General features: G+C 38.2%; 6 protein-coding genes and 1 long non-coding RNA gene across 8 annotated transcripts in view; 6 read left to right on the top strand and 1 right to left on the bottom strand.

The window, feature by feature from the left end:
• The window catches only part of LOC134814781 (ATP synthase F(0) complex subunit B1, mitochondrial-like), a 12,900-nt gene extending 1,466 nt beyond the window's left edge, over nucleotides 1–11,434 (top strand). Inside the window, exons 2-5 of the mRNA XM_063823009.1 lie at nucleotides 7,484–7,565; nucleotides 8,706–8,827; nucleotides 9,056–9,173; nucleotides 10,954–11,434. Coding sequence (XP_063679079.1) covers nucleotides 7,487–7,565; nucleotides 8,706–8,827; nucleotides 9,056–9,173; nucleotides 10,954–11,294 — 660 coding nt within the window. The 5' untranslated portion in view covers nucleotides 7,484–7,486 and the 3' untranslated portion in view covers nucleotides 11,295–11,434. The remainder of the gene's footprint in view (nucleotides 1–7,483; nucleotides 7,566–8,705; nucleotides 8,828–9,055; nucleotides 9,174–10,953) is intronic.
• Nucleotides 11,435–11,658: 224 nt separating this feature from the next.
• LOC134815315 (WASH complex subunit 3-like) lies at nucleotides 11,659–12,792 on the top strand. The gene is made up of 3 exons (XM_063823833.1): nucleotides 11,659–11,829; nucleotides 11,967–12,276; nucleotides 12,542–12,792. The coding sequence occupies exons 1-3, from the start codon at nucleotides 11,722–11,724 to the stop codon at nucleotides 12,754–12,756; spliced, it is 633 nt and encodes a 210-aa protein (XP_063679903.1). The 5' UTR covers nucleotides 11,659–11,721; the 3' UTR covers nucleotides 12,757–12,792.
• A 964-nt stretch (nucleotides 12,793–13,756) lies between these two features.
• On the top strand, nucleotides 13,757–14,893 carry LOC134815543 (uncharacterized). The gene is made up of 3 exons (XM_063824084.1): nucleotides 13,757–13,816; nucleotides 14,104–14,780; nucleotides 14,876–14,893. The coding sequence occupies exons 1-3, from the start codon at nucleotides 13,792–13,794 to the stop codon at nucleotides 14,891–14,893; spliced, it is 720 nt and encodes a 239-aa protein (XP_063680154.1). The 5' UTR covers nucleotides 13,757–13,791.
• A 16-nt stretch (nucleotides 14,894–14,909) lies between these two features.
• LOC134815689 (uncharacterized) lies at nucleotides 14,910–20,121 on the top strand. Its single transcript, XM_063824250.1, has 3 exons — nucleotides 14,910–18,477; nucleotides 18,677–18,785; nucleotides 18,948–20,121. The coding sequence occupies exons 1-3, from the start codon at nucleotides 14,952–14,954 to the stop codon at nucleotides 18,949–18,951; spliced, it is 3,639 nt and encodes a 1,212-aa protein (XP_063680320.1). The 5' UTR covers nucleotides 14,910–14,951; the 3' UTR covers nucleotides 18,952–20,121.
• Nucleotides 20,122–35,159: 15,038 nt separating this feature from the next.
• Nucleotides 35,160–40,186, bottom strand: LOC134814768 (uncharacterized). Of its 2 annotated transcripts, XR_010160192.1 has the most exons (6): nucleotides 39,970–40,186; nucleotides 39,555–39,716; nucleotides 39,327–39,410; nucleotides 37,737–37,820; nucleotides 35,518–35,575; nucleotides 35,160–35,205 (listed from the first exon to the last, which is right to left on the bottom strand). It is a non-coding gene; the product is annotated as an uncharacterized LOC134814768 (long non-coding RNA). The 2 variants fall into 2 exon arrangements; XR_010160191.1 differs by having other exon boundaries at nucleotides 39,327–39,716.
• LOC134814705 (recQ-like DNA helicase BLM) lies at nucleotides 35,601–37,196 on the top strand. The gene is made up of 6 exons (XM_063822886.1): nucleotides 35,601–35,606; nucleotides 35,891–36,053; nucleotides 36,187–36,249; nucleotides 36,367–36,510; nucleotides 36,650–36,778; nucleotides 36,955–37,196. The coding sequence occupies exons 1-6, from the start codon at nucleotides 35,601–35,603 to the stop codon at nucleotides 37,194–37,196; spliced, it is 747 nt and encodes a 248-aa protein (XP_063678956.1).
• Nucleotides 40,187–60,424: 20,238 nt separating the features above from the next.
• On the top strand, nucleotides 60,425–63,140 carry LOC134814891 (polyunsaturated fatty acid 5-lipoxygenase-like). Its single transcript, XM_063823213.1, has one exon. The coding sequence runs from the start codon at nucleotides 60,441–60,443 to the stop codon at nucleotides 62,697–62,699; it is 2,259 nt and encodes a 752-aa protein (XP_063679283.1). The 5' UTR covers nucleotides 60,425–60,440; the 3' UTR covers nucleotides 62,700–63,140.
• Nucleotides 63,141–72,089: the final 8,949 nt, after the last annotated feature.

The raw sequence follows: 72,089 nt of genomic DNA, 5'->3' as shown, positions 1-72,089 counted from the left end.
CAAGGGTTGCCAACAACTGCGACCCTCAGTGTCCGAATTGTCAGATGTTGGACAACAATTACCATCGAATCTTCTCTTGTCCACTGTACCGCTGTTCCTACAGAGAAACCATTCAAGAGCACTCCACTAGTGACCAACCATGCTGGTCTATCTTAAGAGATGGTAGTGATGGCAGCATCACTGCCTTCCGATCTTTAGCACAGATCGCCATCGATGAACTATCATAGAATTGATACTTATACTTATTAGTGCTCCTTCACCTCCATCCCCCTTCATGTCCTACATCTCCTTATGACATCACTCCCCCTTCAGCCTCTACTACTCCTTTACTACTCCATCTACTGCCTCATCTTCTGGACATCATTATCTTCTAGTTTAGTTGAGAATTCTCAACACCCACTTCCAAGTCGAGTACTCTCGACCCACTTAGTCCACATACCTTTTCAAAGCATCAGCATGGATTTGTGAAGGGTAAATCTTGTCTATCTAATCTCTTAGAGACATTTGATAATATTCTTGATATTTTAGATGAAGGTGCTCCTGTTGATCTTTTATATTTTGATTTTAGTAAGGCTTTCGATACAGTCCCCCACTTTAGACTTCTATCTAAATTGGAGGGGTTTGGGGTCAAGGGAAAAGTTTTAGATGTTATAAAAGACTTTCTGACAGACAGAACCATGAGGGTTTGTGTAGAAGGTCAATGGTCTGAGGTGAAACACGTATTATCTGGTGTTCCCCAGGGGTCAGTATTAGGTCCTTTGTTGTTTATTCTTTATATAAACGATTTACCTGACAATGTTAAAAATAAGATTAAATTATTTGCAGATGATCTCAAGTTAGTTTGTAATGCAGCTAACCATAAAAGTGTATCTGATGATATTTTAGAACTCGAAATTTGGGAGAGTATTTGGCACTTAAACTTCAATCCTGCCAAGTGTAAAGTAGTCCATATTAATCTGAATAATAATCCTAACTCGAATTATATTGTAAATGGAGTAGAACTAGAAGTATCTGCACAGGAAAAAGATTTGGGGGTTATTACCCATAGCTCCTTGCTTTGGAATGAACAGATAAAAGCATGTATTTCTAAAGCAAATCGTATGATCTGCTGGATTGTAAGGAACTTAGTTATTAGAGAAAAGGTTGTAATGATAGCTATTTATAAAGCTTTGATAAGACCTCATCTTGAGTATTGTGTCCAATTGTGGAATCCAGTTGCGGCTCATGGAAGTTGGGGGACTGTTTTGGAGCTGGAGAGCGTCCAGAGGCGGTTTACCCGTCTTATTGATGAGGTGGGTACTCTTCCATACAGCCGTAGACTGGATATCCTCAATTTGACAACGCTGGCAGAGCGGCGAATACGTGGGGACCTTATTGAAGCTTTTAAAGTAACTAGTGGTTTGACTGAATATGGATCGGGTTTGTTCAGAATGAGCAGATCTGGTCTTAATCTAGTTTCAACCAATAGGTGTAGTAAGAGTGTAACTAAAGTTAAGAATCTCCAGTCTTCTTTTCTTCCGGAGCGAGTCATTCCTTACTGGAACAAACTCCCTTCAGATGTCAAGAACTGCTCGACAGTTTTAAGCTTTAAAGTTAGGTTGGAAGGATTTAAGAAAGAAATGATTTCTAATAACAGTGTAAATGATTTTTATTTTTGGAATGTTTCGAACGAAGTTTTAGGGAAAATTGAAGGACCCAGTTATTTAAGCAATAAGGAGACACATAATGAATATCTTTGGTTTCATCCTTTTGTGGCGAAGAAACGTTTTATAAATCTTTATTCCACTGGGAAGTTTTAATTAATTATTTATATATAATGCATTAGATTTTATTAATTAATAAAATTGAATTTAATAAATTATTAATGTTGATGGAAGAATATGTCTATTTGAATTATTTTTCTATTTAGTGCAATGATATTTTTAGACACTTGTGATGATGTAATGTCATAATCTTTACTTACTTACTTACTTACTTACTTACCTTGCAAACTTACAGCAGGGTATTTGTAATGGTCTAAGTCCCTAATACACGCCAAAGATGGTTCCTCTATACTCAACCGTAGGAGAAGAGAATTAGGTGACTGTATTTTGTTCTAATGTTGATATTAATATAAGTATGTTCTAGTTGTTACTCCTTTTGTTTTAACGTTTTTATGGTACTCTCCTTAAATTATTTCAATGCAGTCACTCAGATGATTTTTAAATCAGGACACTTAAATAAAGACACATACTCTGCCCACAATAAGGGGCCATAATTTTTAAATTATGTAACAGTATAGAATTATTATTATTATTAAGCCTCTATTCACAAAACATGAATTACTTGTTACAGAGAACCTGTACAGATACCGTTGTTTAATGGAACTTTTTAAGATCATTAAGTCACGAGTACCAATTTCGTTATACTACTTATTCAACATATCAAATAGGAAAGATAATCTGTTCATTACACCCTCTCCAACTAATCAATTTATTTGTAAATCTGCATGGCTGTGGAATGAATTCCGTAAAGTTGGCCCGTTAAATTTCACCTCCACATGCAGATCTATCAAGAATTTACTTAAACAGTCACTTCTAAGAGCTCAAAACCGGTATGGAACTGAGTGGTGTGACAAAAATTTCACTGAATTCTGATTAAGAAGTGATATTTATTTGCCTGTTATTCCCACTTAAGCACTTACTGACTGACAAGCTTATCTATGATTACCATGCTTGAATTTAGGTAAACAACATAAAACTCATTTCCAAGTTACGCTGAGCGCAACCGCCGAATGACACAGCAATATGGAAACGCGCGCGCATGGCATTGCGCGCCGATGCTGTGCGCGCGCGTTGTCGGCCGAAACTTGGGAAGTTCCCGCTCTAATATTCAGACGACAGTGATGACTCATTAAGAGCACTAATTTCGACCACTTTCCCGGTCGAACCATACCAAATCAAACTTATTGACCCACGTGTATAGCCAATGTCCTGGCGGTGCTGAGCCGATGTAAAACTCTTCTGTAAACCCTTTTGTCTCTTGTAACCTTGTTTATATTCTATATTTTAGTTATACTGTGTACTGTGTACAATAGTTATAGCGTATAGTGTGTAGTGTGTAGTGGTTATTTTGTTGTAACGTGTCACTTTATATTTTGCTACCAACGTCAGCCTTGACTTACCATTTATTGTAATTGGTACAGTATATATCAAAATTAAAACACTGTTTTCGATCTGACGGATGATGGGCTCTCTCTGATGGGACATAGTTCTAGGGGGTACCCGGGGTACGAGTTAACGAATAGTGTTCGTGTCCTTCCACAATCCCCTCTCATTGTGTTTTCGAGGGAGGAGGAGCCTAGTTCATCCGTCTGCATCGCTTAATCGAGTTAAAAATTTAGCCAATAACAAACTAAATTACATGTTATACTGATATCAGATTAGAGTTTATAACATACAAATTCTAAATTTTTGACAGCTGACGATGGTAAGTCGCTACGTTTAACTCGGGACTTTTATAGTCTTAAGTCTTGGAGCTCAAAATGTCTCGTGCTGTGGGCCGTATAAACGGCGCACACCACCGACCCGCCTTACTGCTTACATTACTTCATGGTTGCAGGGCGGAGCCGGTGCCGTTTGTCTCGGCCTCGAGTGGAGAGTGCTTGCCCATCGAATACACGATTGAAACATTAATTATTTACTGGCATTCTACAGTTTCCAAAACGAAGTACGAAGGTATATTAACTTTGAGCTTTGTTTTGGCGACTGCTTCATCGATGGGCGAGTAGGTATTTGTTGTTTAGCAGTGTTGAATATTGGAGCAATTATATAATGTATATCTCCATCATAATATAGGCTAGTGTAAACATATATAATCAATAATACAAACAAATAGTATTATATTATTGGTAACTCGCTAGATTATAAATGTTATTTAAACACATATGTTTACGTCAATTATTACTAAAATTAATATTCTTTTTGCTTTAATATAAATATAATTACATGTCACATAATTGATTAGTTGAATGAAACGTGTGCTACAAATGTCTACGCCTCACGCAGAACTGCGTACCGCTTAGTACTTCATGCTTGAGCGGTACTGCTATTCACAGAGGTGCGCACTCAATTTAATCACAAATAACGAGCGCGCGGTTTTTGGAATTTCTCCATTAATATTATTCGATCTATTAATTAGATCGCAGTGCTCACGGCCTGTACTGCGTGAACGACAGAAATATGTTTTAAATTATTTTGCTTCTGAAATTTTGGCTCTAGTAACTAAGAAATGCGACATGTAATTGTAAGATAACAATTAAATAGATCCTGTGCGCGGCGCCTACAGCTGACTTTCGAATTTCTGAACAATTGAAAATTGTGGCTGTGTGCGCGGCGTACTGTATATGTGTTTGAAATTGAAATTTGAATTTATTTATGAATATAACATTATGTATTGATTGTTTTGTGGTAAATAAAAATTTTTCTTTCCTAAAAAATTTTTCTTTCCTAAACGTAAAAATTCAAACTTGTATTCTTTAAAAATTTGTATTCCTTCTTTTTATATTCTGTCATCACTCCTGAAGTAATGGATATTATATGTTTATTGCAATGAATATTTTGTACGTTTACAACCTACCAGGATGCGCGCCGAGTTGGAACAGATATTTTACTAGTATCACCCGTTAATGAATATTATAATCAATAAATTAGAATCCCTTCTTCTTATGAAGATTTACATTCATCATTTTGTTTGATTGTTCAATTGGGAAAACTTCTCAGATTTAATATAATGTATTTTAAAAGGATTATTGATGTTTTAGTAGAGCCCTTCTTTATTCATAACCCGCAATCACGTTTATATATAACCATTTGGTTGAGGCGACCTAGGAGCTTAGAGCTATTACACAAATGTGTTATCTCGCATGGATCCAATAGATCCTTAGCTAATGTTAAGACTGGGATCCGAACCCTGGACCTTCTGCATAGAAGGCGGAAGCTTCAACTAAACCAGTCCACCTTGCATCATAGTGTACTGTATAATAGTAGTACAATTTGTTGTCAAATATCATCGTAATGAAATTACATCTCTAGCCTACAACAAAAGGTACATGGCTAGAAACAACAGTAATTCTTACAAATGATAGAAAATTTAACGTTAATATAAAAATCACAAGCTGAGCAACCTAAAAAAAAGATCGAAGGTGGAAACCTAACAAAACCATACTACACTATAATACAAACACAATGTCAACAGGTCAAAGTTCCGGGGCAAAGATAAATGAAGATTGTGACAAATAGAGACAGTCATGTGAATAGCCTTTCAGCTTACCTACTGACCCAGTGACCCGGTGGCCAAATTCTTGAATCGGCTAGGAATAGAATCAAATTTGTTCACAACAGAGGCGGCTCGCGGGAGCTGGCTGGCCGTTGTGTCGGGTGTCCAATCGACGGATTCAGGGGGCTTGGGGGCGGCCCTTCTCCCCCAACTGCCGATGGCTATTCGCCGATGACTGCATACATACCACGGCAGAAAGTTAATTAATTAATTAAATTATTATAACGTAGAAGGCAAGATTACGATAATTACACCGAAGCTAGAAATTACCATGCACATACTAGCACAAGCCCACACGTTTTACACATTACAGTTACACACAGGGCCTGTATGTAATGTGTAATAGGCGACAGGAAACAAAGACAGAAACTTAGCAGATATTTCAAATTGCAGTGTCCTGGACACACTGGTTGTATAAATTAACAGTTTGTTGATGCAATGATGTGCTTTGTAGCCGTTAGCAATTAACTGTGTGTTACAACTGTGTGGCAGAGTCGTCCAAACGAGGATTGGACACCCTATAACATGATTTCACAAAGATCATGCGTGCGCTCACATTCGAACGTTTGAGTAGAATAAAAAGATTTATATCGCAATTAGATATTTCCAAATACTATTACTATTTCTATTTTCAAGCACCAGTAACCACTAACCAGATAATAATTCTAGGGCGTCCACGCATGCCTGGACGCCCTCAATATCCGCCTCTGGTTCACAAAACGATTGCTTCTTTTAGTCTACATTTTAATATCTTGAAAATGAGATCTTGCAATCCAAGGCTTTTAAAAACTCGAGACATTTAATTATATACACAGATATGAATTTGTGTATATAATTTTACAGAGTACGTTATTTGCCCAAATGAAGGGGCCAGTTAATAATCATTCTATTTATTAGCCATATTAGATTTAATAATAATTTATAACTCCAGACCTGAAGTCGTTGTTTGCGGCATATGAATCAATTCATTATTGCAAAAACATGTAAAAGTATCTTCAGAGGATGTGAACTTGCCCTGGAATCATCGCAGTTGCCCTCCCAACTGCATTATCTTTTCAATGTTATGAATGCATTATCTAGATTTGTGTATGGGCGTTAAAGTGGATGGCTACTTATTAAGAGTTTGTAGGAAGCGTGTAGGAAGTTAATAGTTAATAGTACTATGTTTACAGTATGTACTGAGGGGGTATCCTAGGAATTTTCTTTAACTTTTAACAGGTACCCCTCCTCATTTAACCCTCAATCAAGTTCCCTATCAGTCGACCAAGGAGATGGCATATATCCAATGAATCCTTAGATATTCCATAGACTAGGTGACACTGGGATTCGAACCCTGGACCTTCTGCGCAGAAGGCGGATGCTCTAATCACTAGGCTACCTCAGATTATTTGCTGTACATTCCCTGCGCAATAGCAATCTGGTTGCCACAGAAATTACGGAAGTTCAGAATGTAAGGAATGTGACGAGAATAGTGTTCATCACATGTCTTTGCGATGAATATTTAGTTCCTGAGTTATATCAGTCACCTTTAAAAACTAAAATTGAATAAATCGGCTGAGAATCTAACTCCAAGATTCCTCAATACTCACTTTCAGTCATCAGGCTTATTGTTGGTGTGTAGCTAGCCATCAATTTTATTCTTTGTCATTTTGGCAAAGAATCTGTAACAGTCTTCTTCAACCTTTGATTTTGTAGTAACAGATTTTGTACTAATAGACACAGACTCCAGTCCAAGGGTTGTTCAATTCTTATAAGTGACTAGAAAGCCTATAGTTACAGGGTTGAGACTGGAGGCTAATAAATTTGTAATAAGATAAAGCCGATTAAAATATACCACAAATCACTCAATGCAATAACAACAGAACAGATCAAAATGCGTTGCTCCAATAATATTTGCACGTGAATAGCTTTCTGTGTCTCTTGACAAGACTTCATCTTGTCAAGAGGGTTATTATAAAACGGCATGTGTGATTATATGTGCTCTATTGTAGTAAGAAAGTAGGTCCTCTGATCTATTTTTGATATTGTAGATGAAGCTGACATCAGCATAAGACATGATATTGATCCATCTATTGTGCCACTGTATTCTGTTGAGCATACCTTACGACAGGTGCAGCTCTTGTAATGTGTATTACTTAAACATCACTTTATGCAACTTGTGCTTTTTAGGATGCTCAGTAGAACTTGCCTGCTTGCTCGTCAGAGCTCCAAGCTCCCTCTGGTCTCTATCACCAACAGATTTTCTTCAGGTATGTGTTTTTGAACTTTTTAACCCTTTAACTTTTAACTCAGACTTTAGTTCTACTAACACATCGGTATTAAGGCCACAGGGGGGGGTCCGAGGTCGAAAAAAAGTTTTTTGCCAGTTGGCAGACCACGTACTATCTGACGCTTGCACACCACCCTTAGCCCCCCAGAGCGACTAGTTTGTCGTAAAATAGAGGTTAACTATTGCCTTTTTAATCAGTTAACCTCACAAATAACCAGTTCTTAACATTTTGTTGCTCTCATCACAAGTTAAACTTATCAATGGGTATCAATTGGCCATCCAATGTGAACAGAACTATTATATGTCCTTTATTTGTTGGAAAATTGAGGTTAACATATTTTCTCAGAATCATGGTCTTTTGACTCTCCTGAACAATTTATTTACCACCTCAAAAACCTATCTTCTTCTAGAGCTTTTATCCATTTCACCTCAAATTTGGAACTTATGTTCCTGACATAAATTTAAAAGTTTGTTATGTAACGATTGTTGTAATTTTGCTCCTAACTCTTTTTATGAGGTTAACCATTTTAAATTTTGTAAATTTTGTAATTCTCACTCATGGTTAACCTCATATCTCAGCTTTGGAGCAAGATATCATAAATCGTTACATAACAAAAACTCAAAATACCTTTAAGAACATTGTTGCCAAGTTACAAGGTTCTAAGTCATAAACTAAAAAAGAAGATAGATTTTGAACACAATTGCATTTAAAGTTTTCATTTACAATAGAATTACAGGTAAACCTCAAAATTCAACGCGCGATATCTTCAAATAGGAAACTTTGTTTTCGGTAAGGACAAAAGCATTTGAAAATTTAGATCGAGCTCTACAACATATCTCAAAATCTCAAAATTGACCTCGGACCCCCCCCTGTGGCCTTAATTATTGCAAACCTTTAAACAGTCATACGCCATGTATTTCCATTTTTTGCTTCATTTTATTTGATAAATTGATACTGCTAGATCAACAATTATTGATCTAGCAGTTGAATATTATACTTTGGATATCTTGGTACCTTAAACAATAAACATGGTTAGTTTTGTGATCGCTTTATTACATATACCACGAGATGTATTTCACGGTTTAATGTTCTGATATTTGACATTTATTTTTGTTTCAGATGTTGCTGAGGTAAAAGCAAGTAAGAATCCCCTCTCAACTGGACAAACTGGAGCAGCAGTACTTGGAGGCTCCCTCCTCGCTACAGCTGTCAGCAAGGAAATGATTGTTCTTGATGCCGACGTAAGTAACATAGAAATAGCTTGTAAAATCTTGCATGGATGTGTGTAACTAAGCTTCGTTTAATTCGTTTAAATTTGGTTAAACACGACTTTAGTTAACTTGGTATAGAGGAAAAACCTTGTAGATTTAAAGCACGTGGTTGGTCTAAACCTTTTCATTGAATGCAAATTATAATGTCGAATTTATTTGAATTTACGTTCAAATGCTAACTTTAAAACATATACTCAGGTCTTGGCTGGAGCAATTCTGTTTACGTGCACCTACGGTTTAGGCAAGAAGATAGGACCTATGGTGATTGATGGACTCGACAAATACACTGCAAGCATAGAGACTACAATGAGTGAAGGTAAGGAGAAGTGTCTAGTTTAAGTGGGTGGGAGTATGGTAATTGTAGCATAATATCAAGATCTGCGAGATATCCCTGAAAAGGTATTTGTCCGAGCCAAAGCTCTTGTGTGATTTTATTGAGTGGTTTTCAATCACAAATAGTTCAACAATTTTGTATTCCTGTGTACGTTAAAAGTATACCATTTAACTCCTTATCAGCTTAGCTAACTAAAAGGTTAATACCTTAAGAACGACAAATTTAGTCTACCATAAATTTAGTCAACATTTTGACTAAAATTGTTGTAAACCAAATTTATTGAGACTAAATTTTTCGGCGACTAATTTAAACGCAGACCAAAATTTCAGTAGAGCATATATGACATGAATATTATTGAGCTTACATTGTTTATAATTAATATAATGATATCACTGTTCTTACTGCTGAACTACTTTGACTATTACACGTGTAATCCACTGCTTTTATGCTTTCACATTCTCTTACTTCCTTTTCCTGGCAAATTGCAACAAATCATTTAATCAAAATGCCTGACGTTAAACTTTAAAGTATGACTTTATGTGCGAAATCGAGAAAAAACTAGCTAAACAATGGAAAAATCTAATTTATTTGATTTAAATGGAATGGAAAATGGTCTCGATAAGTCGAAAAATGTGACTAAAATGATAGTAACCAACATTTTAGTAACCAAATTTATTGTGAACCAAATTTATTGGCCTTAATGTAGTTAAAAATCTATTCTACACAATATAATATAGAGATGTAAAACAACATGTTAATTGTGGTTTTAAGTAACACGTTGATATTTTAGATAAAATAACGTTCGTCGAGTCCATTTTGATCAGCTCCTTCATTTCCGGGACATTTTCTTCTATATTTCCTATATTCTTTACTTTTAAACCGGTCTGGTGACAAGAAAAGGTTGTTGAAGTTAACAAGTTCAAATCAATACAATATGATTGTTATGTGTAAGACGTATATAACCTATTTATATTATATATAACCCGAAGCGACTTTTTCACTCGGGCGCCTTGAGTAATCACTACTAAGGATCAATATTGGTTTTCCATATTACAGTTATGATAAAACACTATATTTTCATGAAAAATAATGTTAATTATGCCGACACGATGTATTGTACCGGATATTGATCAGAGGCAACGCACTATTCCACACCTGCTTAAATTGTTTTATGTGCGAAAATGCGGAGACAAAAAACACCGCAATCAAGCTGAACAAATTGCCAAATTGTAAGCCTTTAGAGATTAGGTATTCTCAGGTTAGATTGTTCAACATCGTAACTTACATTATGTTACATTACACAATAAATAACTTCATGAGCATAATTGAACATAATGATGCAATTGTATTCAGTGTTTTAACTTTGTAACATTAGATCCCAACGGCCAACACAAGTGTTTATTTAAAAGCTAAAATGCCTGCAAAATATGTAATTATCTAAACTGCTATTTTCTCAAATTTTAAGTCGCTACATTATCGACTTGTCATCTGATAATGACAATAAACTTTCTGGGAATGTTTTTAGGAAGAAAAGATCTTTTGTTAAAACATTCGAGATAAATCAGTTGGTCGGGATCGGGGGTGGAGAAGAGATATTTGCAGTGCACACCTTCAATAATCCATTATCTATTTGAAATTGCAAATATTAATTATATAATTGTATTATATTAATCTAATTTTATTGCCAGTCACATTGTTACCCGGAGTTCCATGAATATCTGCAGTGTTTTCTGTTAAAGTTCTAACGTGATAAACTTGTCAGGTAAACAGGTTCAGATTGCTGCCTACGAAGAAGCCATTGCCGAAGAAAAGGCTGCTATCGAAAGTCTCCAGCTGGCCGGCGACATCTTCGACATCAAACGTGAACTGGTCCAAATAGAGATCGAAGCGGAATACAGACGCCGAATAAAGACCGTCCACACTGAAGTAAAGAAGCGTTTGGACTACCAGGTTGAGTTAGAGAACACCAAGAAGGCCTTCATCAGGAACCACATCGTGGCTTGGCTGGAGAAGGAGGTTATCGCTAGTATCTCCGCTGAACAGGAGGAGGCGAATATCAACCAGTGTATCGCTAGTCTGTCCCTTCTCGCTCCTTCTCAGTGATGCTCTCGTTAGCGTTTTTAAGCGGACAATCCCACCCAACTTTGTATGATATATTAATTTATGAAAACTGTGATTAGTCGAAGTCCTTGGTTTATCGATAGTTTTGTTGTCTTGTTTAAAATTATGAGGAGTTCATAAAACTTGTTATTTTCACTGTATCACCCAGTATCAACTGCTAACTGTCAATATCGCTACTGTTTGCATATTCATTAAATTAGACACCAAAGTATAAGAAAAGGAACATATTTTGAGTTTGATTTAGTACATTAATTCTAAATTGAAACTTGACGTGAAACTTGTAATGCTCGGATCACATGACAATCAGGCTTTTATAAGGATAAAACTATAACTTGAGCGGTACTTATAGGTACTAGGTAGAATGTGAAGTTTCCTCAAAACACGTGGTCCAGAACACGTGGCCAAGGTAATGGACGCAGATGGAGTCCCACTTGTGGGGCAGAGTCTGGACTTGAAGCTTCTAGAACCTTTACAGCACAAACGAACACTTGCTTATATCAACCATTTCATTATACAGGTTGGATATTGTAGTTTCATGTTTTAAACAGTGTATTATAGATACGTCGTATTGCTAAAGTTTTCCATTTCATTCTGTGCTGAATATAAACATAAATTCACTAAATTCACTAAATATTAACCTAGAGACTCCCCCAGATGACAGGACATTTGAACAGATTCGCGTGTCAAGCTGAGAGTAAACTAGCAGAGGTAGACCGCCGTACCCAACAAATCCAAACAACCCTCCTGTTATTAGAGGCTAAACTAGCCTCCATTCCTGAACTTGAGGGGGTCAAGCTAGAGGAAGCTGTTAGCAAGGATAACAACACAGCAGTCCCAGTTGAACAGACGGTACAGTCAGCTCCTGTTGTACCTGCTGATAAGATAGAGGAAGAGAATGAGCAGCCCGCTGCTGCTGCTGCTGCTGCTGCTGCTGCTGCTGCTGCTGCTGCTGAACCAGCTCCAGGTATACTTTATTCAGCTCTACTTGTTTCTTGTAACTATTTAACTAACTATGTAACTAATTGAGTATTGGTGCTATCTGACTGAGAAGTTCCTAACTGGACCATGTATATATAACCCTAACCCTATATCGTGTATGGTAGATATGTGCGTAGCACTTTATGTTGTACTGGGAAAATATCAAAAGGATTTGACGTCCTTTTATCACTGACTTGCTTAATTTTCCCGCTTATTTAAGTTAGTGACCTTCAGTATCTCTCCCATTTCAGAATACACACCAGTCAGCAAAGATCCACGGTATGCAAAATATTTCAAGATGGTGCACATGGGAATACCTCCCGCGGCTCTGCATTCCAAAATGAGAATGGAAGGTTTAGACCCGATATATCTAGATAATCCTGACCAGCCTGCTCCACCCAACTCGGGCGAAGTGGCTGCTGATACGGACTCAGACTCTGATGGTAGCAGCTATGACAGCGATTGAAAAATGTTTGCAAATAGGAAAATATCTTGGTTTGTAAAGATCACACGTGACAAATTTAACCATCAATAAGAGGTGTTTTTTACCTTCAGGCTCTACTTTAGCGGGTTTATGTGTTGCTCTGTTGAAGTGTCACGTGTCAAATCAAACGAGTACATTCTTATCTCTGTTCATTCTGCTGTTAACACTTTAGAATTTTCTAGATTTTCGAGTTTGTTGTTTAGTAGGGCCTTGTTTGTTGTTTTAACTTAATTTTATTCGTTTTTTATGGATTTTTAATGACGTTTTGAGGTTGTGTTTGTAGAATCTATTTCGATTGATGTCTCAGATTTATTTTGTTTATTTTCGTAGCTCGTAGCAGCGGGACTGCTTTGAATGATCTTTTGTTTAAGTGATTTATCCCATTTACTGTTATAATGGTTTTTTCAGCAGATTGTTCGTGTATGTTACTGACTTCTGTATAATTGGTATAATGTGTCATCGGTCAACGTGGTATTCTGTCCAGAAGGCCCTAGAAATGTTATTAAGTTAACTTGTGCAAGCGCATTTTCTCTCCTATTGCTAGTTTTAAGAACATTTTTCCTTGCTAGATAGGCCACGGCTTGAACTTTGTTGATCAAAAAATGACGCGCGCATTGCGCGTCTTAGAATTCTACTCCAATTATTAATTCTGCTTCATGGCAAAATCCGGTTGCTGATTTCTCTGTCATGCACTTGTTTTATCATTTAGTCAAGTAAACTGTTCACTGGAGTGACTGACTATAATGTAAATTATAAGCAGAGTTATAAATATGAAGCTGCGGGCATGTGCCCTGTTAGATTAAGTCTCCTTGGTTACATACGGATAATTCTGTATATTTGGCTTGACTTTGGAAAGGGTTAAAGTTAACCTTGCCTATTAGATCACAATATCGTATAGAATAATGTTAGCGTATCGGTGGAAATTATGTCATTCAATTAATAATAATATACTTAGCTGATTCACTGACATGCCTACTTCAGCAAGGGAAATATGGCGTGAAAGATTTGACTCAGAAGATGGAAACATGCCCTGAAAACTTTGGTAAGTGAAACTTTCGCTGTCATATTATAATCATGATAATATACTGCAGTTAAACTGAAGTCATATAATATACTGCAGTTGAACTGAAGTCGTCGGAAAACCTGTTCCGAAGTTTATTTCGTATTAGAGGATACCGTCTGATCGCGAGAGAAAAATAAATGGTGTGTCATTCTATTGTCGAGTGTGTTGTCACGGCCGTGCGAACCAATTATCTCATTTTGAATTAAGTACGAGATTGCAGATATCTGTAGATATTCAATTTGAAACTGAAATTTTGCTCTTTTCAGGAGTAAACATTAAAGAAGAGATAGTTGATGCTCCTCCTCCGGTAGTGATAAAGCCTGAACCTTGTAGTCCTGAACAATGTTCACGTGTTCACCCCCCTGCTACCTCAACCACTCTCCCTGAGACTCAGAACTCATCTCGACCTGTTGGCAGGTTCAATCCTTCTAAAGTAGCCAGGAACTTGAACAAGACTGTCGATCTAACCAGCTATCAGTATGGACTGTACTCGTTCTTTGCAGAGGGGAATGATACTAGAGAGTTTGATGCACCCCACTTTGACCCGCACTATGGGGAGACAGACATGAAGGATCCGGGCCTGCTGGCACGAGCTAAGAGATATTTTGAAAGTTTGAGACAAGAGCAGTGTGAGGATATGGATGAGTTCCACATGAGAGAGCAGAGCACCAGTTCAACGCGAGAACATCGTCCCATGTACCAACGCAAGAGAAAGAAAATGCAAAGTCTTGTGGTTCTTGTGCCGAAGATCCGGATAAGTCACAACATCCAGGAGTTTCTGAGAAAAAGGTATCCTCCCGACAGTAATCGAGCTGCCAGATGGGCCGCCAGAAAAAAGTGTAGAAGTACAAGTCCCGATGCTACCCTGCAGGAGGAGAAGCTCCAAGAATTCATGACTCAGTTTCAGTCTGGTACCTCGCACGGGATATCACGACCATACTCAGTTTCTCAAAGGGTGGCCAGACTCGACTCTTACTCTCGACCTCCGTCTTCGTGTTCTTCGCAGCAATCCACCTCAACATCTCAGGATTTAACAAGCAATCCTCGGTGCTTTGAGCAAGAGATTAATTATCCTACTTTTAGTAATCAAGATCAAGTCAACAGAAACCCTTATATGGCTCCGACGATCAAACCAGAGCCGATGGATTATGAGGACATGTCAGTCAATCCAAACCCCCTTCTGGCCGTGAAACGAGAAATGATGGATTGTGATCACCACAACGCTCTTATTAAATCAGAGCCTGTAGAATGCTCCGAATCTGACTGTGTCAGAAATCACCCTGAACCAATATTAAGCACTGATTCTGAACAATACTCATCAGCTCCTTGCTTTCAACAGAGGGGTGCATTGACGCGTCCAGCTGAGCTATCCACATCAATCCATCCTCCTTCACAAAGTAGTGAAAATATCACACCTAATATTCCAAATACTGAGGAACCATCGCCCATCAGCGAAGAAGAATCCAGAAAGCGGAAAAAGAAGAAACATAAAAGGCCGTGCATTCCTTTTTCCATAAAACATGAGCCTGTCGATGAGACATCATCTGAAATCAATTTGTCTTCTGTATCGCTTAATATACCATTTAAAGTCAGTAGATCTGATGAAAATACTGATACAGCGACCGAGGACATCGTTCATCCGACATCCCACATTGAGGAAGAGGCGAGGAAGCAAAAGACGAAAAAACATAAAAAGCCATGCATTCCATTTGCGATTAAAACAGAGCCTGTCGATGAAACATATGCTGAAACCAATTCGTCTCCAATTATTCCTGCCACCGATTCGCCGAAAGTCAATAAACCCGTTTTAAAGGAATCATCTGACACAGCACCTGAAACTATTGTCCAGCCAGAAACATTAAAAATAAAGCAAGAGCATTTAGAGCCTGATCAGATGCTGATGGTGGAGATATTCAGAAAACGTGTCAAAAAGTTAAAGCAGATAGAGGTGCAACCTTTAGTGGCAGTGAAAGAGGAACCTGTTGATTTTGAGGATATCTCCGTGATAAAAGAGGAGCCCGTAGAAGGAACCCTCCTGTACATCAAACCAAAAACCTCGGTACAACAAACCAACGCTAAGAAGACGCTGAAGTACGTATACGGCAGGAGAATGCAAGGTCGGGCCCGGATGTCTGCATCTCATCCCCGAGGGAGAACCTCTCTCGACGTCATGGAGGAATCAGAGTTCGATAGTGCAGCAAAGTTGAACACACCTTTCTCCCCTCCTAAATCAGCCTGGTCTAAAATCACACCGACTGTGAACAAGGCTGATGAGTCAGATGAAGAGGCGGAGGAAAACCGAGGCCTGACTGCTCAGATAGACAGACTTATCGAGGCAGGAAACATACAGACACTTGATGATACTGAGACCATGTACAAACTGTTTGCCTCCACAATCAAGGACATCCCAGACCCTCAAGCTAATGTGTTCAATATCGTGTTGGAAAGGTTCAAGGAAAGCAAAGCTTTTGAAAAATCCTTGAAATCAGCTGAAGAAAACAATAAAAACAAGCCCCAAGCTGAAAGCCCCGATGAAGAAGCTACCAAAATGTCTGTCCTACGCACACTGTTTCCAATGAGTGACCAAGAGATATATAATCAAGGACTTGCTGTTGTAGGAGAAACAAAACCCCCTGAGGAGTTTGAACTTCCCACCGTTAAAGTGGAAGAATTAGAACAAGGAGGAAATGAAGGAGTTTCTAAGGATGGAGTGTTTTCTTCGGAGTCAGCACTACAACCCGATATTGCAGATACTTTGATAAAAAGTCCTGGAATGCAGGCTGATAATTCTGATTTGCTTGTGAACACGGATAAAAGTTTTGATAACGTATCTGAAAATAACGTATCTGAAAATGCGACCCTAATGAAGAAGGTCGTGGCTAGCATTGAACCGAGCCAGAGTGTCAGTGTCCCACAGGATGTCCCTCCTACTTCTGACTTTAGTCGTATTAGCCCCATAAGGATACGGAATTCTCTGGAACGGTTTAACATCAAGCCGAACATTGTGAAGACTAGCACAGCCAACCATTTCCAATCTGACCTACCTGCTACTTCCACCTCAGACTTCGAGCACAGACCAGCTCCCTTGTACATAGATGCTTTCTCTGAAACACGTCGAGGAAGCGATGAGAAGATAAGGGTAGTTGACGAGACCTCAGAAGATTTTAAGGAGAGTGGTAAAGGGAGTGGAGGTTACAAGTCAGATGAAAGACGACCCACCTCCGCGTCCCGTCAAAAAGGAGACATGTCGGTTGCAGAGAGGTTGTTTGATGAGATGCTAGCTGATGAACAAACTGTATTCCCGACACAGGAACCCACCTACATGGAACCCTTTCCACGGAATGATTCTTTGTTTGCGAACACCTCGCTGAATGACTTCATCAAGGCTCCTCTTAGTTCGAACGAACACCTTGTTAAACCGAAACCAAGTTACGTTAGGATGAACTACCACGACAGTTCAGAGTCTGTGGACACATTTAAACCTCCCACCGTCCTCTTCAGTTCCAAACCTGACGACCTCACTCCCAAGGAAAACCCTGAGTGGAACCAGTGGAGACGCCAGCACGAGAGTTTCGAACAATTTCAGAGCTCCTCCTGGGCTATTGACGAGCAGTCAAACTCGTGGAGTCCCCAGCATTCTATATACGATCAGTATCTGGAGCCTCCCAGCTCCTCTGCTCCTTTTGAAGATCAACAGAAGGACTCCAGTAGAATGAACTGTTTTGAGAATAACCCTCTGTCTCCCTGGATGGATGGTAGACGTCTGTCAATGCAGAGCACCTTCCCGATAGTAGAGCGTAACGAGTCAGGTCAGGAGATTGTGAGGATTCCTGTGGAGCAACGCACGGTCCAGACCCAGTTCCCTAACCACAGCAAACACTGTTCTGCTATAGAGGTCTCAACTCCCGTCCTAGTCTTCATCGTGCAGAGACAAGACAACGTGGTGGATATAGCCATCCAAACGGACATGTTCCCGCCCTACAGTCCCTTCCTCGACTACACAAACTCCCCACTCAGTTCAGTGCTGGTAGAACCACTCTTGAGCGCTAGAAAGGTATCCAGACCATCCCCTCGCACTCTCAGCAACGAGGATAACACTCGGGTAGCGCCCACTATCGAGCAGAGGACATGTCAGACTCAGTACCCGGCTAACAACTCCCTATACTCCCCCTTTGAACCGTCCGTCCCTTTCCAGGGATATCAGATCGTCAACAAGAAACCCACAGACTCCTTCTCCCAGACAGAGGGAGCTCCTCTCTTTCCGCCCTGGGTGGCTCCTGGCCGCTTCAGACGTCACCGTCCTGTCCTTGTGGAACCGCTCCCCAACATCGAGCCCATCGGGGAAAACGTCAGAACCATGCGGTCCTCTGATGCGTACAGCATTTTAATGGAGCAGATTAGGACCAGCAATGATCCTAGTTTTGATAAGTTTATGAACTCACAGCAGCAACCCAATGGAGTGGTTTCCAGGTTCAACAAGTATGCGTGTTATGCACCACAGGGAAACTCTCCTGAACTTCCTCTCACGGTCAAGAAGAACTATCCGAAGAAGAATGGGAATGTATGCAAAGGAAAACGGCCTGGTATCGAGTACAAAGAGGTTTCTCCTCAGCAAGTCCCTTCAGAACACTCAAACAGAGGTCCTTAGAACAGTTTATTCATTTTATTTAGTCGTTTAAAAAATAGTGTTATCGTTCAGACGTTAAATCTTTATCGAATCAGGAAGAACTTCCCTAAATGTAAAGATCCTTTCAAATTTAAACATAATCATCATAATATAATATACATATTTCGCAAGATTTCGCAGACTCTTTATTTGAATGAATTTGGTTATTTCAGGTCTGACGCCTTATCAGATATCAGTAAAGATAAGGAGAATGGGTCAAGTTGAAAACATTATCGGAAGACTCTCAACACCTAAAAAACGCAAATCACTCTCTCCAAAGAGGTTCGTACGTTGGACATAGAGGGAGCACATACAATATACATAAACAAATTTAGCTTGAAATCTTTAATCCTCAACATATGTGTATGTGGTAGTTTTGCATTACTGCTCATGTTTTTATTGTTTATAAGATAAACCTACGTAGTTACTATATTTTAATCTCAGGTGATGAGGATACAAATCTTTGGGATCGACCCTCAACAATTCCTCATTTCAAGTCTAGAGATATAAATCAGACACAACTCTCCAAGTTATGGTTCTAATAAAAAGCTTATCGGATCTGTCGTGTCACGTGACTGTAACGTAATAAAAACCGTTTAATATTTAGTCACGTGACACAGTGAAAACCATCACATCATGGAGTTCAATAAAAAACTGCAGAGAGTTGCCCAATTCTCAAATAACTAAAATTTCATCGTTAAGAAATACTCATTTTACGATCAGTAATAATGTCATGAACATTGAGATTCAGTTTCTACGGTATCGTAAAATTGTTAAGAAACGTACTTTTTAATCCACGAATAAGCCCTTGATGTGCAACATGGGCGTGGACTGTAGAACATGCTACGTTAGCTATGTAGACACTTTGAAATTTAAGTTTTATGAGTTGAAAGATTTGTTATCTGCTTGTTATTTGTGAATATTAATTAATTGCGATCAATCTTTTAAAATCGCACACAAAAGACGATTTGGCCGGACCTTCAGATCTGGATGTTGGTGGTGAGGTAACCCAACTAGTTCTCAGCATTGTCCAATCAGGACCCAGATTCACTGTCACGTACCAAAGTAAATATGGTTCACTTCCCCACCGGTATCTAGAACTATTATATATATTTTTAAGAGCGTTGAATGAGTCATTTTTCAAAATTATTGCCTGATTACTATTTGATATTCAAAGCTATCACTTTTAAATTTTAGATTTTCTTTAAGTTTGAAGCTGCTCTTGAATTTTAATCCCAAGTTCATCTGTTTGTTTGCTAATCCAATTAAAGCATTCCATTTCAATTATGGTATTTTGTCTAATCTAAGAATTCGATATATAGGATGAACGAATTTGTTCATTTTTGTGGCATCACAATTTAGATCGGACACCAAACCATGAAAGTAGCTATGTACTTGGAACCATTTTCTACAAGAACCCCAAAAAGCTGATGATCTCAATTATGGTTTCAATTTCTCAGAATAAAAATTAAATGTTTAAATTATTCTTGAGGCGGCTTTTAATTTTATGGGAGCCAATAATGATCAACAAGAGGAACAAACGTTTTAGTTAAATCTTAGATAAATGTGTTTATTATGTTCTGGTGTATTTCTTATAGTTGATATTATCTCATTCAGATTTCCCTAGTTTCATATATTGTGTATATGGACACGTTCATTTGAGTTTGAGGATATTGGTAAATATAAGTGACCCTATTAAAAGGCACAGTGTAGTTGACTTTGTCACACTATGAAATTACACAAACCGTTGATGGTTAGGATAATCGTTTCATCCTCTAGGCTAACTTTGTCACTTAACCATATCTTAATCAGGTGATAAGATATCGCTTAAATACAGCCGGCACGGAAATGGTTACATTGTCACACTATAAACATGTGACGGAGTAAATATGGACCCCTTGCTGCCGTTTTTGACCAAATTTTTGAGTGTCCAGTTGATTGGATGGGTACATATGACCATTACCTACATATTTGACGACTTTTTTTCGTTAGATGGTGCACTCAGGTTTACTCTGTCACACATTTAAGAAAACATGTGAAGAATGTTTAGGGCACCCTGATAATCAATGCTGAGTAGTGTAGGTTTATTTGATGGCCTGGAAGTGCTAGGAATTGTTATTATATCATATAGTCGTAAGGAATTAAAACACAGAAGGCACAAACAAGTTTACTTTGTCACATAATCTTGATGATATCTGAACATGTGTGAAATTAAACAAATAATGATATACCAGCTTAAGATTTCTCTTGGAGAATTTCTCTTTAGACTCTTAACTTGCGAACAAATTGAAGCAGCAAACTTTAGGCTAGAAACTTTATTGAATTGAAATAATCATTCCACGTAACAACGTCTTCTTCAGTTCTGTAATAAAATTGTTAAACATGTGTAAAAATTAACGACGGAAAGAAATTTAAAATAACATTAAAACAAAAACAGAGAAATAAAAGTTAAGAGTCTAAAGAGAAATTCTCCAAGAGAAATCAAGTTCAAATGCGACTCATAAATATAGCCCCCTTGAACTACTATACCAGCTTAAACCCCTTATATTACATACTATGGATCAAACAACACTGCTAGTACCACGCACCAGTCACATAAATCATTGTCGGGTGGCAATATGTTAAGTGTTAACAGTGTCACAATTAAACTACCGCAACATGGTCAAAAATAGGGTAATTTCGTCACAAAAAAATTATTATAGCTCTGTCAGCTCCTTGCTGGAAAAATAACTAGTTCATTGATGATAAAGTTACATAGTATTCTAATAGAAGTATAGCTCTTCAAAATAGGGGCAAGACATGTTTACTTTGTCACATCAGTTATTTTAAGAGTTAGGTAATCGTCATCAGATTAACAGATCTTTTTCGTTGTTTGGATCGATTAATATAGGCAATAAAGCATCCTATGCCAATTTTAACACACTATCTTGATATTTTTGGGGCAGGGAAAGTTAATTTTGTCACATTTTCAGCGTCTTTGACAAATTAATCTAAAATTGTTAAACTTGAGCCCTGATGTTCTAGACAATATTCTACCAATCGTTTCTGAAAGAATGCTGAATTCTAATAGAGTTATAGATCTTCAAAATAGGGGCAAGACATGTTTACTTTGTCACATCAGTTACTATTAGAGTTAGGTAATCGTCATCAGATTAACAGATCTTTTTCGTAGTTTGGATTGATTTATATAGGTAATAAAGCAGCCTATGCTAATTTTTACACACTATCTTGAAATTGTTGGGGCAGGAAAAGTCAATTTTGTCACATTTTTAGTGATTTTGACAAATTTAACCTAAAATTGTTAAACTTGAGCTCTGATGTTCTGGACAATATTCTACCGATTTTTGTCTGAAAGAATGTTGAATGCTATTGTAGAGATCCAGTTCGCATGTGTATTTTGAATTTTAATTTTAGTTTCTTAATAATTTTAGTTTTTGTAGAATTCACAGCTGTGCCAACTGATTCCAGACTGATTTCTTTACAGTACCTGATTCCATCTCCTGATTTTGGGACAAGAATTTGAATCTAGGACAATACAATAATAAATCCCCTTTAATCTCAAATCTTGAAATAGTGTTAAATTCTTTGAGAGAACTCAAGTGATTCAAACTTTGATCAAATAAGCGGAATCATTCTTTGAACAGCATGACACAGTACGATACCGAATAATTGACAAATGATTTATGAATGATTACGGCCAAAGCCCAGTTCTAGATAACGGAATTTAGGAGCTAGTTGTTCGATGATTTGAAATTGATTGATAAGCTGCAGACGCGAAGATAATGATATTGTATGCATGAAAATATGATTATTGTTGAGACTGGAACGCCCGAGGTTAGTACCGGAAAGCCCGAGGTTAATACCGGATGCCCGAGATTGATGTCGGAGGAATGATTACTAAGATAAGCGCGATAATTGGACGTGTTTATTTAAGCTGAATCAAGCAGCTCTAATCAGCACAGCCTCGTATTATTTTGAGAGAGTTTTGTCACTTCAAAGAAGTTCAACAGCTAGCTCCCATTTTCTTTACTGTTAAATATGCTACAATAGTTTAAATCAGTTTCATAACGTGCTCGTTTCTCTTAGTCCCCCTTAGTCTTGTCCAAGAAACCCTAAAGCGCACACTAATAGAGTCATAGAATATATAGATCTTCGAAATAGGGGCAAAAGCCAAAACATGTTTACTTTGTCACATGATCATCAGTTATTATAAGAGTTATTATAAGAGACTATTTCATTCTATAATCATTATTTGTAAACTATTTACGATTTCGTATCATTTTTTGTGACAATGTAAACACTGATCTTAACTTGCATCAACTACATTGTCATCAAAGTTTTCCCGCCTTTCAAACCAAAATCAGATATAAATAATTCGCCCAAAATTTAAAATTCCAAATATTGTGACGGAATTTACCTCATTTCCCAATAACCAAGTTCCTTTTTAGCTAACTATTCGAAACAACATATTTTAAAGGGCTATGATTGGTAGATCAACCATCAAATAATGAGTTAAAAGGTTTATGAGGACATCTCATAGTAGAATAGAGGTATGGTATTCTGAGTGTGACAAAGTTACCCAAATATTGCCTTGTAACCGTTCGATCCGTGCCCTTTAACCAATGTTGTATCATAATTGTTAGATTGACCTAATCTACTATATAAATATTTCAGACCAAGGAATGATAATTAGACAACTGCAGTTAACTAAGTCACACAAAATGTGACATTTGAACCATTATAGTGCCTAACAACAATAGATTTTCTTTCTGAGCAGTGCATATGGGAGTATGGGTTACGTGGCTAATGTTCAGAACTTCTGAACGTGCTAGGTTAATAGATGTCAAAATTAAGCCACTATCGTCGAAAACGCTATAATTTTTGTTTACCAATATCCTCAAACTCAAATGAACGTGTCCATATCGTTTTCAAGAGAAGCGCAGTAGAACTTCACAATTGGAAATACCAGATATATAAATTCATTAAGACACTTTATGATTAAACCGGCCGGCCTAATAATATAAGCTAATAGTATCGGGTTGCCATTTGCAATGTTAAGAAAATTATTGAAAACAAAACAACATAGATTAATAAAAGTGACATATAGGGACCAAATCATCATAATATTATAACAAAATTTTTCATCAAAGATTACCCTAATTTCATTGTCTACTGTTTAGGTTAAATTATTAAAATGAACAATACAAAAAATATTAATTCTTTGAAGGAAACTATGCAATAGAGTATACCAGTATAGTAATAGATGCTTCCTGAAATCATCGTAATGAACAGAACAAGATGCTGTGTCGAGTCAGCTGTGTCCACTGCAGCAGTAGTAGTCATTACAGTGGAGTTCCCACCTACAAGTGAAAACTGAGAGGTGGCGCGCCTGAAAGGTGGCGCGGTGTATGCAGAGTATATGCGATAATTCAAACGTAATGAAAGCTAATGTCAGCCGCGCCGCAAGGCTGACATTATCATACCTTATCATCAGGCGCGCCACCTCTCAGTTTTCACTCGTAGGTGGGAACTCCACTGTAACAAATAAATCTTGTTTACACTTCTTAATCTATAGCTACTATGTACACTGTACAGACTACTGAGTTGTGAACTCTATCCCAGATATCTGTCCCATTTAATTTGACAACGTGGTCCGCGCTATAACGAGGTATTAATGTATTACCATCGTAATTAATTTTATCGCCCAATGAAATATATGATAGGATTAAAAATAGCATTCAAAGTCAACAAAAGTATTCCCGCCGTAAAAGTCAAGCTCTCTGGCGCTGTCCTTGCCAAAACTGCATGCTTCCACTCGAACAAGTCTATCATCCTGAACCCCACTAGAACAATCCAAGGTGTGAACGTCACGATAAAGTTAATCAAGTACAACAGTGCCCGAGGATTGTGATTCTGCTGTATTCGTGTTTCTCTTCGTAGTGGTACGGCAACCAAAACATTTTCCTGTCTTTCCGTTAGTTGGTGGGTGAACTTGATGAGGATTTTGATGGTGGTAGCCCAGGCTAGGAGATAGTAAAGGATGGGGAGGATGGTGTAGGTCCACTCGAAGTAGGATACTGGAATGTTGAGGAGATACCAGTCTCCTGAGAACTCTATCAGCCCTGACTCACTTCCTTGGTAATTACATCCAGCCACTGAATAAAGAAGATATTACAAGATCAAAGACGAATATACTCACCGTCATGGAAACATGATATCAGCGAAGCTGAAGACAATAATTACGTGATTCTCGAATCGGAATAAATTTGCAATACAAATCCTGGTCAAAGCTCACCAATGGGAAGTGCCACAATAACAGCGACCAGACACCACACCAGAACACTCGTAATGTACGCAGTCTGTTTGGAGTAGTGGACTTTGTCACGGAAATAGGCAATCATCACCTTCTCCACTCCAAACACCGTCATCAGGGAATACGTCCCAAACTGCTTCGTGAACCACATCAGGCCTGGTGTGGTTTATAAATTACAAACGTTTAGGGTTTATAGTTTGGCCTTGACTTAAACCAGCGGTTAATTGACGATGTCAATTCATGGCAGCTCGGCGCGGCACAGTAGCGCATCTCGCCGATCTAGCCAGAGAACGGGGACATTGATTTGTAATTGGTCGGTTTTCGTGTGATAGTATTTATGTACTGGAAGACCAAGAAGTTACGCAACCCTTGGCTTGGATAACTTACTCTTAGTCTTATGTAATTCGTGTCGGAATTGCACAAACATTTCAGATATTACAAATAATTATTAATTGACGATGTCGTTGCGAGAAGCATAGTTGAGTGCGCGGCGCGGCACAGTAACGCATGGCGCTACAACACTATATCAATTATCAACTCTGATATCCACCAAATTTTTCGGACAGTTATGAAAGCCCTATTGAAAGGTCTTCACAAATTTTCAAAATGATTTCATTCAGGGAACCGATCATATGACAAAATAATACGACAAAAATCAACAAATTTCGTCAAATTACGCGACTTTTACACTTGCACTTCACACTTACTTTTGCTCCAAAAGCCGCGCACCATCAAATATGGGCCCTAGTATTCACATAGCCATGTGTCTACGCGTACTGCGTGACGCGCTTGTTTCACTTCGGCGGTCGCGCGCTACTGCAAGCGAGAGGGCTTTGGTTAAAGCAACCCCTAGTAGGGGGTGCACGATAAAAATAAACTTGCTCGGATTTTAAAAATTTTTGTATTGTAGGTTTACAACCTACCAAGACGCGCGCCGAGTTGGACTCGTCGACGGTTCCAATATATGGAACAGATATTTTACGAGTATCACCCTTTAATTTTTGTACCACTGTTTTCTAGAGACTGTGAGAATTTTCACAATACCAAATTTGTTATACCTTTTTGGAAAGATCAGTGAGTTTCGCCTAGGTGCCATATTTGATGGTGCGCGGCTTTTGGAGCATGTAAAAGTCGCGTAATTTGACCATTTTTGTCGTATTATTCGGATATATCTCCAGTTCCTTAAATGAGATCATTCTGGAAATTGGCGACGACCTTCCAATAGGGCTTTCACAACTGTCCGAAAAATTTGGTGGATGTCGGAGTTGATATAGTGATCAAAATGGGGCAAAATACGCTGCTTTTAGCTGTAACATAATGTTTGATGGTTGGATATGCTTTAAATTTTTCGGACACTTTCCTTGTAAGTCTATTAGTAAGCTTACCAATTTTTGTTGCAATTGGAGGTCGGGAAGAATACTCAATATCTATTTGTTTGAAGAAAATTGTGCTGGCTGAAATTAGCGCTAAAAAACCATCCTACAGTCGGCACGCGCGGCTCACTGTCGATGGCGCACTACCTACCCCTAGGCGAAACTCACTGATCATTCCAAAAAGGTATGAAAAATTTTGTATTGTGAAAATTCTCACAGTCTCTACACTTCTATTTAGAAAACAATGATACAAAAATTTTGAAGATCCGAGCAAGTTTATTTTTAATTTTATCGCGCACCCCCTACAAATATGGCCATGGGCCAAAATTCCCTGAAATTTTCGGAAAATTTTGTTGAATACAGTGGGCGTGGCACGCCACTACCTCTTGTCTACTATTTACAACATAAAATAAGAACGCTTTGAGCCTTGTGCCGAAATTTAAAGTCAAATGTTTATAATTTGGAGCTAGTCGCTTACAAAAATGGGCCACATTATAATTATATCATCGCATCTTTGTGGTTTAATTGGCGAGGTAAAGAAAAGCTTTTCGATTGAGAAAGTTACAAATTTCCACAGTTGTACAGGATTCAGGGGACCTGCAAACTTCACACATGTCCATCTTAAACCCACTTTAATTCTTCGAGCGTGCTAAATCACTCTACAGTCGATCTTCGAGATTGTTCTAAAAGGGCCCCCGACATGACAGTTTGCAGTTGAAACCAACTTCAATTGATGTATTTTCGGACGCTGATTCCGAATCACCCCCCATACCATGACATAGGGTTAAAATGCTCTCCTGACGAGATATTGGCGAAAAACTGTCTCGATCACGTGATTTGACCGTATAAGGAAGTTAGTCCAATTTCTTGTTAGGGATAGGGTTTCAGCATATGCTTTTATTAAGGATTGGGTTAGGGTTAGGGTTGGGATCAGATTAGAGGGTTAGGGTTTCGAATAGTCGTTCAGGACCAGCTAGAGAACGAGTTGAAAAAGTCACGTGACAGTCGAGTGTATAGTGATTAATCATCATCCTTAATTCTTAGCATTCAGCCATTCCTAGACCACATCTGCACAGGAATGTTGTGTAAAAACATATTAGTGCATAACCCTTACGTTGCTGTGAACGAACTGCAATTACGCCTCATCAGTTTCCATTCGTTTATTGTACTTGTACTGTAATTTACTGCATTATACCATTGTTTCATTTTGAAGAGTTGCGATATTTTACTATTATCCGCTATAAAGTCTGTACAGAGTCTCAACATACGTTAATTCAAGATTCGATTTAACTTAATTCTGTTCTACCTGATAAGAGAAACAGAATGTCTTTCTCTGAGTGCAGCATGTCCCCCAGATTAGTCTTATCGTAGTGAAGATAAGCGAGGAAGAGGGAGGGTAATATGGTGTAAAGTAGGTCCAGTACTGCTAACTGCATCAGTAGGATCAAGGTTGGGGAGTTGGGGGTCGTCCTACTTTTCATTCTACACAGCACCATGCAGTTCATCGCCACTCTGAAATGATAAGTAGGATCAAGGTTGGGGAGTTGGGGGTCGTCCTACTTTTCATTCTACACAGCACCATGCAGTTCATCGCCACTCTGAAATGATAAGTAGGATCAAGGTTGGGGAGTTGGGGGTCGTCCTACTTTTCATTCTACACAGCACCATGCAGTTCATCGCCACTCTGAAATGATAAGTAGGACCAAGGAAGGGAGTTGGGGGTCGTCCTACTTTTCATTCTACACAGCACCATGCAGTTCATCGCCACTCTGAAATGATAAGTAGGATCAAGGTTGGGGAGTTGGGGGTCTTCCTACTTTTCATTCTACACAGCACCATGCAGTTCATCGCCACTCTGAAATGATAAGTAGGATCAAGGTTGGGGAGTTGGGGGTCGTCCTACTTTTCATTCTACACAGCACCATGCAGTTCATCGCCACTCTGAAATGATAAGTAGGATCAAGGTTGGGGAGTTGGGGGTCGTCCTACTTTTCATTCTACACAGCACCATGCAGTTCATCGCCACTCTGAAATGATAAGTAGGACCAAGGAAGGGAGTTGGGGGTTACCTGAGGACCCCAGGCTATTATGTTCATTAACATAGCCTGGTGAGACTGAACCCTCTAATACGCGCAAGTCTCTCTAAACGGGCGCGTTTTTGCGCGTGGAATGCTGAGCGCGCAAAATATATGTTTTGTAATGTAATAATCTCATATCTGAAGACCGTTCATACGTTTTTGAAGAAGTACGTGACAGTGGCAACAAGAGAAATGTAAGTTCTAGGTGCAGTAGCGTGATACTTCATGAAGGTTCTCCTAATGTTCTTTGGTCAATTGCAATTCCGAACTTTGACGGATCAAAGGTTTCATGATTATATAACTATTATTAATTAATGAATATGATCACATAACAACTCGCCTAGCATTCCACACAAAAACGCGACCGATGTAATTCCACCATATACTATATATGGTATATCAATTGTGTTAAAAGCCAGAGGTCTACAGGTTGAGGTAAATATAATAAATGATAAAGTGATTGACATTTCACAAAATGTTAACTTTAATAATCTAATAATTTGATTACATACATCAAAGAGAACAGTACATGATGGACTCATTCGTAAACAGTAAACTATTGACATGACAAATAGATTGACGGGAGTGCTATGGCCAGTACCAAATACACAATTCACTTATAAATATAATGATTCCTAGCTTTAAATTTACCCGGGGACCCCGGGCTTTGTGTTCTTAAACACAGTTGTCATATTAATACTTTAATATGAGACTTGAGTTTTAGTAAATATATTCAATTGATACGTTTATGAGAATTTAAAACGGGGTCCCCAGGTAATAAGACTCAATCGAATAGATATTTAAAAGATTTCGAAACCCAGTATTATCATACCTCTTACTGGGCGGCGCTTAGTCTGTCATTTCGCCGAATCTCTATTCGGCGGAACATTATAGCTTGGGGTCCCCAGGTAACATACCTCATGCAGGTCATGCATTTTCGTATAATAAAGAATGAAATTTACCGCGGAACACCGTACTGAGTTTCTACCGAACAAGGTCTACACTAAACAGTAAACAATAAACATGCGATCAAGATGTTTAATCACTCAACACTCGACCAACACGTAGGATACTTTAACACGTACTTCAAGTGACTATTTAAAATCCAACCCCAAACTAGAGTGTAGGACTAAAGCGTATGTTGAAAACCCGTACGAGAAACTAGACCAACATCCTTATTATATATTTGTCATAACCCCTGGTCATAAAACCAAAACATATCAGAATAATTTTTCATCAATTAGGCTTCTTTGACGTTCATAAAGCTCAATAACATTAACAACCGAACACAAGTTTTCAAGTTCCAACTTGAATTGCTTCAAGAGTTTGTTGGCCTATTCTTGTTGCAAGGAGAGTTCTTCGCTCTAAAGGTATGTCTTGAGGACTGTCGTGATGATGGCTAATACTCTGTCCACACTCTTGTACTTCTGAAGACTCTGTAAGTGTAACAAACGGGTGTCGGCGGAGGCTGCAGATTCAAGGAAAGGAGCGTTGAACCAAGCTCTTAAGTAAACGAAGACAACAACGTGAGCCATCTTCTGCACGTCTCTCTTCTTCGTCCAGTGAAGTGGTATCTAGTGAAGTAGAATCATTTTCATAATGTATATGGACTTAGCCATCCATCTGACATGGTGGTCAGCTCCAGGTCTTTGTATCTGGAAAACGCATCCTTTCTTCATCTCTATGCTTTCTCCATGGATAAGTTTAGCTCTAGTAATTCCTTTTATTCTCCTGGGCTGGTTGTTGAGTTGACGGATTTGAGTAATGAAGGATAGAAGATCTTCCGTTCCTGTTGCAAGTAGGGATATCAGGAAGGACAATGTTCTGCAGATTGAGATCTTCCCAGGAGGTCTTCATGATCTTAAAAAGGGTTACTTCAAGTGATGTTGTGTCACCGAACAGTTGCTTAGAGGCAGATCCTCTTACAAGATCCGCCTCAAGGACGTGATGTCTGCAAGCCATCAAGAGGATCTGTCGATTGAGGAGCGGCTGAAAAGTAGGACATGCTCCTTTGTGGACTCCAGTATTTTATGATGTCGTATCAAATTCATCGGCTATTATTTTATCTGCGAGGCTTCGGTCGTCGAATCTTCTTCACTTTCTCTGCCTCTTGCTAGTTCCTGTAGAGTCACTTGTCTTACAGATTGCAAGTATGTTTACTTTCCTAAATCATCCGAGGTCTGCTAGAAGTTTTCTGTCGAAATTTATCTGTTTGACATTGGAGGAAAAGTCTCCTTTGATCTTTGCTGCTTGCTCTGATCGGACTGAGGCTCTGTGACAACGTGCAGTGGACTTTAAGAGGGATTAACAGCTTCATATCCCCGTGTCTCCACCGAGCAGTGAGATGCAGTGTCTCCTCAAACCGTCACTGAGGGAAAGAAAATAAGATTCTACGTGTGAAAATGAGAGAAAATGTCCAACTTCTATCATGACTGCCAGACTTTGGGGCCGGAGTGATATGTCATATGATCCACCATATACGTCATCAAGTATTTAACATGCAAGCTTGAAGCTTGTGGCGTATAATTAGTGATGTGATCCATGGATTGAACCCCCCCCCCCCCTTTAGCAAGAGCTCCCGTCCTTTATGTGATCTACGAGTCGAGAAGTCAGATCATGTTGACTTCTTAATGTACAGCTATGATTTATAGAATTGACATGTGAACTCTACCCCAGATCTAGCCCATTTCTATGTCAATTAAATTCAATCCATGGATCACATCACTAATTATACGTCACTAATTGGTGACGTGATCTGACCCCTCTTTGGGGGCCGGATCAGTTTCCGGTCCCAAAGTCTCCCGTGGAAATACCAAGGAGACGACAGTAAATTATTAACAAAGCTGATTTATTTTTAATTAAAGATGACCATGCAAAAAGGCTTTTAATTTTAACAACCATGATTTAAGCCAGGCAGGATAGCTTTTAATAGTGAATACCTGATTTCGAGAGATACAACTGCAGCCAAGACCGATATCAAGACGAAGGAACTCCGCAAATTTCTGGCCAAAAATATATCGTCTTTGTTTATTGCAGATCCCCTCCTGAAAGAATAAGTGTTCGTTTAGAATCTATATAAAAACCCATTCATTTGGGCTAATAGCATCGATCGGAACTTTAATAACTGTAATGATATCCCAGTTATTTTTTACTGATCTTCTTTGTAGACTTATCAGAACTTGGGGATAGGGCAAATGAGATTAATAATTCATTGTTTGTGACAGAATAAGCCTATATAATATTTATACTCAGAACTTCTCTGACATACGCTGCGACAATCTGGCTCAATGGTGTGTCCAAAATAAAAAGCATAATTGAACAATCCTAACAGCGGAGAAATGATAATCTTAACAGGAGATAAAAAAGTGGAGACATTAGTCAGTCTGAGAGCAGAATGAGGAAACCGTTACAAGTACCGTGCTATCAACTCAGGTCTGCCTTTTCTGATTTGATGACCATCCTACTACTCACTAAATCGGTATCTCAGCAACGCACCGAACATACTACCTGCCATGATTATTGAGTCTAGAAAACTCTATTCACAGGTTAGTCAGGTAGTGGCTTACATTCTGATGACATCTCTTTTTGGAGGTTTTCCGACTCTCAGACCACCTAGTTGAGTGTGTACCACAACCTGCACCATGCCCAAAAGTCCGGAAGCCCTGGACCTATGTGACAAGCCTGCCCCTGAAAAAAAAACAAATCCTAAGCAGCGTACAGCAGCTAGAGAATATTCTCATAGGGGGGGGGGGGGGGAACGTAGAATAAAGTAGAATAAAGTAGAATAAAGTAGAGTAGAATTCTACGTTGCCCCCCCCCCTCTCATAACAAGAGGGTTACCATCGACTTCTGAGTTCTGGAATCTGGACCAGCTCTGGTCAGTGGGCATAAGTTGGGTCTTATACCAACGTCGTGTCTTATTTTAGAGGGTTGTTGCTTTGCAGATGGCATACTGTGGCGAAGATATTATAGTATTATATCTCGGTCATATGAGAAACCAGAATTCTCATTTTTTTCAGGACAAATGTAATGCGATTGAATTATTTCGATTGGGCACTCAGTGACTGAGCTATTAGGACTTTTGCCCCCCTCCCCCCTGTATATTTATCCTTGCTTGGCGACACAAAATTACACCGAGACTGAAATATCAGACTGACTTATAAGTTGTTACCAGCAACTTTCGATTGAGGCGATATTAATTTGGGCCGGGGTTCAAAGCTTTACTGTACATACATCTTCAAGGGGAACAACTAGTCTTTCAGTTTTCGAATAGTTATTTAATTGCGTAACTGAAGGAAAGATCACTTTACCGTATGCACTTGAAAATTCACGTAACTTATAACTTAGGAACATATCGAAGTTCCGGTGTCGTGTAGAGTGATTTATATCTATTGTGTCAGAATAAAGCTGGCAGACGTGCCAGTACATTATACAAATTCTAAACACTATAATTACAGTTGAATAGAATGTATGATGTTCAGAGCTGCGTATAAGTGTCATCTTAGAATATATGCTATAATTCTGGTTTATTACAGTAGCTGGCATTTGCCGAAAAGATTACAGATTTCAGTAACACACTAACATGTAAATATGCCTGTTTAGAGAGATTTTCTCAAAAACCGTCTCAAATACCAAAGGCAAAACTATTAGTAGCACCATTAGCTTTAAACCCATCTGGGGATAGCACTAATTTATATAATATTATAATATCGAGCAGGAAGGCTCAAGGCGGGAGGGCCAGGGGTTATGTTGTTTTTGCTCACAACATCAGTTATCAGTATGATACGATTCTACGCCTATCGAGAACTGAGATATGGACAGTATGGCGGAGATTCTTGAAAAACCGCCAACTTTAACAAACTAAGGTTTAACTTATAATAGCTTTGCTCGGACATCAAAGCCGAACTAAGTCAAGTATCATTATGGAACCGGATTTAAAGCGAATAGAATCCCACATTTCGCCTTTTAAACAAACAAATAGCATTAATAAGAGCTATTGGTCGATGTTTGCTTCTTCTTAGTAAAATCCCTCACTTTCAAATAGTCCTTAAACCTTGGTGAGCTAAACAAAACACTAGGGACATTATGATGTACGCCTAATCTTCAACTCAAAAGTCACAGTAAACTATTGGGACCAGAATACAGTAGTTTATTTATCTGACCGTAAGGCGTAACACCAAAAGCGGTTCATCCCAGTTTATTGACTAAACCAATTTGTCCGTTTCGCAGTATAGTATAGTACTTTTACTTTCACACTCTCTCACACTCTTTGTTCACTAAATAAGTAAGATTATACGTCACGTACAGTACGTGATCACGTTATGATTGTTAAACCGAGACGATACGTCATAATCATATTAAAAGGAACTGCGGTGCGCGCGCTTAACGTACCTCGAAAAATGTTTGAGCGTGGGTCCTTTTTATTATCTAAAGGTGACATATTTGCTAGTTTTTTAGAAAATTAACCATAATTTGTCCCGTTAATCGTCACTACTTATTACTAAGAGGTGTCACGTCACTAAAAAATTTATTACAAATACACCAAAGGGCCCTGTATAGCTAGACACATTCCCTGACTCGTAATTACACTGACTGTTAACTATATCACGTGACATGCATTCAAACTCTCTTATTTAGACATGCCGTAAACATATTAAGCACCCACTGTATTAACCCAACATTCTCGGGCAGTATCGAGATAGCCCGACCACTGTCCGCGGACAACTGTCCGCGGTCAGTTGTCCGCAGACACCTGTCTACCAGATCATATTACTGTATAATAACAGTATCCCCTGAATCAAGCAGGGTTCACATCATCCCCTGAATCATTGAATCGAGCAGGGTTCACATCATCCCCTGAATCAAGCAGGGTTCACATCATCCCCTGAGTCAAGCAGGGTTCACATCATCGCACGCGAATTTCAATCAGCGGTGGTGTCAAGGCTTATTAAACGATTAAGCAACCTTACGAGATCAGTTCACATCATGCAATATATAAAGAATAACTATTATCAGACTGCATCAATCATTTCTATAATCAACTCCTTCTTGAACAACTACAACTATGGTCTCAGAGAAAACGAAACGGATGAACTCAGCCCTACTCTGCGAACAGCAGTTGTATGAAGGTCTTGAAAGCGAGCTTCTGTCCAGAGAGGATGCTGTCTGTTCTGATATTCTTGTACTTCTTGCAGGGGGAGCAGCGCCATATCAGGCCATCTGGAGACTTCGAGGACGAGGAGGGAACCAGGGACATAGATGCATTACACCCAGAACAGGACATGGAGCTCTTTAGGAGGTTTTTCTGGAATAGGAAGTCTCGAGGGAGGCGGTGGGTCCATTAATGTCGTCCATTAGACAGAAGAGTACCATGTCAGGAATTGGAATAGTTGTTGTTGTTGATGATGGCAACTGATAATACTTCACCAAAACGAACGACTTATATACCACATTTTAATCGTAATCATTTATTTCATTGAGCAATCAATATTATTAGTAACTAATTATATCCGAGAGACCACATTTGAATCTATTTTGAACTATTCACAAACACCTGTTTGCTTGATTCAGGGGATACTGTTATTATACAGTCTGCGGACAACTGTCCGCGGACAGTGGTCGGGCTATCTCGATACTGCCCATTCTCGGAAGTTTTAAACATTTGTGGTTAGGTACTATAATGTTCAAAACGCCCCAGTTTGAAAACTTAATTACTTAGCTGCCCTATCGGTATTCCTTGGTCTACATTATTGTACTAGATTGGATAAATATTACAATTAAAATGACCTTCGGGACGTTATAATATCTCGTAATACCCCTGGTTTCTCACCATGATAACGCCAACCAACAAAATATCAATTTTTCTATTGTTCACCAACCTTCGTTTTGGATAGTTAAGAACACGCTCCTTGCATCTTCTGAAGTTGTGGTGTTGTGCCCTGCGGAATGGGATTATGATAACAACACAAAATTAGGAATATTTTGGAGTGTATCGTATCAGCACATTAATGTAAACTTAAATTTTTTAGAATTGCAGTAATTGTATACATCTGTTGTTATTACACATTTATTTGATAAATATATTATATAGCCAGATTTCTCTGCTTAACATTTAGAAAGAACTAGAGCATATGTGACACTTTCTGTAATGTTGCATCAGTTGATGAGAATCTCGCAAAATCCTGTTAATAGCAGGATTTCTTTAATTAATATCCCGGGAAAGCTAGACATAGTACCACTGGTGTCCTTACTTGAGAATGAAGCAGAAGAGTGTCCCAGGGTGATAATCTTCGAAAACTCGTTGGTTGACTGCGGATATAGATATTTAGAATTCATGCAGGTAAAAATGGTTATTTGCCAGCATATATACAATTAATATGATTGATTGTGCACATACTTAAATAATTCATTTTATGGCCACATGTTTAGCTTATATGGGATATAAAATATTGAAGACTGACATAACCATTTAACTTGTTCATACTTAAACTTGTTAAACTGTTGTTTAAAAATTTCTTTTTGTGCCGGGTTATCAGCATTTAAACCATCTACCGACTTAACTAAAGTTAACTGTGTACGGAACTCATTATTTACCAATTACCAGTGACATTTTCTTAATTTCAGGCACTCAAAAAGGATCCGAGGAAAATTAGTCTTGTTGAAGTATTTCACTCCCAGATACCAGACAGTAAACAGGAAGAAATAGCGGCTGATCTAATGAATATCAATTGGCGTATCAAATTCGTCATAGCTACAAGTGCCTTATCTATGGGATTTGATGCAGCAGGTATGTACTATGTTTGGCACCAAGTATATCGAAGACTATTTTAAACACCTTTTAAACAGTCTATTTCAAACAAATGGATTCTCTGTGTTAAACACGGTTAATAGTAAATTTGATAAAAATGTATATTCTTTAGGGATCCAATACGTCATCCATTCGAAAATGGCTCGTACGGCAGAGGATTTCATCCAGATGATTGGTGGGTAATGTGAAACAATTAAGTTATTTGTAATAATTTTATAGAGCGCTCTGCACATATACCTCTATTAAAGGTTTAACGAGCTTAATTGTCTTAAACGTTGCTTTTTAATCTCAGGTCGGGCTGGGAGAAGTGCAAATCTAAAGGCGATATGTATTGTATTTACGCACAACAAGACCAGGGATATGGACGGAGAGTGTCTTATGTACCGCGACCAGAATGGAACTTGCCGTAGGATAATACTTTCTGGTACCTTTAAAGGTAAAACAGCTCCACGTAGTCCTACAATTGAAAAAGTAATTCAATATCCTTTATTAGTTGGCAAATACTTTAAGTTCTCCAACGGCATTTGAAATCACAAATTTTAGCCATTTCAATGCGATGACATAAATGTCATCAGGGGTACTCAAGCTGCATGACAACGTTTATAACGATACTTGCTGCGATGTTTGCAGACCTTCCCAAGACCCACTCATTCAAAGACTCCGGGAACGGAATAACAAGCAGAGGAGGTCGGATGTAGACATGCGTGAGTACTGAGTACTTAGTACCGAATGTTTTAAATCACATGTAATATTTGTAACGTTCATGCCTAAACTGTGCTTTTTTGCTTTTATCGAAAAGTAATGATAACAACAACAACAATTTAACTTTGTGCTCCTGCGAGTGGTGAAGAATCAGCAATATCAGTCATAATATTTCCAGAACCTAGACGCACAGTGACGAAAGAAGATAGGGAGTTCTTTGCAAAAGCGTTAGCATGCCAGCTGACGTCCTATAGTGACAACAGACCCTTTCTGGACTGTAAACTCACGGAAGGAGTCATTAAACTTCTCACAAATGAATGCGGACATATTTTTAATTTGGAAGATATTGAAGGAATCGTGCCAGGACTGAGTGACAGGGTGAAGAGGGACATACTAGTTATAACTAACGATATATTTTAAGTAACCTCGTCTCAATTTTCGTTTATCGCAAAATAGCGGAGACCTAATCATGAGTCAACCGGTGAATTACACATTTGTTTGGATATATTATAGATTATTATTATTATTATAAATCATATGTTCAAATTGAATGTATACTTACTTAATGGTAATTAATTAAATAAGACATTTTGGAGAAACTATTTAGATTGAGGATTTTAGATTAAGTTCAAATAATATATTAAATCTTGTATGCTCAAATACGTTGAGCCCAAATTCTGCACAGTACGTTTTTTACAGTGTTATTAAAGTCTATTTCTGGCAACAGGGGTATGGATCCTTTGTTTACCTTTGATACATTTTCAGTTCGGTCCATAAATTAAAACTTGATTACTACCTTGAGTTAACATATTTGTGTAATGTATAGTGTATACTGCACTGTATATTATATAAATATAATACAATTGATTAATATAGAAGATTTCAATAGAAAAAGGTTCAGATATTTAAATAAGAAAGAAATGTGTTATAATTCTTAAATTCGTAAAATTATGAACTTACATAGTGTTGTGACAGTAAGCGGAGTAGTCTAGAAGCTTTCTTGAGGTTTTCTTGTGTCTACTGTACTCGTTGAACAGAATTCAGCTGAAATAGAAAGAGGGTTAAACTGAGTAGAATAATAATGCGTTGATAAAGACGTTGATAGTTGATAAACCTGATTGTTCCACTGTACAAATATGCAAAAACATACATTTTGACGACGGAATCTCGTCGAACCATAGTAAATACAGTTATATGCCATCTGCAAAGCTACAGTAAAATGTAAAACACGGCGGAGCTATTGAGGCCAACGTATACCAACTGATGTTTGGCCCGCCCTTATTATATACATTCATCAAGTACCAACTCACGATAAACAACGCGACTAAATGATCACAATATTTAACTATGAAGTGGACACCTTATTCGCCCGGAATATAGTTGTTGAATGTACGGGGCAGATTTAAGCGCCAAATATTGCGTGTAAATAATTGTATGTACATTATATGACACACCTTGGTAAAGCGGATTAGTTAGTATGCTTGCTTATAGCCTTTTATGAACGATATTCCACTCATGTCCTGTTTACGTCTGTAACTATGGCGACGGGGACGGGTTACTAAGGAGAATTATGCAATTATATCATATATGAAGGAGAAGGTTGGACAGTGTTGCCAAGTTGGGATGGGTTTAGATGTTAGAGTGATTACAACGATTTTAGGATCAAGTTCATTTTTATTCATTTCGTTCATTTCATGAACCAAGGGATTATTTGGCACTTCTGAGAGACTGAACATGTTAGTTCACATGCCCATTGCCCCTCTACCATAACAGATCAATTTTAAGTCAGTCCAGGCATAACTACTGCCCAAAAGCCTGTTCCAAATTTGTCTCAATCCAGTTCCAAAATCTCAACTACTCTGAAACCAAAATGGGACATTGCCCTTAGAGCCCTTTCTGAGCATGCTAGAGCCTCCAAACTTTTCAGGAATACTCCTAGTATCAATACCAATCGATTCTGATTGATTTCAACTCATTTCAGGCGATTTTATGGAAAGTTCATTTTTGTTCATTTCGTTCATTTCATGAACCAGGGGATCATTTGCCACTTCTGATCAGTGACTGAACATGTTAGTTCCCATGCCCCTTATACCAGATCAATTTTAAGTCAGTCCAGGCATAACTACTGCCCCAAAAGCCTGTTCCAAATTTGTCTCAATTCTGTCTTACTGTTCCAAAATATCGGATTCATGAACTCTTAGGTTTACTATTCTGTGTGTGTGTGTGTGTGACTGTGAGTGTAACCACTATAATTAGCATTGCTTCGATTGAAGCACGGTTAGAGCCGCGCGCACGTGTAGACGGTGGAGTTACTGGGCACAGTAACCCTCAGACTGGGTGGCGCCCAGCCTTTCATTTCACCGAATGTCTATGTTAATGATAATTATAGCCTGGGGTCGCCAGTAACAGGAAAGTGTGGAGTATTGGTTATATGTGTGAGTAAGGGCCAATTGTAAACATGTAGGTGGACAAATATTTGTTATGACTAACGATATAATCTGCCGTACACATTAAGAGATTGTAACAATTACCCTCAATTTAACATGTTACCTGATTAAGAGATAATCTATGCTATGTATAGGTCACGTTCCCTGATTTCTAAAGCCGCTCTCAATTACTATCTGTAATTTGACCCTGGAAATGTAACTAATTGAACAAATGGCAGATAATATTAATGATAAAATATAATATCGAGCTTGGAGGGGTTAATCAAAAGAAGCTATCAAATAAAGTGAATTGTTAAATGAATGTACTTAATTTAAAAAATAAAATAACAACCTTTATCCTATAAGTATAATATAATATGAAGATCGTCGAGCTTTGAGAACTGAGAAGTGAAGAAGTCTACCATCTTGCAGATGAAACTATATGAAACACAATCGAGTTTATGAATTAATTCTTCGATTTATCGATCCGCTCGTCTTAATATTATCTCTCTATCTAAAATTATCGAGTTAAGGTTTAAAAAGCAACTGTCGAAATTGTAAGTATTTCATGATAAATCATAGCTCAAGATGGCTAATCTAGTTATTCTAGCCGCCACATTAACAAATACTTAATACTTATTCATGGCAAACTCTAAACAAATAAATTGAATATTCGCATAAAATCGGAACTTTTGTCTTAGTATTATATTATATCGCTAAAACGATTAATCTGAACTTATAAAAATACGTGAGAGTCAATTTCTTACCTTGAGCGAGTCCTTCGCAATTGACGGAAGCAATCATCTCGAAGAGGGAGGGAATGGAATTCAGCTAAAATAGAAAGAGAGTTAAACTAAGTAGAATAATTATGCGCAGCTGCGTTGATAAAGACGTTGATACTTAATAAACCTGATAGTTCCACTGTGCAAATATGCAAAACCATAAATTTCGACGACGGAATCTCGTCGAACCATTTACCATGGTAAAAACAGTTATATGGCATTACATCTGCAAAGCTACAGTTCTAAAATGTAAAACACGGCGGAGCAATTGAGGCCAACATATACCCACTGACTTTTGGACCACTACACCCTATACATGTATAAAGTACCAACTCACGATAAATTATATCATATAGCAAGGTTAAGGCTATGTAATTTACCTAGAAAAATTTCTCAGTGAGACAGAGGAAACTATATCATGTTGTTGAGGACAGCTTCGCAGTTATATATTAATATGAAGGAGAAGGTTAGACAGTATAGCCAAGTTGGGCTGGGTTTAGAGTGATTATGACGATTTTACCGTCGAAGCTTGTTACATCTTTATACTCTCACCAGCATGGCAGCATGTGCAGTTACATCTAAAATGACTGCGTATATCGTTAAATTTATAGTTAAAGACAAGTTAAGGCCGGTACGCGTACGGTACCTTTGAAATAAATGAGACAACTGAAAACAATAAAGCTAGCAGTAAAAACATCGCTGCTGATATAAGCTACGTCATAAACCGCTAATGATAATGGTACTGAATTATTATGGTTAATTTGACACGGCAACTCGTGTATGTTCTACTTGAGACTGTCTCCGTGGTAACCAGAGTTTGAAATATTCAGATTCATCTTATATTATGCGGAAGGAGCTATCACACTCACCAGTCACCATTCTATAAGTATTAACCACATGTACACGCTATTACATTTTAATTGATCTCAAATAGTTTACACAGGGCGGTTGCCTTTTTTCCATTCAATCCTTATATAGCGAATCCGGAATCAGGGTAGAATAATAATGAACAGTGCGTTGATAAAGACGCTGATAAACCTGATTGGCCCACTACTATACATTCATCAAGTGCCAACTCACGATAAACAACGCGATCATTGATCACAACATAATATTATGTAACTATATAGTGGACACCTTATTCGGGATATATTTGTTGAATGTACAGGGGAAGATTTAAGGGCCAAACATTGAGAATGAGTGTAAACAAATGTGTACCTGAGAAAAATGTTCTGAGTGAGACTGACGAAAACTATATTATGTTATTGAGGACAGCTTTGTAGTAATATGAAGAAGAAGGTTGGACAGTGTTACCAAGTAAGGCTTGGAGTGATAATAACGATTTTACCGTAGAAGATTGTCATAAATAGCATACGTAAGGGTAACAAAGTAACAAGATTTACAACAGTTTCAAGAATTAAAATAGCAAATTATATAAAAGTGTCAAACAGTATAATTATATAAAATAAATTTAGTCAAGTGTTGCAATTGGCAGAGTACATTACAGACTACAGAGCTGAGGTAACGGAAATCGTCCACTGCTACTTATATTATATCTAACATGAAATGGCAAATAAGAATGTGAAATTAAAATTTCGATTTCGATTGAACAGTAGTTTGAATTAAACAGTTGTTCGCCTAGAATTTGAGAAAAAGAACAGATGTGAGGATTAACGAGAATTTTTAAGTGTGTACGCAATTGCATGTTAAACTCCATGATTTTATATTTGGCAGTTTAAGATGGATAGATGAAGCCAAAATGAGGACGACAATGCGAGACTTTCAATAAAGAAATTACCAATATCCTATGACACCATGACATGACACCATATAAATTGTGTCAAAGAGCATTGAGCACGACTAAGGTCCCGGGTGAATGTCAACCTAATCAGGTATGAGGTAATGAGAAATAATGCTAGCTCTATGCCTTATTCTTTCTCAGAATCAGTAACACTATCTATATATATAGTGCAACTTAATGATCAGGCTTTCCGATATAAGATATTTACCGGCAACTTTCTTAAACAATAATCACACATTGATTTATTTAGTCTATCGGTCAGAGAACAGAAAACAGGGATGTGCTACTTAAAACACACGAAATAACTGGGACCAGTGCAAATACGTAAAGTCATATTTTACCTGATTGTTAGTAGAGTCAGTTTAATTTACTCCATGTCTAATGTCTATGATAACTAGGATGAAGGATGCTTCGTTATAAAGTAAATCGTAGACGTGATTGCATTGACACTGACAGATGTACCAATAACCAAAGGTTCAAATAATCAAAAGTGAGCTAATATGTTCTTCGCAGATGGATGAATAGAGAACTAAGTGCTGCAGATTGATCATTAAATATCACAAAAGAGCGACACTAATGACTAAAAGCATTGTAAACTAACATGGTACGATAGCATGATACGATAGCACACTAGTTAGACCAAGACAAAATAGATGAAATTGCAAAAGTGAAACGGAAAATAAAAGCCAACACCACGTATAGCAAGATAATAATGTTAATTATAACGAGGATCGAGAGGTACTGAGGTAGTCATGACAATCGCAGTTTGCTAAAAACGTCGGTGAATAGTATTCTATGTCATAAACAGCCAATGATCAGCTGCTATAATAGTACGGTTTATTTTACACGGTGACTCGTTCTACTTGAAACTGTCTCAATGGTAACAGAGTTTAAAATGTTCTTACTCTTAGTCTTAGTCTTACAGGAGATCTACACGGTGAATGTAAGTGGGTCTGGGAATCTATGGCGTAAGACTCTACGGTGGAAAACTTTACGGTGGCGCCGTACAAAAACAACAGGTGTAAAAAACAGGACTATTAGGTGGCAAAGTCTATAATCAGGCATGAGATAGTAAGATAAAGAACTTAAGAAATAATGCGAGCAAACAAATGTTATATTTTTTTATCGATATTGATAAATTGGCAGGTGTCCCTCATTAAATTTATGAGTTACAGGAGTTGCAAGAGTGGCAAATTCGAATTCGAAACAATAAATTTGGATTAAACAGTTGTTTGCCTAAAATTTGTGACAAAGAACAGGCAAGGGGATATACAAGGATTTCTAAAGTTATGATATTACACGATATAAATTGTGTCAGTGGTCACATAAGCCTGTCCTATCCCAGGTAAATATCAATATATAATCAGGTACTAGATAGTAAGAAATAATGCGAGCTCTCAGCATATATCTCAGAGTCAGTATCACTATCGAAATATATTGTGGATTGTACGACTGAAAGATGAAGTTTATTAAATTCCGAGACAAAATATTTAACGGCAGCTTCCTGAGAACAGAACACGGGGATTTGAAACTTAAAACACACGAGATAGCCGGAACCAGTACAAATAAGTGAAGCTATATTTTAACTAATTATTCTTAGAAGACTGTTTATGGTTTAGTTGACTCTGAGATCAAACCTTCACTACAAGAGGCTTCGTCATAAAAGTAAAAGTTGAAAGTATACGTGATCCGGATGCAATAACAGATATATTAAACGTTCAAATCATTTTACACCTACGCTAAAAACTTGTCCACCAACACTGTACAAACTACAAAAACATTTGATTGGCAGACGGATAGATAAAGAACGAATTATGAACTATAGACCACAGAATGATCGTTGAATATCATAAAAGAACGGCACATGTGCACAACACACAAAGGCGATATGAACTGATATGGAAGTTAGACCTAGGCAAAATTGAAAGAATCGCACTAACTGGGCCGCGCTCAGCCTGTCATTCCGCCTAATCTCTATTAATGAACATAATAGCCTGGGGTCCTCAGGTAAAAGCAAGCACTGATAACAGAAACAAAGAATCATATTTCACTTGTGTTGTTCCGTTGACCAAAACAAGTGCTAACAGACTAGATGGTTGATGAAATAAGCCTCTTGACTCCCATTGTGTGAAATTACTAACACTAGCAGTAACCGGTGTTTCTTTAAGGTGGGGTCAAGAGAGACAGACAATAACACACGGAATTAAAGAGGAATTAAAGAGGAATTAAAGAGGAATTAAAGAGGAATTAAAGAGGAATTAAAGAGGAATTAAAGAGGAATTAAAGAGGAATTAAAGAGGAATTAAAGAGGAATTAAAGAGGAATTAAAGAGGAATTAAACATGAAATTACCAAGGAGAACACTAACGAACTCGTCTTGGCTATACATCAATTAGAAAATGTTATTTATTAAATTTGAGATTTTTACACAACTTGGCCCATTTAGATGAGCTATACAATACTCTGTAAAAGATAACATAATATAGAATATAATTGTCTGGGAGGATGACTGTAAAATTTGGGGAAAAAATTATCCTGTGGTTAAACAAAGCACAGATACTAACAGAAACAAATCAAACGTTTGGTTCGATCCACACTACTGATATGTAAGATCAGACACAGCAAATTATGACGCTCTCAAAGCATTTCACAATAAAGGATAATTTATATAGATAAATTATTAACAGGAAAATTGTTTTAATTTTGGTTCATCGAATGTTTTATATCAGATGTTGATTTCTTAAAGATAGGTGTATATTTTTGCTATTATTTCTATGAAAGGGGAGGTACGGATAAAGTACCAAACCTATTGTGAATATTTGGTTGCAACTCCGGTAAATGATGAAACATGTCTCTTATGAGAGTGATACCGTGAGTTGCTTCCTTTTTTTAAAAATTAATTTATATAGATTAACTCCCGATTTCAATTCAGGGAGACTAATCTATTCTTGCAAAAATGTTAAAACAAACTAAATATTTTACAACATCTAGGATTAAGGACAAAGTGACTAATATAGAGTACGAGAACACATGATTTCCATCACAATGCGATCTATTAAATAAGTAATAACTAGGATTAAATATCTTAATCCATCATCAAAGATTGTACAGTATGAATATCAGACCATTAAAGCGTTTTTCTACGATCCTATTCAGAATTTTGACACTAACTGTAAAGGAAAAAGGTGCAGGGCAGAACTAATCTATAGATCACATCTAAGAGATTTCTTTCGATCACAGGCCTTCTTTGAAAACGACAAAAAGTAGCCGGGCCCGAACAGGCAGTCCGAAAGAAATAAAAACTACAAACAGACAGTATAATGGTCAACATCAATCTGACATATTTTGTTCCTTCTGAACCCTGAACCTCTTGATTTGGATTTAAGTAACACGATCTTAGTTCGGAAATTTAATTCAAATGCATAGCATGAGTATATAAAATAAAATCTTCAGATAACTGCAAACTGATTGACAAACTAAACCATCCCTCATCAGAGTGGTAGTCATGACAGGACCATGTTACTTTGATATTAAGTAAAGCTAACATCTTTCGCTAGGGTCTTTAAACGAAGTAAATGTCGGGCAGCTAAATATAAACAAGTGTAGACAACTGGACGATTTTTTAAAAATGTCGTACGAGCAATCGAAAAGGTCATCAAAATATATCTTAACTACAGGAACAACATAAACATGAAGGAGGTACCGAAGTTACTGTGCAGTGTGATAACAGTAACACGAGGTGCAGTGAGCAGCACATCACTGATGACACTCATATCGCTCGATTTTACAATCCAATAATCAAATTTTACAATCTAACTCAGCGCGCGGCTCCTCTAGCTAATACGTTACTTTTCTCCAATTGGCAGTTTGCGTGCACGTGTCTTTTCTGAGGCCCCAATTGGTTCTAAATGATCACGTGAATGCTGGTCACGCGCACATCAACTTCCAATGAGCGTACTGCCATTTTTTCTGAGGCGATGGAGGTCGTAAATCACTCAGCCCGAATAAAGATTTGGCGGAATGACAGGCTGAGCGCGGCCCAGTAAGTTGGGGGTCGTCCTACTTTTCATTCTACACAGCACCATGCATGCAGTTCATCGCCACTCTGAAATGATATGATAAGTAGGACCAAGGAAGGGAGTTGGGAGTCGTCCTACTTTTCATCCTTCTTAACATTATCCAGTTCATGGCCACTGTATCAGAGTCAGGATTTCTGACTTCCCAATTGTGTGGTTTACTGTGAATATTATCTCTGCATGCATGGTAATCTCTCTCCTCCCTGACTACCCTTGCTAAGCTAATTTGAGCTAATTTCCCATTTACCTCAACTCATTAACCCTCCCTCCATGACTCCTTGATCTCACCGACTCAGAAATCTGAACACACACCAAACGTAAATATCTGAATACTAGTAGCAGTGTAACCCGGCCTTCGGCCGGGATTTCACTGCCGCAGTTAAAAAGGGTAGGAGTAATTACCCGCTGAGTCAAAACCCGCATTAGGTGACCCAATAGTATCTTAAATAATAATCTAAGTTCTTTCTCGTGGATAATTAAGTCATTATTAGCCATTAGGCACCACATTCCATAATCATAAGGTCTGAACACCCACTATTACACCTCATCACTCCCGTCTTGAACCGCTTTCCATTTTTATTTAAATCGTTATAGAAATTAACCCTTGTTAACTCCGCACCACACCCGCCTATTATATTTGAAAACACGCATCGGCATAACATTGTCGTATGAACTCTCTTTGCAGTCAAAACAGACCCCAAACACTAACAGTGCCCTCTCCCCTAATAAACGGTATAACATTACAGCGAATCTTACCGGGCTAACCCAATTATGCCGCTACTTATGCAGCTACATATTATTATTATACAGTAATGGGAGAGAGAGAGAGAGAGAGAGAGAGAGAGAGAGAGAGAGAGAGAGAGAGAGAGAGAGAGAGAGAGAGAGAGAGAGAGAGAGAGAGAGAGAGAGAGAGCTAGCCCCGTAATTATTGCCGTTCTGCTCAAGCCATTTTATGTAACATTTGTGGTACAAAACCATCAATTAAACCACTTACCACCGACCAATTTAAAAACCCTTTACCGTTTGACTTCCTCATAGTTTTGTCGGCACTATACCGAAAAAACCAGCCCCGTAACTCTTACCGTTTTCTTGATTAAGCCGCTCGGAAATTACACGCGGACAGACAAAACACACACACACACACATCTTGAAAATATTATTATAGATTCTAAAATCTGATTTATTTAAAGTTCTACTGGACATGTCAGTAGAATGCCTGAAGATCGGTTACCTAACTATCTACTTGAATGGAAACCCAAGCATGGGAAACGATCAAGAGGCAGGCCTAGGAAGAGCTTAAATGATGTATTTATTGAAGATGCTGAGCAGAGATTGGATCGTAATGGACTCACGATTGATTGTATGAGAAGATTGGCTGCAGATCGAAAAGGATGGAGAAATATTACCCGCCGAAGTTGTATAATACAAAGTAATGACGCAGATGACGCAGACTAATCCTTTTGGATGGAGATCTCGCCATGTAACATGTATGTATGTAACTGGATATTACGACATGATGGATGATAATGAAATTAGTTACGGGGCTATTTGTGTTAAGGTTTACTCTATTTCAGTCGTCTTTTAAAGTCAAAATTCCGTTTACCCTATACTACTCTTCCGGAGAAATTGTTCATCGCTAAATCTTGTTAAATTGGTATTATAGGTGTGTCAGATATTTCCCTAGCTCTGCTTCGAGGCCTGTGTTTTACTTGTTTTGATGATGGAATAGTCCACTTAGTCCTCCAGATTGTAAGTCGATTATAATTAGGCCTCCAGTTAGTAAATCAATTATACTTATAGTTAGGGTTCCATGGTTTGTAAGTCAATTATAAAGCAAAGAACCCCAAACAGGTACCAGGTTTATCTAGCAGCAGTCAACACAGCTGAACACGGCCTGCTATCTACAAAGTGTTGGCTCCAGATTTTAGGGCACCCTTACTTGCTGCTATCATATTAAGTTTACCTACTCCTATTTTAGAGTTTAATACGAATTTCATCCTCTCCAGAATGTTCTATAGAAAGGTTATTTAAAAGGATGTTCCGTGGGCTCTCGAAAAAAGATCCTGTTTTGTTGGCCTAATTAATGTTATCAGTTATATCAACAGTTATAGACAGTGCACAAAAGGTTCTGTTAACGATGTAACCCAAGGCTGGATTGGATCTTACATTCTAATATATATTATATCTGTACTGTTACGGGTTACCTCTCATATTAGCAAGAATAATACTGCGTCCTGTTTAACACGGTATTATTGTAGTTGAGACCAATCGGACATATTGTGTCAAATATACATTTATTTCACGTTGATCTCATATTTGGGCCTTGCCCAATCATCTTGTGGCGTCAGTGTTAAGTTTCTTAGTTTTGCAATAACCTTTCGTGCAACCAGAACAAGTCACAAGGCTGAAGGCATGCAGTTGTAACTGTAAATTGCAGAGTGCCTCTATTAAATGATACCTACACCATGTAGCCTGCATCTGTTACTGGAGGGTACCTACTTCTGTTGAATGTTGAACTTGGAATGTCCGAGTCACTTTGATGTAGGGGTAGAATAATGAAACTAGCTTGTAGGTTTCAGAAGTAGTGACAGGAATGGTAAGATCAAAGATGATTTCTAAAGTACACATATTTATAGTGTTTAGGGTATGTTTATGAATAATGATAGATGGTATTGGCAATTTCTGAGATGGCCAACAACGTTCCTGTGATCATCCTTCAGTTTTGACGTTCGTGATTTTTAAAAATTTCGACTTTGAAAACGGAAAAATTGATGAGAACTGCAATATAACGTATATTTATATGTTTAGTTCTAGATGATGGTCGTAAAGCTATATTAATACATTTCATATACATCTTACATCAGTAAATTCATACAGGAGTTCCGTCTTTTGTTTTTTGCCTAGCGTTACGTCATTACAATATCCTTAGCTTAAGAAAGGGTCTCGTAAACATGATGTCTATTGTCTAATAGACATTGTCTTATAACTGTGTTTGTAATACTGAATAGTCCGGATAATAACCACATTTTCTTTTGTTCCCTGAGCATATTCCCTACGTTTAGGACTGCTGAAAGGTAAATTTTAAAACGAATTACTCCTAGCAGTATCCTAGAGGAGTTTATAACACAAAACGCCTCACGCTTAAAGTTACATTAAAATAACCCCTCGTGCTACGCACATTGGAGTTATTTTCATAACAATCCCTCGTGCTACGAATACTGGATTGTTATCCAATTATCGGCCGCGAGCCGCGGGATAAGTTGAAATATAATCCTAGTACGTGCCGACGTTATCATTATGCGTGTTATATTGTCGTTGTAGTCACTTGTTATATCAAGATTAGATAACATCAAGACTTTCTGTAGTTACATATGATTAAAGTACTCAAACCACATTATTGACTATTGTAACGCCTTATATCATAGTTCTTAATTCAACACTCAATAAATTGAGATCTTTATTAATTAAGATTTAAGGTTCTTTAATTGTTTTAATTTATATTTTGTACGTTCCTTAAATTCGATTCACGTACTTCTTAGCCGTAGCGCACTCTATAGTTTAAAAAAGTTGAATTTTGAGCTTGGCGAACTACATCATGTGTCGAAATAGAGTACGTGTCCAACTACACTTACAGTACGTGTCGAATTAGAATGCGTGTCGAACTACAATACGTGTCGAACTACAGTACGTGTCGAACTACAGTACGTGTCGAACTACAGTACGTGTCGAACTACAGTACGTGTCGAACTACAGTACGTGTCGAACTACAGTACGTGCCGAACTACAGTACGTGTCGAACTACAGTACGTGTCGAACTACAGTACGTGTCGAACTACAGTACGTGTCGAACTACAGTACGTGTCGAACTACAGTACGTGTCGAACTACAGTACGTGTCGAACTACAGTACGTGTCGAACTACAGTACGTGTCGAACTACAGTACGTGTCGAACTACAGTACGTGTCGAACTACAGTACGTGTCGAACTACAGTAGATTCTACATTAAGAATGGGTCCTGTTCCCCATGACGTTTCTGTTTATTGAATATTTTACAAGTACATCTTGTTTTTTCTTGCTGCTGCGCCCTGTAATGTTGTTATACTTATTGACCAATACCAATATTAACGCTAACAGCTTATTTCAACCAACTTTCGTCATGATTCTTCTCGGCTATTGGAGCCAGCATGATATGTCTTGCATGCTTTGAAATTTTAAATGCAATGATTATATCTTCCTTATTTGGAATTTAAATTAAGTTCGGATAAGATAATCAAAATTTTGATCATAGTATGGAATATGAATTGTGTCTTTGGCCCTTTAGGGCAAAGCCTAAAAAATAAAGTGTATTATTTAATTGAATGTGCTTGCAACACGTGCAAGAATATTAAATTACAATTGTTAAATAGCCCCTCCCAATAGAATCGCAGTATCGTTCCATTACTTACAGAGCTTGAGCTATAAATCATATTAATTTATACGTGTAGTTTATACGAACACTAACAAATATGGAGTTACATTTGTTGCCCCGATTTAATGAACACTGAACCTTTAATGTCTCTGAGCAAGTTTTCTGTATAAAAAGATGGAAATTTTTCTTAAAGTATGTCGATCCAACATAAGCTACTCAACGTATGTTACTGACTTTTTAGTATAAATCCAGTTCTATATTGTCCTAAGATGTCAAGTTGACCGGGAGCTCGGTGTCTCACTCTGTAAGTTCCCTCACTCAAATCAAGCTGTACACAACCCTTGATAGAAACTGTGACCTCAGTTATAATTCTCAGACTCAATCGTATCCGAACCCTTACTCTTATAAGATTTTACAAACTACTGGGAGATGGTCACGCATCACTGAAACAAAAATTTACCGAAAGAATCTGATCCTACCCGACAACAGATAAGATAAGGGTTAATCTGCCGGTGATAACGTCAAACAGTCTAGTGTATTCAGGATCATCTTGTTGCGGAGGTTCCGCCATTTCTTGTCACCTGGTCAGTGAACCTGGAAATAGAGAACAGGCCGTCAGTTGTGAGAACTGATATACTTACTCAGTGGTTGCCTTTGGACTTTGGAGAGATGTGGTTAAACGTTGGATAATCAAACAAGTGTGTTGTGAAATTCGGTTTAAACACTAACTAAAGCAAGGAAATAATTTGTAAGCAGCACCTACCTTACCAAATAATCGTGGAAGTAGGAAAAACAGTGATAATGTTATTGTTACTAAACTTTTCACTTAACACAGTGCTACCGTACAAGGTGGCAAGAAAACCTGTAAACTCGACAAAAGGTACTCAATATTTTCAACATTTCGGGTGAATCATGAGCCAGCCAATCCACGAAAACAAACAGTGCAGAGCCAGCCAGCCAGCTTGAATATAAGTCTCCACCTACTATAAGTATAAGTATAACACTATAATAATACTCAATAACACGTGGCCTGCACAAGCTGTGGACGGTTAACACTTGACTGAAGTGGTAGTATATACTTGACTTGGCTTTGAAGTGCACCTGAACGGTTTAAGTATATAACACAAGTTCACACGTTTACACGCAGTCAGGACTATCTAGTTGAATATAATGCAGGTTGTTTTGCACACTCAACAAACAGTGTCTGTAGACTCTGCAGACTCTGCACAACTGGTATTTTAGGCTGTCGTGTAACTGTAGACTTGGAGGTTGAGAGTCTTACAGAATGTGGCAGACAACAGGTGATGACCCAGAATCTGGCAAGAACTCAGCCTAGTGGTTGCCTGGCAGAAAATTCTTCTGGACTAATATAACTGCATCAAATTCTGGGCCAAAAAGTGCGGTATTAGATCAATAGTGCGATTCCACACCCACCGTACCTATGTTGCCTCTGAATCTGATCAACATAACATTAATTTTATGACCATTTCCGCAATCCACGAGTGTATGTACAAACAGAACTAGTTGCAACATTCATGATAACACTGATAAGTAATCTATTGTGTTGTGTTTTTAGTTAGTTAGGATACCACTATTATATATGTATATTTATACAACTAGGAGTAGGAGAACTGATAAGTGTGTTTTCGAGAACTGTTTCTTCAAAATACGCGACTTTCTGCTTATAGTCCGAGACGAAAGGGAAACCTTGAATGAACGTGTTAATAAAGGACGTGGTAATAAAGGACGTTCTCGAAAAAAAAATGCCAAAAACCAGTTCTTGCTAGCCATAAATCATAATATGTTTATTATAAGTTGTTGTTGTGAAACCAGCTTTTTTTGCCGGTACCCTTAAGGGATTTCAAGTCAACTTATAAAATCAAAAAATTCGCACACCAAACAATATCTCACTCCCATCGGGCAGAAATTAACCTTTAATAAATCATAGTAAGTAAATGTATAGTCTATAGAATATGCGTATGAAAACTTAGCCTAGTTAAATAAAACCTACTGGTGAGACTTCCTTCACGATTGCTATTCAGCAATGTATGGTCCAAAAATCATCACGGGAAATTATATGAGTAACAATCCCGTTGGCCATACTTCATCAGGTCTCAAAAAGTCTGCACTTCGAGTTGCTATACCAAATTTGAAATTCAGCGAAATCACGCACTTTATTCTAAACTCTTAAACTCAGCCCAATTGCACACAAATCAACAAAGAAGATAACAGATTAATCTGAGTTAATTATCTCTTATATGCATTCACTACACTCAAAACTTTTCCGTCGTTAATATAGTGATACTTCGACGGTTCAGCAGATATTTTCTCCTTTAATTGAGCTACGAGTTTTTTATGTGTTGCTTGTTCCTCTCGGTTTCTATCTGGAGCAACGAACCAGCTGTGGTAGGTTGTACAGAGGGACTTTTTCAAATGATTTGCTCTCGAGAGAGCCTCTTTCACTGATTCGTTACTATTCATAGTCACTTTGATTGGCCTCGGCCTACCATCCTCCCGTTTCTTCACACCGATACGATTAGCAGCTACAACATCAGAGTGGTTATTGTGTTGCAAAATCTTGTCCAGTACTTCATCTGCTAAATCAGCGGGGCACGTGGAGTAGTCCTCCGGAACTCCGTGGACGATGAAGTTCCTGCTCCGAGCGTCGTCTTGAACAGCAGACTGTACTGCTTTCTTCACTGTCTTCAAAGTTGGAGCTTTATTGTCGCAGTTTTTTCTGGCAATTTCGCTCCATGTCTTCATCTCCGTTTTAATCTCAGTTTGAACAGTCTCCTGCACAGACTTTAGCTGCTCTCTCTGCACTTTTATCAGTTCTGACTTAACATAATCGATGGTACCGGCTGCAGATTTGCATAAAACAATGTTACTGATCAGTGATTTGGTTAAGTTCTCAATGAGTTTTGCCATCGTGTCCTTGTTACATTTCATGAGTGCTGCATGATTCAGTTCCTCAAATTTTTCAATATTGACAGCGTTCTTCGCAGTATTTGCAGTATTGACAGCTTTTAAAACTTTTTCCACTGATGAATGCAAAGCTTCCTCTTGTGTGTGTAGATCTGCTACGTTGAATTCCATTATCAATTGTACAACAAACGGGCTGTACAGCACGGTGCTGTGTTAAAGTTGATAAAACAGCTGATAAGAGACGATTTAAACCGTTGCATAAGCTAGATAAAATGATTGCTACTGAATAAAATGATTGCTACTGTTCTCGAACGTGCACATGTTAAGTTAAGTTTTTGTGTCTAAGTTTTAGGGAAGTTGGGAAGTTTTTGGCTAACAATGTTACGTCAGCAGACGAGTGGGTTAAGAAATGCTTGTGGAAGTGGATTCCTGGAAATCAATTTTTTCCACGGTTCATGCTACCCTGATCATTATGAGCCTAACATATTGTTTCGGTTTTTCGAAGTCGCACCTACCCCTCGATATACGATTTTGGACTTTAGGCTTCCTCCTTGTAACGCGATCTCGGAAGGCAGGCTTAACCCCTTTGCAATACGAGCTCGGAAGCGGAAGCTCTGCCATCGAAGTACCTATCGAGAATGACTCGGACCGAACATTTTCTAAATCGAAATTTTTTCAAAGTTTTTCTGGAAACTACTTTTGTTCATGTATCATGCTACGTTGATCATTATGAGCTGAAAATATTTACCTACATTCGGAAGGCTGTGGTTGTGATTGGTTCCATATACTAAGTTATAAGTATGATATACTTATAACTTTATAAAGAACGTGATATTTGACCTTCGGATTTAAAAGAGAATGTCTTCGAGCGTTCATTTTAATGTCTGTTCATAATTATTTCCGTTCATTTAATTTCCGGTCAAATAAGGTCCGATAAGGTAGCTATATAAGGCAAGGGAGCTCTGTTAATATTAAGCGGACCATGACCACCCTGACCTGTGTTCCTCATTGGATTAAGTCTGTTTATATCATACATAGTTACATATCTATATGTACATAGTTTTGAATAATGTGCTACTGCACTACACTCCAATTCCGCTCATAGTGCGTATGCATGTCTCTCAATGCCGTACCCTCAATCACTACCAACAAAGTCACCCTATTTGTATAGATTTAGTGCTGTAGCTATGAATTTGTAGCTATGAATAAGTTTGCTTATTCAGTATCGGGTAAGGTATCAATGGTTTCTATCTATGTCATAGAACTGTGTAGGCGTTCTATATACTGAAGGTAAGTGTTGTCCGAAGATTTTCCGCAAGTCTTTGTCAATTTGGTAGTGAGAAGTGAATTAACCTTTAGGCGGTATTACATTTATATAAGGGCTTGAAGAATGTATGCAGCTAATGGACATGGCAGCCGATCGTTGGATACTTAGGTTGATGTGTTCTATGTTAGCGAGTAGCAAGTGAGTGGTGAGGATTTAAAAGTTCCTGTTGGAAACTTTCGTTATCTTCTTATGGATGGTTTCGTTCTGCAACGCTGAATTGGCCCAATAGTGATATCCTATTTTTAAGACGTTTCTTTGGTCACAAATGGATGAACTTCTATTATAGATTTTTACTTAAATTCATGTGCACTTTTTCACACTATTTCCTCTCATGCAAGTAAAATGTAATTTTAATCGAATCAGCTCGACATCAAGGACGCGAACATATTTCTGAAAAATGTTCGATATTCCATTTAATTTATAATACCCTTCCTCTTCTTTCGTTTCACCTTGCCATATCATGCAAAAAGTATTATTAAAGAGGCAAGATCAAAAAATTAATTCAGTTGTGAATTTTTTTCCCCATTCTTTAATCACGACGAGTTTTGGACAAACAAATTATTAATTAATAACATAAATATGGTCATAGCCTCATCCACCTTCTGTCAGAACTTGCAACCGTATTTCTAGTTCGTAAGTTACTTGTTACAATCTAGGATTGATACATAGGATTAGGAATAAAAAGATAATGGAAATAGTGTTCAAATCATGATTATCTCAACCTTGTATAACATTTATTGTATTCTCTAAATCTTTAGCAGCTCAATTGGGCGGCGCTCAGTCTGTCACTCTGCCATATATCCTTCGATCGGTGTTTAATTTTTATGAACATTTAAACCTGAGATCCCCAGACAACTAAACTGTTGGTGAATATATGTGATACGTCGTCTTAATCGGCAGGAATTAACACTTCATGTCACTTATCCAACAGTTTAGCTACTGGAATATATAAAAACGTTCAACACGTTCTGTGCGGCTAATCAACATTTGCCCAATCGTTTAGCTAGGCTAGTTGCATGCTTCTTTAAAGTTGAGATTGTACTATAGTATGTTATTATTTATAATAGTTTGAGCTTTATTATATGCTTTACAACTTCATAATGCTTTAATAATAATTAACATTTAAAAATAACATACTCAGCAGCTAGTCGCTTGACTGAGCCCTTTATGTGAATAAATATAATAAGAGCGGACAATATTTAATTATCGTCATTCACGGTTCACCGCAGTCCCATTCTAGTTGTACAATTTACGGTTGAACCTAAGGTAATATAACAAAATGTTTGCGGTGCTTTAGCTCTCTCATTATCATCCAAAGTTGAAACATATACCGCCAGGTACTTCGTCTGGAGACTACTAAGTACTACTCACTATAGTGACTTCATCATTTTAAAACCCCAGGTGGTGCACAACTTCGAGACTATTCTGTTTTGATTAAGCACCGCTGACTACTAGTACTAGGGGTAGGAAAGTTTCCTACTGCTAGTAGTCAGCTTAATCATGATAGAATATTCTCGATCATTCGCCAGGTTTCTGTAAGTTTTTGCTTCGGTCTGGATAATGACTTTCTAGAACATGTTTACAAAGCTTATTCAGTTATCCATAAACATCGAAATTGTTGTTGAGCTACCGAGCACTTTGCTGAAAGGAGAAACAAACACGCTTGTAGTTGTATATATATATAATATATTTATGTTAACTTTTAGCTTTGTAATTTTAATTTTAGTTCCTATACCTCAGTTGTCACTGATGATATCATGGTTTTGTATCATGATTGAAACATTTGTCTGATTCAACCGGTCGTTTCAATTTGTATATATATATATATATATATATATATATATATTTCGTTGCTGTACTCCTACACATTAAAAGTCGGTGTTGATTAGATCTTCGAAATTCTTTGCATCATTTATTAAACATCGTTATCTGAGATATATATATATATATACCTATATACATTATACAAAATGAAAATTTTGTATCTAGCTCTCGGCTTGCCGATTGAGCACTGTCAGCAGACGACGCCGCCCACAATTATATACCTATATATATCGTCTCGCTTTATAAATAGTAAGATATCCCGAGGAGCCTCTTCTCTGTATATGACGTAAATACTAAGTATGGTTGTTCATGTTAGGTATGAAATGAGATCATAAGTGATGAAGAACGAAACAGATTATAATCAAGGGACATAAGGCACGTACTGGCCAATCATGGTCACTAGATAGGGCATATGGAATACGGTATTATGCAAAGAAGCAAGCAGTAATTACATATTGAGTGAATTGTTGCATGCATAACTCTCAATATATTACAATACAATAACTATCAGAATGACGCTTTAATTTTAGGGATATTTATAATTTATATATCATAATTTGACCAAAACCCATAATTAGGTAGAGTGGATCGCTGCCGCAGTGTCTCTCTTTCCCAAACAAAAGTAAATGATATTAATTTGAATGACCGTCTGCAAATGCAAATTGATACCGAGAATGAAATCGGTCGCTCTCTTTTCCCATTCTGCATTCACGCACGGCTTACGAATTTTAAAAAGTTTCGATAAATTACATCAATCACAGCACATTCAAATGATATACAAATCTCTCTGGGTTGCTTTCAGGTCGATACCTACTCGATACCTAGTATTTCGGAATTCGGGATAAGGGCTGTATACTAGTTAATGTCCAATTAGCTGATGTTTATAATTATTGAGTCGTTATTGCCGAGTACAGCTGCATTCGGGTAGTTCTTCTTAATAATAATCTATTACAATTATTGTAATTGTAAATGAATGGGAAAAGCACTGTGATTTCATGCTGCCTTGTCTTGTTGACCTACTTGTTTGTTGATCGACCCAATAAAGGGATCTGAAATAAGTTCCATTTTGTAATTACCCGTTACTGGCTGTTTAGTTCCGTAGATTAGTGCAACGTGTTAACTTAGTTATCATTAGGATCACATTAGACCCTTTCCAAGATAGATCCAATGATTTTCAATTTTCCATCTGAACTGTCAGTTCCAGTTTTCAGGACATTTCTCCCATACACCCCGAAAACTTTAGTCTTTAGTCTATAATTACGTAGCTTAATGTTGTTTTGGCACACAATTAAACCTTCTTGAAACACAATTGCAACCCTTCAACAGACACTATTCTTTAAATAAAAAACAATCTTCGAAGAGAACCTTCACAGAGTTACAAGCAAAGCTCCATTACATTAATCATTGTAAAATATCTACTTGTTTCTTATTTGCTGTCCTGCAACTTGCTTGCTCCTTGCTCTGTCATGTAGATTGTAGGGCGGTAGCATGCAGCCAGATTAGACTTGGCAGAATGGCAGGCACTCACACAGAACTCAGCTTGCTAGTTGCTTGCCAGCTTACACAAATCTAAACGTTTTAACTATGGCAAAGTGGCAATTCAGTAGTGTTCAGTTTGTCGCTCATGTCTAATTTTTAACTGCACTCTTGTCTAGGTCCTCTGCACTTTTGTCTAGGTCCTCTGCACTCTTGTCTAGGTCCTCTGCACTCTAGTATAGGTCCTCTGCACTTCGGTTACTAAGCTTATTTATTGATCTATAAATAGCTTGAAGCTAGAATTATTATATGTATTATGTAAAGATGTGAAGAGTAGCATGACTCTTTGTCCAGGATAATACTTACTTTAGTCATGCAAGTTGCAACATTTTAAACGACAAATTATGTTCCATCGCTTAATCCTAATCACTTATAGATTGGTGCATAGATCCTCAGAATTAGTTTAGAAGCTGTTTTGAATCTCGGGATCGTTGTTATTATATAAAAGTTATCTTAAGTCTGTTGAGATTTATTTAAAAGTTTTGCATGTGATTTGTCGTGCAGATCGCATGTATCGCTGATTCGCTATATATATAGATAATTCCTGAAATCATAAAAGCCATAACAGTTCACATCTATAAGGTTAGTTATAGAACTGCTGACCTAACGAGTGCCGAAGGCACGAGTTTTGTCAGCAGTTTTATAATTTACCGTTTGCGGCCAAAAATTTGAAATTTGGAGTTAATTAAGAGGTCGAAAATACCGAAAAACTGATTTTTCACACCTTCAAAAGTGTTCCTTGTCCAATGAGAGGCCTTCCATCTGACAGGTAGCGTGCAGGACATCTGGGTATCACGTGGCGATTTCTTAACATATCAATGGATGCTTGGTGTTGTTCATGTGACCTCCGTTATAAACGTACTGTATTTTCATAAGTATCAGTGACAGGCGAGCTCCAGGTTGAAGCGTGGAAGGAAGTAAAAAAGTGGAAGGAAGTAAAAAAACACTGATACATCAGGGTGTATCAGCCCTCTAAATGGCTAAGAACTATCACAGGTCATACCACGTGACAGTACCTCGTGACTACGTCACTCGGATACCACGTGTATAGACACACCGGAGCCGTGCTGTAAGCGATCATATCAAGCACTTCACATTCGCTGGTCGTTTTGTGTAATATAATCTAGCATATTATCTAGCAGTAGAAAATTCTAAAAGTCTTCATGATTAGATTAAAGTTTGCCATTTGAGAGCATCTTTATGTAGGAACAACAATAAAATTCTTTATAGTCGTTCATCTGGCTGCAGTAGTTGCGGAAATATTTATGACTGCATGAATGAAGTAAAATTTGCATTCTGGGAGCTTCTTTATCTGATGTAATAGATCGCTATGTGATGACGTGCCCACTGCCCATCGGGTATAAAGGGACGAAAATAACATTCTTTTAGACAGAATTTTTAGTGGTAAGCAGAGTGTTTTGTTGCTGCACTAGTTCTATAACGAGCTTGGTTGTTTATTGTATTTCCAATCTGGTATGATAGATACACTAACTCAGTTACCTTATTATCGCCGTATATATCGAATGAGACATTTTTGAGACATTTTTGAAAATTACGTTTTTAGATCGCTCACTAATAGTAATACTAAATTTAGTTTCTTAACCAAATCAAAATCTTAAAAGTCCGACTTTTGTTTTAGACTTTCTTCATTCCATCGAACAATTAATATGAGCAGATTAATCGCAGTAAATTGACTTAAGCATTTTAATCTGAGCTCAATGCATCGTATAAACAGCCACACACTTCATGATCTTGTAACTACTGAACCTATTACCTCATTCGTATTTGTTAAGCTCTTTGAGCCACTCAGCATATTCCCTGATCCCCAAACTCATTGATTTGAAGATATTTACCAATCTCTGGAGATTCCTCGGCTTGTTTTATTGTCTGATTGTGAAAGCTCCCCCTTACCATAGGGACAGGGTTACGGTTGTATTATCATATTATATATTATGTATCATGTAATGTATTATATTACTATATTATGTAAATACAGATAATACATAAATAAGGTTGATGCACAAATGATTGCTCTCTTCTTGAATGTTCCTAAACGGCCATCTTTTGTAATTGTATGGCTACATGCAGGACACTCACTAGAGAGCTAGAGTAACTACCTGAACCTCTCCCAGTGTAGAATTTATAAGGAAAGAGCCTATTGTGTTTCCTCCGATCCTCGAAGCTTGATGTTGTAATGGAATCAATGATTTTCATTTCTGTACCTTATCAGACCTTGTTACCTGCTTCCACTTTGCTTTATTACAAACTTATACTGTGTCACTGTGTGCCTAGTAACTAGTTATATGTATGTATAATTAATAATCCTATTTAAGTAAAACCCCGATTTACCGCGGAGTTTGGGAGAAAGGAAAAATCCGCGGTAAATAAGGGTTCGTGGTAAATCGGGGTTTTGTTTTTTAAATTATACACGTAAAGCTCTATTTGGGGGAAAAAAGATGGCCGCGGTAAATCGGGGTTTTACTGTATTTCATTCCTAAATAAATTAATATTGACTAAATCTAAACTTAATCCTGTTTATATCTAGAGTTTGAGCGTTAAAATGACAGTTAACGGTGTTGAAGAAAACAAAGGAGAAGAAGCTTCCTATACATTCATCATCCAAACTGGTTCTTACATTCCTTCCAAGAAGTCAACCAAGAAATGGGACGATGGAATGATGATTTTGACGGTTAACCCTGGATGTGAGACTTCGGAATCCAAACCCCTTAAAGTCAAGGAACTCTTCCCGATGATGACAGAAGGGGCAGTGACGGTAGATTTTTGGCTTCCCGCCAATGTAGGGGTACCAAAACTGATTAAAGTAGACTTGGAAAGCAACAGATTTGAACTTGTGAAGGATGCTCTGTATGTACGGGAAATAACAATCGTGTATAACCGGGACCCTTACCGTTTCCCCATCAAAAACTTTGTGTACCCTCATAACCCGATGCGAGGAAACCCTACTGTTGCCGAATTGGGATGCCCGCCACATTTTCTCGTTCGAGAGGGAGCTGGAACTCTGAAACACCAAGAAACTGAGGACTTCATCATCAAAGCAAGAGAAGAAGATTTGCAAACCATTCACTCCTTGGTTCAGTGGAATGATTTCAAAAATGAATCAAGTGAATATTTTTATCCCGGTTACTTGAACATCATGGAGTATGACAATCTACCGAGGTTTCTAAAGTTTAGGGAAGCGAAATTAGACGCTTTTAACGATTTGAGGGCTGAAGGAGTGAAAAAGATTAAAAATAACGCTTTGTCAAACATAAAGGAAAAAATCTTAGGAAAGTACAAAGAGGAAAAGGCCGACTCTTTTCAGAAATACAGAGATTATATGAAAGAGCAATCAGATGAAATGGAATGGCCCAAAGACCTTGTCCTTGATGCATTGAAAGTTTCCAAAGTATTCCGTCAGGATGAAGAGTTCGGAAGACAGATGCTGTGTGGCCCCAACTCTTTGCACATCAGAAGGGTAACATCCCTGGAGGGACGCTGGGCTGGAGGAACAGTTCCCGACCACGCATTGGAAAATAAATCCGTGCAGGACGTGATAGGAGAAGGACATTTGTTTGAGGTTTGCTTCGACGACTTAGTTGGTATCCCTCATGGTGGGGCATTCAGCAAAAAGCTGACCGGAACAGCACAAACTTGGTATGTGTGTCTCGCCGATTGTCTTCTGTATCAGAGAGATGATGGAAAGTTGGTTCCTGTTCTGATTCGATTAGAAAACAGAGCTGATGGGGAGCCTGAAACTTGGTGGTCCCCTCCTAGTCCTGATATAACGGATTTGAATGACCCCGAACATCTAGCCTGGCTATACGCCAAAATGTGGTTTAGGTGTGCTGATCTAGGTGTATATTCTCTGTGCACCCACTACGCTAGAGGTCACGCCACCAACGAAATCTTTGCAGTAGCAGCTTACCGAAACCTGCCAAATGCCCATCCCATCTTTAGGTTACTGCAGCCCCACATTCAGGGTATAATCCCGGTCAATGTTCAAGCAAGAGCTGTGTTGATAAATCCTGATCAAAATGCCTTTGCCCTATTCCTCTCAGCAGGTGATAGTTTGAAGATACTTCTTCACAACTACTACCAAACCTTTGATTACGCAGACCTGAATTTAGAAAAGAACTTTGAAAAACGTGGTGTTAAAGACATTCCTGAGTATTTATACAAAGAAGACACTCTTGATTACTGGAAATACATCGGTGAATACGTCTCTGAGATGGTCAATTTGACATACCCCTCCGATGAAGACGTCGTCAAAGATCTTGAGCTTCAGAACGTCTTCAAAGACTTGGTTGACTTTGGCTTCCATGGCTACGAAAACGGTGCTGGTTTCCCACGATCAATGGCCAATAGAGAACAGCTAGTTGAGTATCTAACATGCGTCATCGTCAACATCTCTGTGTTCCATACCGCGGTCAACTTCCAGACATTCACCACTTACACCTTCCCGCCGAATGTCCCCTCGTGCATGACCCTCCCTCCTCCTAAACAAGATACAAAGGTCACCATGGATATGATACTGGACGCTCTTCCTGTGTTGGAGCTCCACTTCATTGCCATGAACATATCAAATAACCTGGGACAGTACTCTCCTATTGAGAGATTCTACCTCGACTCACCTGGAGAGAACAAACTTGGCATTTTTGGAGAGAACATGGCTGTTTCTCCTGAGCAGGAGGCGTGCATGCAACGGATGACGGAGAAAATGAGGGGATTGAAGGCGAAAATTGACGCTAGAAACGTTGGACGATATATTAAGTATGATGTTTTGAGTCCAGTCAACACTCCTCTGACCACCCAGACTTAATAACGAACAGACTGAAGTATGACAAACTGCCTTATTATTGTGACGTTTTTCTTTTGTGCTATATTACTAGGTAGTTGATTATATAATTATATTATTAGTTGATCTCAGATATTTCAGGAAACTAAAACGCAATATTCAATGAAAATTTGCGATATGGATGGTTCATCAATTTTAAATGTGTTTAACTTTCAGAAGATTTTGATATGATCTGTTTTGTTTTGTGCAACATTTATAGTCTGATATTTTAAATTCTAATTTAATACTCCTCTGATCACCGAGTTAACAATAAACAGACTTATGATACGTAATGAGCTTAATATGAGTTGCTTTATTATTACCAAGTATTCTGCAAAGTTGCACGCAAGCTTAACCATCACTTTTATTTTGCATGGTTTGATCGATTCAAATTATGCTATGTTTCTTTTTCAAAACCTTTTACTAAAGTGAAAAAATTATTTTTTCTTCAAGTTCTAAAAAGTAAACAAATATTGGAGTCCACATGAAATTAAAGTATTAAGCAAAATAAAACATTTCAAATACTATGTTATATTGATTGATTTTGGACACGAAGGGAAACACACAAATTTGGCTTGGAAACTTCGTTTAATACATCGCTAGAGACTACAAAAAAGAAATAAATTAGTCAGATAAAATCAATCATAATACTCAGTCAAAGAGATTCAAAAATTTATAAAAAGGTCATGATTAGAGAATATCATGAAAGTCAATCAGAAATTGGAATACGATAAAATTGTTTCACTGTCAGCGTGGTAGATAAAATTTATAAAGAAAAATGACGCAAAATTGGCACAAAATTGGTAAAATTAATAAATTACAGATATTGGTAAAAACCACAAAAAACTTAATTTCCATCCTATTTAAATCCCAAACATTAGTCCTAAACTTTGCACAAAATCTAGCCTCTTCCCTATCTAATAGGGAAGGTTTAGTCTTTTTCACAATCCCGAATTTGAAACAGTCAAAACTGAAAGTGTCCTTGTGTACATCGTAACAATGCATTGATAAGGCTGAGTGCTCGTAGAGGGCACGGTCGTCAATGTTGAACTTGCTCCGGTGCCCATTGAGCCTAATGTGGAATGGAGTCAACGTCTGCCCATGTTATATTTTCATCAACTGTTAATAGGAACGTACTCAGGATAAATAAAATAAACTGATCGTGTTTAAAAACTATTTTAAATTATCACTCAGTGAAAGTGGTGGCCTTAAAAAAAGGCTGTATAGTGGCTGTTATATATTAAGGATTAGCTAATTGATAATTATCAAATTAAATGATTATCTGACGTAAAAATTGACTTTACAAAAGTTTTTCTTCCTGATGAAATGAAAACCCTCCATTAATCTGGAACCTTTTACAATGTTCACAACTAAAGATATTCGACAAACAGGAAAGGTGGTAAACAACTTGTGTATGTATGTACGTACGTTTACTGTACGATGCGTACGTGTACGGTACGTACGTGTACGGTACGTACGTGTACGGTACGTACGTGTACGGTACGTACGTGTACGGTACGCACGTGTACGGTACGTACGTGTACGGTACGTACGTGTACGGTACGTACGTGTACCACTGTTAAAAGCAAAGAGGCTAGGCTGCTGTATTGTTTCCGTAAAAAGGATTTATTACTACTACTACTACTATGTCGGAGCTAAGTCCGATCTACGCCAGAAAACCCCCTCCATATATCCCTGTCCCGCATCAGGGTTCGCAGTTCCTCTTTAGAGTTTGTCCCAACTTCCTTCAGTAACATAAACAAGTAGCTTTGTCTTGGTCGGCCTTGCTGTGCTCTACCGTGCGTAGGTTCCCATAAGACTAAATCACTGGCAAGTAGCTCAGGATGTCGGATGCAGTGTCCCGCCATTTTTAATCTCCTGCTTCGTAAAAGGATTTATTGTTGCCAAAATTAATTTCTGTTATCACAAAAGTATCGAATGAAATGAGTAAATCGCAATTGATCAGTACAATCCAACCCATATTAATGATTAAACTTGACACAATTATCCTTGCACTAGTGTAACCCGTACCTACAGCTATAACACGAACGGCTGGAACTTCATTATCGCAGATAAATTGTAGCAAAAGTAATAGTATCTTACTATATATAAAGCGAGACGATGTATGTTTATCCGTGCCATTTTACTGACACCACGGCATCAACTTTAACGCTACTTTCCGCAAAAACCGTAAAAGATATACAACTGAAAGTTTTTAGACTGGGCCAAATGCTTTAATGGCCTCCAAATCAGCATGAAAAAATAAAAAATTGGCCAAGAAATAGAAGTTTTAGAGCCCCAAATTTGGACCCCCAAGTGGTGTCAAAAACGCGAATTAAATAGATAATAATTATTTTAGTCTCTTGTCGAGTCTTGACACCATTTTAGGGTTATACGGGTTCCTGCTAGTCTGTATAAACAGTGCAAAAGTTAAATTGCAGCATAAGTATTTGTATAAATAGTGCAAGTATTACTGTTAGATAATTGAGGGGCACTCAGAATTAAGTCATGAATACACTCAAATGCGGCCAGTTTCACCTGATCAGTGATCGTGTTCATACTTTTACACCATTTTAACTTTTGCACTATTTATACAAATACTTTTACACCATTTTAACTTTTGCACTATTTATACAAATACTTATGCTGCAATTTAACTTTTGCACTGTTTATACATGCACTGTTTATACATGTCACTATATAGTGTGCAAGATGCACTTTATAGTGACAGGATCATAGTTGGTTCGTGCGCACTTAACGTACTTTTAAAACATAACGCACTTAACGTACGAAAAAACGTAAAACGGTGAATTCAACGGTAAATGTACTTAAACGCACTTTTAACGCACGAAATAATTCAAACGCACTTTACGTACTTTTCCCGAAAAATTGACGCACGAACCAACTATGGACAGGACTATATAGTGACATGTCACTATAAAGTGCTTGTCACTATATAGTGTTGTCACTATATAGTGCGGGATTATGTGAGACGGCTGCAAATTTACATAAAAGGATGTGACCCATGCCTTCAAATGGTAAGGTCGCGTAACAGCTTGAGTGGCAATCTTGAGGACACTGCCAAATTACCTGATTATATAGAAAATCTGTTATGGGGGGGGGGGGGGGGGGGGGGGGGGGGGTTTTCCTTTGAGATAGTTTATGTGAACCTTTTGTAATAAAGGGTTAAACCGCGCCCCCTTATGGTAAAAGAAAATAATTTCCAGGTGCGATTTCCAGGTTGGCGTGGGAACCCCCATGTTCCGCCCTTGGTCAATTTATACCTGGTTATTCCCGCGTTTTCTATTACCTCCTCACCAGAGATGAATGGGTTTTTCAAGATGAATGGAATGTTTTTTGAGGAACCTGCTTTTCCCTTCCAACTTTTCAATTGGAGTCCCCCCCTGCCTGGGTGCTCGCATTTTTCACTCCCTACACCTTAATCCCTCCCCCCCAATTTTTTTGTAAATTTTGTCCCACCCTTCTATTCCTCCCAGTATTTCAGATCTTGTATCAGTAAAATCCCCATCCACGGGGTCACCCCCTATAGTTTCCCCCCCCCCAAAAGCAGCGGGGTAAGCCTATTCCCAACCCCCCTTTTGTCCCCCCGCCCAAAACCTCGTGACGAAATATTAACTTTTTGAAAATCCCTCGATTTGATTTTCAAGAACCCAAGCGCCTACCCTTTTTTTTTTTCCTCCCTCCTGTTTTCCGGCTTCAATAAGGGTTTGAATGTGGTTTATTTCGTCAGCAGGAAATTTGGGTTTTGTGATACGAAATTCCCGTCCCCAATCCTCTTGTTTTTTGAATTTTCAATTCATCGAACAGGGGAATGACTTGAAGTCTTGTTGCGGATTGCCCCTTTCTAAGGGAACCGTAGGTCTCCGCAAAATCCTTGGTGGATAAATACTCTTCAGTATCAAACCGTGCTTTGTTACCCTTGTTTTTGGGAGTTTTTTGGTGGGAAAGTTAATGCCCCATTTCCCAATTCCCAATCCCTTCGCAGGAACTCTTTAACGTCCCAAAGAGTAAAAATCCCCGTTCCATTTTGCTACATTGGTCTACACTCAACAAAAGTTCGAAGAAGCCTTATTTGGCGCCCAAATACATGTAAAAATAAACGAAACGCCCGGCCCCATATGTTTTGGGGGTGGTAACCGCACCAAAAATTTGGAAAAATCGATTTTTTTTGGGTCCCCATTAAATTGTCAAATAATCAAATGATTTGTTGAATGAAAAACCCCAGGAACTTTATATGGAAAGGGGTATGCCTAGAAAACCACAACATTCTCTAAAATATGATTGGTCCAATTCATTTCAAGTATCTACCTAACTGTGGGGGATTCCCCCACCGGAGTTTATCAATATAATCGCAAAAAATGAGGCAAAAATTGCCCCCCCATATCCTTTCAGGTTCCCGCGATAATTTTTGCAAAAACTGACCTTCGGCTTCAAAACCGAATAGAACCTCATTTAGGTTTTTTTTTCCCAATATTTTTTTTCAAATGGAAAAATTTATTCAGATCAAAACGTAAGAATTGTCCCCTCCCCATGACCCTTAAGTTTTGTTTTATTGGGACAGAAATTTTTGAGGTTGTTAGGCCCCCCTTTAAAAAAAATTTTGGGCGGCCCCAAATCCAAACAGATTTAAGCAGTGGCCAAAAATTTTTGGAAATTGTGCCGCCAAAATCCTTTTTTAAAGGCCCTAACTCAAAAATTCCCTGTATCCAAAACCTAAGGATCCCAATGAGACGCAAATTTCCCCCTACGTTTTTGATTCTGAAAAATTTCCATGAAAAAGCATATTTGATACCCTAATTGAGGTAATTCTATTGTTTTGTTTTTTGAGGCGAAGTCACCCAGTTTTGCTAATTATCGCCGAACCTGAAGAATTATTGGGGCCCATTTTATGTTGCTCCATTTTTTTTTGCGATTAATTTTTGAACACAGAAAAAATCCCACCAGTTTTTAGTATTAGCATAATGAACTGGACAAACATAGAAAAAAATGTTGTAGTTTTTTAGTTTAGGCCCATACCTCCCCATAATAAAGTTTTGGTTTTTTCATTCAAAAATATTGGGATATTTGAACCCAAATTTATGGAACCCAAAATCGATCAAATATTTTTGGATGCGTACCCCCCAATATTGGGGCCCCCCATATAGTTTTTTTTAGCACCATAACCCCTCCAGTTTTTCCCCCAGTTTTTTTGTCCAACTTAAAAGAAAATTTGCCCATATAAACGAGATTTCCAGGGGACCACAGTTTTTACAAGTAGAAGCCTCACCTAAATCGGGGTTATGGGCAATGTTTCAGGGTTATTTGGCCCTAAAATTGGGCCCAGAAAATTATTGGATACCAAAATAATGGAGGCGGTGGGCTGCCCCCGCAGGCAAACCCGTTATGGCGTTTTTGTGGCCGGGACCCCCATTCAAAAGTTCCGGTCCAAACCCGTCCACTTAGTATGGTTGGTCCAACTGCTAAAATCTCGAAACTAAGTATGTTCACAAAAATAATCAAGGGTGAACCCCCCCCCCCCCTTTTTAAGTCCCTTTATAAATGTTCCAAAAATCTCATTAATCGCATAGGTGGGGAAATTCCGAACCCCACAAATGCCAAGGTTTTACATTGTCAAACAAAATAATTCCTGATATAATTTACCCCCTGGCCTTATAAATATTTATCCATCCCGTATTCAAAAACCCTACATCTAAAACCATTTCCCCATCCCCCTGTAATGTGGGTAGGGTCCCCAGTTTTACCAACTGGCCGTTTGTAAAAGAATAAAAATCCAATTTAAAAACGGTAATCCAATGTGAATGCTGTTTTTCAATAAGGGGAACAGAGGAGGAGCCCCCATTCATCCCCCCATTCCCCTGAAACCCTTGGGCAAAAAATGATCCAAATCGACCCCAACCCAATGTAATTGGGCATACCTTAAGCTCCTTACCTAACGCACCCTCCGGAATTGTTTATAATGGTAAGGTAAAATTGGGCTTGACTCCCCTATCCATGGGTTTTATCATTGCCAAGTGGTGGGGGGCCATGCCCAAACTCTGTAGAATGAAAGCCCTAAATATGGGATTTTTCCTTCCTAACTTGGCCAGAAAAGCTCAAATACTTTCCCAAAATCACCCACCCGGCTCGACATTTTGGACAGAAATGATTTTTTAGATTCTTCAATGTCCAAAGACCAATATGTTTTTTGTTAAATGGCAATAGGGGACAACACCCAAACCTACCCCACCACACCCCCCCCAACCCACCACCCCCCCCCATTTTTACTCCTGAATTTCCCCCGACTATTCTGGGGGGGTTCCCGGGGACTGGAGTAAAGCCCTTGAACGGTTCCAGTTCTAAATAACTTTGGTAATCAGCCCCGTGTCCCGAAGATGATTTTTTTTCACTATCAAAATGGATATTTACCCTTTAAAACCAAGTTTTTCATTATTAAACCTAACAATATCCCTTGGGTTGCTTATTGATATAAATAAAATGGGTTTTTAAAGTTTTTTTTATTCCGTGAATTTTTGGTAGAGTGGAGAGTTGGGGGAAAAATGTTTTTGCATCTCCAAAGTTCTCCACCAAAAAGGGATCATCAAAGCCCTGAACCGAACGTTTAACAATAAAAAAACTGAGCAGTTATTTCCCCGGGGACCGCTGGATTTTTTCATGCTAGGGTTACCAAAAATAAAGATTAAGGAAAGAAATTTAAATGAGTAGTTTGAAATTATCCCAAAGGTATAGATGATTGCACAGTTAATAATTTTTGTAGTATTATGGGGGAAAAATTTAAAAGCCCTTCGTTTGGGATTGTATTAAAACAAACAACGTTTATGTAAAGTTTGTGTGTTTTTTTAAAAACCCTCCTAATAGATATAGCTACTCATTGGTACGATCCTAAAATTGCAATAACCCACAAAAAAACACGAGGTAGAAATTGCAAAGTTAAAAATTAACCAAGACTGTCCCCCAATATTGGAGTAATGAAGTGGGAGATATTAAATAAAAAGCCTGGAAATCTCACTTTAGCAGGAAGTTGTAAGTGGTTTTTCTTTTTTCCCCATAAAAATAAAAGGTGGATAAAAACAGAGTAACATAAAACAACGGACCGAAATAAATTTCTTTTTATTAATTATTTTAATCAACTTATAAATACAGCAAAACCACAAAGGATAAATAGGAAAATAAATCCTAAAATCGAAGTTGGCCCGGAGTAAAAAAAGTCCCCCTCTTCGGACTCACCGCATAAGCTTTCTCCAGACAACGTCCCCACCCCTACCCATGAGCTTTTTTGTATACACTAAATTTCGGTTTGTTTGAAATTAACTACTTAAACTTAAAATATCTTTTTTTTTATACAAGCCAAACAAATAAATAATTCCCCTTCCCGTCATAAAATGGTCTTTTTTAATAATAAATCAAAATAAATTTTTAACGAGGGGTCCCCCCCCTGCCCCTCCCTTCCTTTTTGTAGTCCCCAAGACCCCATTCCTAAAACCATGGCAAAAGTTCGCTAAAAAGGAATAAGAAAGCGGGGAGTGTCCATCAAACCACTTCTGCAGAACGTGCCCAGCATCCTTTCCATCGTGGCTTTTCCTTGATTCCTTTCAGCAAGAGGACACCTCGACCATTTCATCTCCTTATATAAAGTTTTCCCTTCGTTACTGATAACCGTTAGGCCAAATAGGGTTGAAATAAACATGTCCTCCAAGATTGGCTTCCCCTTTGAAGAAACCTTTTGTCCGGACAAGATTGGCCCATTACGGATTTTCCAGGAGACAAGGCCCCCCAGCTGCTACAGTTTTACAACACACACTGAGTGACAAGAGCCTTTCCCGGACAACAACAGCTTTCCGTACTCTTCACTGAATCTGAACAAACTATTTCCAACAGACTTTCCCTTGTAAGGTGTAGAAGGCAACCAATTGGTGGCTTTGTGTGCCCGTCCCCCTGTTGAACCCAAGTAACCTCTTTCTGAACAGAGCTTATTTTGATCTAATAACAACAAATCTGGAAAACTCCCGGCTCTCCGGTCTCCGCCAACTCCTCTCTTTTTCATTTACCCCCACTGATTTTTAATTGCCCCAAGGGCAAAAATCCAAAGGAACCAAATAAATATTAAAAGTACAGAAAAGCAAAAGACGAATACATATAATGTGGTTTTGGGAATGAGCTTATTTTTGAAACGGGTATGGGTGGGAGTGTAAAAAAAAAAATTACTGAAAATTCTTTTTAACTAGAGACGGGTTTATTTTTGAAAAAGTCCAACGTGAACAGTCCGAAAGTGGTAGAGTTGGATTTAATCATCATCCTCACTTATTGCTCTTCGGTTTAAGTTGGTAGCCATACGCCCCCTCCCGCTTGCCCGCCCCGCCGAATCCATACCACGGAGCAATGAACTTGAGGAACTCGGTTGGGCCCCCTTGTCCCATGTCCTCACAAGAAAAATAAGGGTTAATATCCCATCCTGAAAATCCCCACATCGGTGATGAATCCTTGGTCACCAACTCTTCTGCTTTTTTTTTACGTTATTCGAAGAGTGGAGTCCAAGTCCGCTCCCGCATCAATCAACCTTAAAGGCCTTTTGGGCCTCAATTACAAGCAGTCCCGGAAATGACAAAATGCAAAAAAGGTAAAGGTTTGAATAAAGTTTCCCGACACCTGAAAACACAAAACCTGGCATACCCTCCAAACAAACAGATTTTTTTTTTTGTTTCCTCAGGCCCCCACCCCCTGGAGATATATGTAGGACCCTTTTTGCCCGTTGGTCCACCCCCCGCTTCCCTGTCGTAACAAGAAAGCCGGTATAAGCCTGTACGTATATTTGACTGGAAATGCCCCCGGTAAGCTTCTTAGAATCCCTAGGAAGCATTTTTCCCCCACGATGGTTAGCACTGTAGAAAAGCCTTTCCTTAAAGTTTGTAATGTTCAAGAAACAGGCTGGCAGTTTTTTTTATCCCCGGACTTCCTTGACAACCCTTTTTAATTAGAATGCCCCCCCTCAAGTAACCATAACTGCTTTGGGCCTTATAGTAATGGTCCCCTCCCTAGACAATTAAAATCGAGGCACACTTTGTTTTTCAAAAAGCCTAAGGCAAAAAATGCAGGAAAACGTTGGCAAATGCAGGAAACGTGGAAAAAAGCAGGATAAAAAACGATGGGAAATAATTCCACCAAAATTCTCTCCCAAAATTTGTTGTTTTCATTCGGCCCCCTTTACGTCCCCCCCCTGGCCCCTTAAGCTGTTACCCGCTGTCGGAAACTCGCCCCCCTGCCCCAATGGCAGATTTTTAATCTTCATATCTAGGCCATACGCGGGGCTTTTGTATATCTTGATTAGTTAATTACCTAAACTTAATAATCAATTATTAA

The sequence above is a fragment of the Bolinopsis microptera genome, chromosome 5, assembly GCF_026151205.1.
Source record: "Bolinopsis microptera isolate Bmic1 chromosome 5, MBARI_Bmic_1.0, whole genome shotgun sequence".
In the NCBI taxonomy this organism is placed as follows: domain Eukaryota; kingdom Metazoa; phylum Ctenophora; class Tentaculata; order Lobata; family Bolinopsidae; genus Bolinopsis; species Bolinopsis microptera.
Note: the sequence above shows the minus strand (reverse complement) of the source record. Positions and strands in the feature narration are given on the sequence as shown.

Bases quoted from the DNA above. Each gene is read 5' to 3' on its own strand.
- LOC134815315 (XM_063823833.1), top strand. From the start codon at position 11,722: ATGGACGCAGATGGAGTCCCACTTGTGGGGCAGAGTCTGGACTTGAAG. The intron at 11,830-11,966 runs GTTGGATATTGT...AGACTCCCCCAG, and splicing joins TCAACCATTTCATTATACAG to ATGACAGGACATTTGAACAG. The intron at 12,277-12,541 runs GTATACTTTATT...CTCCCATTTCAG, and splicing joins TGCTGCTGAACCAGCTCCAG to AATACACACCAGTCAGCAAA.
- LOC134814705 (XM_063822886.1), top strand. The intron at 36,054-36,186 runs GTATGTACTATG...TATATTCTTTAG, and splicing joins TATGGGATTTGATGCAGCAG to GGATCCAATACGTCATCCAT. The intron at 36,250-36,366 runs GTGGGTAATGTG...TTTTAATCTCAG, and splicing joins GGATTTCATCCAGATGATTG to GTCGGGCTGGGAGAAGTGCA.
- LOC134815689 (XM_063824250.1), top strand. From the start codon at position 14,952: ATGGCTCCGACGATCAAACCAGAGCCGATGGATTATGAGGACATGTCA. The intron at 18,478-18,676 runs GTCCTTAGAACA...TGGTTATTTCAG, and splicing joins TTCAGAACACTCAAACAGAG to GTCTGACGCCTTATCAGATA.
- LOC134815543 (XM_063824084.1), top strand. From the start codon at position 13,792: ATGGAAACATGCCCTGAAAACTTTG. The intron at 13,817-14,103 runs GTAAGTGAAACT...TGCTCTTTTCAG, and splicing joins AACATGCCCTGAAAACTTTG to GAGTAAACATTAAAGAAGAG.
- LOC134814891 (XM_063823213.1), top strand. From the start codon at position 60,441: ATGACAGTTAACGGTGTTGAAGAAAACAAAGGAGAAGAAGCTTCCTAT.